Here is a 64,547-nt window from a genome sequence, read left to right as displayed (position 1 = left end):
ATGGGACTAATGGCGGATGAGGGGGTGTGTCTAAGGGTGAGGGGATGTATTGAAAAGTACTTGGAACTCAATGACAATGGGGAGGTCCAGGTGGGAGTGGTCTGGGAGGCGTTGAAGGCGGTGGTTAGGGGGGAGCTGATATCAATAAGGGCACATAAAGGGAAGCAGGAGAGTAAGGAACGGGAGCGGTTGCTGCAAGAACTTTTGAGGGTGGACACACAATATGCGGAAGCACCGGAGGAGGGATTGTACAGGGAAAGGCAAAGGCTGCATGTGGAATTTGACTTGCTGACTCCAGGCACTGCAGAGGCACAATGGAGGAAGGCACAGGGTGTACAGTATGAATATGGGGAGAAGGCGAGCAGGTTGCTGGCACACCAATTGAGGAAAAGGGGAGCAGCGAGGGAAATAGGGGGAGTGAGGGACGAGGAAGGAGAGATGGAGCGGGGAGCGGAGAGAGTGAATGAAGTGTTCAAGACATTTTATAAAAAATTACATAAAGCTCAACCCCCGGATGGGAGGGAGAGAATGATGGACTTTTTGGATCGGCTGGAAATTCCCAAGGTGAAAGAGCAGGAAAGGGTGGGACTGGGAGCACAGATCGAGGTAGAAGAAGTGGTGAAAGGAATTAGGAGCATGCAGACGGGAAAGGCCCCGGGACCGGACGGATTCCCAGTCGAATTTTATAGAAAATATTTGGACTTGCTCGCCCCGGTACTGACGAGGACCTTTAATGAGGCAAAGGAAAGGGGACAACTGCCCCCGACTATGTCTGAGGCAACGATATCGCTTCTCTTAAAGAAGGAAAAGGACCCGCTACAATGCGGGTCCTACAGACCAATTTCCCTCCTAAATGTGGATGCCAAGGTCCTGGCCAAGGTAATGGCAATGAGAATAGAGGAATGTGTCCCGGGGGTGGTTCATGAGGATCAAACTGGGTTTGTGAAGGGGAGACAGCTGAACACGAATATACGGAGGCTGTTAGGGGTAATGATGATGGCCCCACCAGAGGGTGAAACAGAGATAGTAGTGGCGATGGATGCCGAGAAAGCATTTGATAGAGTGGAATGGGATTATTTGTGGGAGGTGTTGAGGAGATTTGGTTTTGGAGAGGGGTATGTTAGATGGGTGCAGGTATTGTATAGGGCCCCAGTGGCGAGTGTGGTCACGAATGGACGGGGATCGGCATATTTTCGGCTCCATAGAGGGACAAGGCAGGGATGCCCTCTGTCCCCATTACTGTTTGCACTGGCGATTGAGCCCCTGGCGATAGCGCTGAGGGGTTCCAAGAAGTGGAGGGGAGTACTTAGGGGAGGAGAAGAACAACGGGTATCTTTGTATGCGGACGATTTGCTACTATATGTGGCGGACCCGGCGGAGGGGATGCCAGAAATAATGCGGATACTTGGGGAGTTTGGGGATTTTTCAGGGTATAAATTGAACATGGGGAAGTGTGAGCTGTTTGTGGTGCACCCTGGGGAGCAGAGTAGAGAAATAGAGGACCTACCGTTGAGGAAGGTAACAAGAGACTTTCGTTACCTGGGGATCCAGATAGCTAAGAATTGGGGCACATTGCACAGGTTAAATTTAACGCGGTTGGTGGAACAGATGGAGGAAGATTTCAAGAGATGGGATATGGTAGCCCTGTCAATGGCAGGGAGGGTGCAGGCGGTTAAGATGGTGGTCCTCCCGAGATTCCTCTTGTGTTTCAGTGCCTCCCGGTGGTGATCACGAAGGCTTTTTTTAAAAGGATTGAAAAGAGCATCATGGGTTTTGTTTGGGCCGGGAAGACCCCGAGAGTGAGGAAGGGATTCTTACAGCGTAGCAGGGATAGGGGGGGGCTGGCACTACCGAGCCTAAGTGAGTACTATTGGGCCGCTAATATTTCAATGGTGAGTAAGTGGATGGGAGAGGAGGAGGGAGCGGCGTGGAAGAGATTAGAGAGGGCGTCCTGTAGGGGGACTAGCCTGCAGGCTATGGTGACAGCCCCATTGCCGTTCTCACCGAGGAACTACACCACAAGCCCGGTGGTGGTAGCTACACTGAAGATTTGGGGACAGTGGAGACGGCATAGGGGAAAGACTGGAGCTTTGGGGGGGTCCCCGATAAGAAACAACCATAGGTTTGCCCCGGGGGGAATGGATGGGGGATATGGAATGTGGCAAAGAGCAGGAATAACGCAACTGAAAGATCTATTTGTGGATGGGAAGTTCGCGAGTTTGGGAGCGCTGACCGAGAAATATGGGTTGCCCCAAGGGAATGCATTCAGGTATATGCAACTGAGGGCTTTTGCGAGGCAACAGGTGAGGGAATTTCCGCAGCTCCCGACACAAGAGGTGCAGGACAGAGTGATCTCAAAGACATGGGTGGGGGATGGTAAGGTGTCAGATATATATAGGGAAATGAGGGACGAAGGGGAGACTATGGTAGTTGAACTAAAAGGGAAATGGGAAGAAGAGCTGGGGGAGGAGATCGAGGAGGGGCTGTGGGCGGATGCCCTAAGTAGGGTAAACTCGTCGTCCTCGTGTGCCAGGCTAAGCCTGATTCAGTTTAAGGTATTACACAGGGCGCATATGACTGGAGCGCGGCTCAGTAAATTTTTTGGGGTGGAGGATAGGTGTGCGAGGTGCTCGAGAAGCCCAGCGAATCATACCCATATGTTTTGGTCATGCTCGGCACTACGGGGGTTTTGGATGGGGGTGACAAAGGTGCTTTCAAAAGTAGTGGGGGTCCGGGTCGAACCAAGCTGGGGGTTGGCTATATTTGGGGTTGCACAAGAGCCGGGAGTGCAGGAGGCGAGAGAGGCCGATGTTTTGGCCTTTGCGTCCCTAGTAGCCCGGCGCAGGATATTGCTAATGTGGAAGGAAGCCAAGCCCCCGGGGGTGGAGACCTGGATAAATGACATGGCGGGGTTTATAGAGCTAGAGCGGATTAAGTTCGTCCTAAGGGGGTCGGCTCAAGGGTTCACCAGGCGGTGGCAACCGTTCGTCGAATACCTTACGGATAGATAGATGGAAGGGGAAAAAGAAGGCAGCAGCAGCAGCCCAAGATTTGGGGGGGGGGGGGGGGGGGGGGGGGGGGGGAGAGGGGTGGGGGGGGTGGCCGGGGGGGGGGGTGTAACTTGTGACAAGGCAGTTGCCAATTAGGGCTAGTTTTCATTTTTGTTATTTAATATTTATTCATTTTTTGTTTTTTGTTTATAGAAAATAGGTCATTGTTATCTGTGCTGTTATAATATTGTGTAAAGGATGCACAATGTACTGTGTTGGTTGACCAAAAATTTTCAATAAAATATTTATTTTAAAAAATCATTACATATCTACCTCCGCTATCTGCTGCAATGCTCCTTGCTTCAAATGCTACCCGTTTCCCCACCAATATGGCCACCCCTCTATTCTTTGCATCTAGCCCTGAGTGGAACACCTGTCCCACCCATCCTTTCCTTAACCTAACTTGGTCCGCCACATTCAGGTGCGTCTCCTGGAGCATAGCCACGTCTGCCCTTAGTCCTTTCAAGTGCGCGAGCACTCGGGCCCTTTTAATCGGTCCATTCAGGCCTCTCACGTTCCACGTGATCAGCCTCACTAGGAGGCTACCTGCCCCCTTCCCGTGTCGACTAGCCATCACCTTCTCTAGGCCAGTCCCGTATCCCGCTTCCGCGCTCCCACTTGCTCCCCAGGCGTCGCATTCCATCCCCGTCCACCCACTCTTTAGCCATTTCCTCTTTGATTTCCGCAGCAGCAACCCAGTTATCCCCCCCCTCCCCCCTCCCCCCCTCCCCCGCTAGATCCCCTTCTAGCGTGATTGCTCCCCCCATATTACCTCCGCAAGTCAGCTGACTTCAACTGACCCCGGCTACTCCTGCTCCCTCCTTGACCCCCCCGTGTGGGGATCTCCCATCTGCCTTGCACCTGTCTTCCCGCCATTATCTTTCTGGCGCGGGAACATCCCTATATCTGACCAGCCTTTTGTGGCGCAGCTCCCTTTCCCCTCCCACTCCCATTCCTCATTCTCCGCCTATGTCCCTTCTTTCCCCCCCCCTCACCGGCGCCCACATTTCTTAGTGTCTCCCCCCTTCCCAATTTACTTCTCTATTTACATCGACAATAACATTCCCTACAGTATCAGTCCCTCAGTTCCGATCCAATTTCTCATCTTTAATAAAGTTCCATGCTTCTTCCGCCGTTTCGAAATAGTGATGTCTCTCCTGGTACGTGAACCATAGTCGTGCCGGCTGCAGCATCCAGAACTTCACCTTCTTTTTGTGTGACACCTCCTTGGCTCGGTTAAAACTCGCCCTCCTTCTTGCCACATCCGCACTCCAATCCTGGTACACCCGTACCACTGCATTCTCCCATCTGCTACTCCGCACCTTCTTAGCCCATCTCAGGACCTCTTCTCTATCTTTAAGGCGGTGAAATCGCACGATTGTTGCCCTAGGTGGTTCTCCCGCTTTTGGTCTTCTCGCCGGGATCCGATGGGCCCCCTCCACCTCTAAGGGGCCCGCAGGGGCCTCAGCTCCCATCAACGAGCTTAGCATCGTGCTTACATAAGCCCCGCAATCCGCTCCTTCCACTCCCTCAGGGAGACCCAGTATCCGAAGGTTCTTCCTTCGCGCTCTGTTTTCTAGGGCCTCAATCCTTTCAATGCACTTTTTTGTGGAGCGCCTCGTGCGTCTGTGTTTTGACCGCCAGGCCCAGGATCTCGTCCTCATTATCCGTCACCTTCTGCTCCACCATGCGGAGCTCTGTCTCCTGGGTCCTTTGTGCCTCCTTGAGTCCCTCAATTGCCTGTCGCATCGGGGTCATCACCTCCCTCTTTAGTAGCTCCACACACCATCTCAAGAATTCGTCTTGCTCGGGCCCCCATGTCGCCTGGGCTTTCTCCGCCGCCATCTTGTGTCTTCTCCCTTTCTGTCCCTATCGTCGAGGATTCCTCGCGCTGCAGCCGCCACTGCCAATATTTTCCTCTTTCGTTGGGGGGGGACTCCCTATTCACTCACCCCACACCGGGTTTCGTCACGCGAAAATTTCCCGTTGGGGCTCTTAAAAGAGCCCGAAGGTCCGTTGGAGCTGGAGCCGCCGAAACGTGCGGCTTAGCTAGTCATCGCCGCAACCGGAAGTCGAATGCTGGGTCTTTATCCAACCATTAAAACACAATATTGATCAATCGAATTTGTTGCTTTGTGATCTGATTTCCATTGGAGCCACGTGCCAAGATGTCACATTATTAAATTAATTGATACAGCAACCAAAGTGCATGTGAAGTATCTGAATGATACTAAATGGGCGGCACGGTGGCATAGTGGCTAGCACTGCTGCTTCACAGCACCAAGACCCGGGTTCAATTCCGGCCTCGGATAACTGTGGGAAGATTTCAGTTTCTCCCTGTGTCTCTGTGGGTTTCCTCCGGGTGCTCCGGTTTCCTCCCACAGTCCAAAGATGTAGAGGTTAGGTGGATTGGCCGTGATAAATTGGTGTACAAAAGATTAGGTGGGTCACCGGGATAGGGTGAAAGCGTGGGATTAACTGGGGTGCTCTTTCCAAGGGCTGGTGCAGACTCGAATAGCCTCCTGCTGCACTGTAGGTTCTATGATTCTTCCTCCAGTGTGACTGAGCTGTTATGTCAGCAAATAGGATGACCGAGTGAATTCATTTCCACATTCGCCTGGAGGCACATTCATTTTGGACCCAAGATGGCGCCGGAGCGTGGCGACTCTCTGTGAGCTCTACCAAACAGATCTTTTTACAACTTTATAATCGTACTACTATTTTAAAACTAATTGAACATGAACATTATCACTAACCTTTACTCCTGTATGCTTCACCCGATGCCGGTGTCTATGTATTTACATTGTGGACCTTGTGTTGCCCTTTCATGTATTTTCTTTTTATTTTATTTTCTTTAATGTACTAAATGATCTGTTTCAGCTGCTCTTAGAAAAATACTTTTCACTGTACCTCAGTACACGTGACAATAAACAAATCCAAATCCAAAGAATTTTGTGGTGGGATTTTACACCTGAGATTGAAGCTCAGTCAGTGATTTTAAACCCTTCTACTAATGAGTTCCACATTCTTAGCACTGTCAGTTAAAGAAAAGCAAAAATACTACAGATGATGGAAATCTGAATTAACAACAAAAATAATAATCTAATAATAATCTTTATTAGTGTCACAAGTAGGCTTACATTAACACTGCAATGAAGTTAATGTGAAAATCTCCTAGTCGCCACACTACGGTGCCTGTTTGGATACACCTAACAAGCACATCTTTCGGGACTTGTGGGAGGAAACCGGAGCACTCGGTCGACACCCACGCAGACACAGGGAGAACGTGCAGACTCTGCACAGACAGTGACCCAAGCCAGAATCGAAATACTCAGCAGATCTGGTAGTGTCTGTGGAGAGGGAGACATGGTTTACATTTCATGTCCAAGATCTTTCATCAGAACTACACTGCATCAGCATAGATCTGAAAGGTCAACTGTTTCTCAATCCCCAGATGTTGCCAGATATGCTGGGTATTTCCAGTATTTTCTATTTTAATGTCTAGTTAAAGAGAATTGCTCATTAGATGTATTACTAAGTTATATTTATTTTCATCCTTATACAAGTGACAACATCTTCCAATTGTCTACCCTGTAAAACACTTCTATATGTTTATATTCCTCAATCATTCACTTTTCCAATGGAAACGTCCCTAGCCTGCTCAATCTATCATAGATTACATAGATTACATAGAACATACAGTGCAGAAGGAGGCCATTCGGCCCATCGAGTCTGCACCGACCCACATTAATCCCTCACTTCCACCCTATCCCCGCAACCCAATAACCCCTCCCAACCCTTATGGACACTACGGGCAATTTTTTTAGCATGGCCAATCCACCTAACCTGCACGTCTTTGGACTGTGGGAGGAAACCGGAGCACCCGGAGGAAACCCACGCAGACACGGGGAGAACGTGCAGACTCCGCACAGACAGTGACCCAGCGGGGAATCGAACCTGGGACCCTGGCGCTGTGAAGCCACAGTGCTATCCACTTGTGCTACCGTGCTGCCCACGAGAGTCAACCACATTGCTGTGGGTCTAGGAGTCACATGTAGGCCAGACCAGGTAGGGATGGCAGATTTATTTTCTTGAAGGACATTAGTGAACCAGATGAGTTTCTACGACAATGGTTTCATGGCTGTCTTTAGACTTTTAATTCCACATTTTTATTGAAGTCAAATTACACCATCTGCTATGTTGGGATTTGAACCCAGGACCCCAGAGGATTACCCTGCATCTCTGGATTACATGTCCAGCGACAATCCCACTACGCCACTGCCTCCCCTATCATGATGGGTATAACCTATCACTATAGAATTGCTCCAATAAAACTTTGCATTTTGACAAAGTCCACATATTAGCCGTTCATTCAGTCCACAACAGAATTTAATAGGTTGACAGATGCAGGTTTAACCACTGTCTGAAACATGCACATAAAGACAGACACAAGCGATTCTGTGACTGAATTGGAGTAAATGGCAGAGATTTTAATAGAATCAAATTTTTAAAAATCTGTCTTCATGATAGCGAAATAGGAAAACCCACTCGGGGAGATGAGAAAAACGAGGCTCGGTACAGATCCCGTGACGTCCCTCTTTCTTCAACACGAATGGGATGAAGGCGTCAGAACGTTTCACACACAGAACAAAAAGGAATCAAATATAATGAAAATATCATTCTCAAATCTCTACCTGTAAAACTATCCCATTTCATTTCAATGCTGACTGTGCTCAATTTCACATGAGCACAATGGGGTTTGTATTTCCCAGTGACTCGAAATATTTTCTTTGTCAGTCATGTTTGCAAATCAATGTTGTATATTTCAGAGTCTCACTTTCAAATGAGGACATAAGTGTCAGATAAGATTAAGTTTTGAGTAACGGAACAGATGCTGAGTAAATTGATTGACATTTTTTGAAGCAATATGAGAATTATGTTATTACTGAATGAGCAGAAATCATTCCACCCTGAGAACGCTTTTCCATTTGAAAATTCATTTGAAACCAAATAAAGTGGACTACTTAAGCAAAGTGTCTCAACAGGGCTTTGTGAAGTTCTAAAAATCATTTCCCTCTCTAATAGACAGACTGTGTGAACAGGCTGTAGATCAAATAAAATTAAATTCTGTATATCAACTCAGAAATAATGAAGAGATGCTTGATCAGGAAAAAACACCTTCATAAATTTGGTATGAAATCAATTGCATGATTACATGTTGTTTATATCGTAAACTGCATAATTTCCGTGTTCACATCTTCTGGTCCAGTGAAACTTGATCATTAAGTCAAACTGGGCATGGATTCGACAGAAATTGCTTTTTCAAAAGCGAATTGGACGATCAGCTGAAATGGAGAAAACTCAAGGCCGTTGAAACAGAAAAACATTGAGACTAATCAAAAGATTGTTCTTTTGAAAAGCTGGTCGAGGTGATCGAAGTGCCATTTATTGCGTTTTGTCATTTTATGGTTACATTGATTTATTAGTCTCTCTGCAGCATTCCTAATGAGAACAGCCGAATTCTAAAAAGCAAAGGCTCCAAAGTGTAACTGAGTGGCAGAACAGTGTCAGCTTTCTGCACAGGGCCATTGAAGCGACTATCAGCCAGCTGTTTCTGTAGTGTAGTGGTTATCACGTTCGCCTCACACGCAAAAGGTCCCCGGTTCGAAACCGGGCAGAAACATTATGGACGTTACTCATTTGCCGATGAGTTGTATTCTTGCTGTTTTCTGTTTACTCATTAAGGGAAACCGTTACCTTACACGCGTTTCATATGATATCCTGCAAAATCCACCATTATGGGGACTGGGAGGAATCGGTCAGAGAGTTCACACGTGTTAAGTGTGAATGGTTTTCTAATGTGCTGCGACATTTTCTGATTCTATTAATAATCTTAAATCAATTTCTCTGCCGCTTGTCTAAGTTTACAGCTGAATTGGACTCCCTCAAAAGAAGGTTCTTCAGTGCAACAAGAATGCAGGTTTCCTGTTCTCGGTCAGAGGGTCAAACTCGGTGCTTGTTTCTGTGGTGTAGTGGTTGTCATGTTTACTTTACACTCAAAAAACCCTGGATTGGAAAACGTGTAAAAACATTGTCGAGGCCCATTCGTTTAAGTGTGTAGGAAAAGTTGCATAATTGACATTTTCATTGTTACTCATCCCGAATAACCCTTGAACTGAGTAAATCTGCCGTGTGGAAGCCCGGTCCCCAGAGCTTCAGCCTGATTCTCTGCATTGCCAGTTTAGTGACAATAACACAACTCAACACCAACCACTCCCCCAGTGAATCCGCAATAACACAACTCAACACCAACCACTCCCCCAGTGAATCCGCAATAACACAACTCAACACCAACCACTCCCCCCAGTGAATCCGCAATAACACAACTCAACGCCAACCACACCCCCAGTGAATCCGCAATAACACAACTCAACACCAACCAGTCCCCCAGTGAATCCGCAATAACACAACTCAACACCAACCACTCCCCCAGTGAATCCGCAATAACACAACTCAACACCAACCACTCCCCCAGTGAATCCGCAATAACACAACTCAACACCAACCACTCCCCCAGTGAATCCGCAATAACACAACTCAACACCAACCAGTCCCCCAGTGAATCCGCAATAACACAGCTCAACACCAACCACTCCCCCAGTGAATCCGCAATAACACAACTCAACACCAACCACTCCCCCAGTGAATCCGCAATAACACAACTCAACACCAACTACTCCCCCAGTGAATCCGCAATAACACAACTCAACACCAACCACTCCCCCAGTGAATCCGCAATAACACAACTCAACACCAACTACTCCCCCAGTGAATCCGCTATCGATTATTACCTGAATATAATATCTTAAAAAGCAAATGTCATTTGCTCTCATCTATGCCGGAAATGTATTCAGGAGAAGCAGAAGTGCTGAAAATTGCCGGCACACTGAGCAGGAACAGAGATGCTCCTATTTTGACTTGGCACAAATATTAACAGTTTGTTCAATGGCGACAAATGCAGGTCAGAGGCTGGGAATCTCGCTGTTATTCTATTAAATTGATTAACACTAAAAGACCGGCTGGGAATCCTGCGGAGAGTAATTAACCCCCTTGCCCCCACCTCCCCCCCCACCGCCTCTTCACCATCAACAGTCACAAGTCAGGAATTAAATGGCTCAAAAGGCAAAGCTGGCTCGGTGGATTGGCCATGCGAAATGGCTGGGTTACGGGGGGTGGGCCTAGTTAGGGTGCTCTTTCCAAGTGTCGGTGGAGACTCGAAGGGCCGAATGGTGTCCTCCTGCACTCCAGGGATTGTATGATCCTACCAATATTGATCTCCTTCAGTTCCTCCTCTCACTAAGCCCTGCATCCCCAACAGTTCTGGCATCTGATTTGTGTCAGTTTCTGTCCCTTTAGAATACACTGGGATTTGTCAAAAAGACTACCAAAAGTAAATCTAATAAAATAAACAGTCAACTGAATTGGGTTAAAGTTACTGAAAATGCATTTTTTCATAGGCTTCGCAAACTGATATCGACAAGTTGACCACGAGCCAGGAGTCGAACCTGAAATCTTCTAATCTGTAGGCAGGCGCGTTATCCATTGCGCCTCTGGCCCACAGGGGAATGACGTCGTTGCATCTGGTCCAACACGTCACATAGACTATTTATCCCAAAGTGCTTCACAACTCTGGGGGGAATTCTCTCAGGATCCCCTCTGGCGGATTGGATCAGAGTCAGGGTTGGAATTGGCGGCAATGTAAAATACACTAATGCTGTTCCCAGCGCGGGAAGTCATTCCCGAAAAATATAAAGAATGAGCTGGGATTTCTGGGATCGTGTCCAGCATCTGTTTGTGGGGAAATGTAGTTGGTGAATGCCCAGGCTTGGACAATACTTACCAGGACTAAAACAATAAGTGATTGAATTTAAATTTGGAAATTCCCAGCTCCTTTCTGTCTGCAGGTATTTCCCGCCCTGAGCTGCACAATGAACAACAAACCACACCGATAAAACTAACTTTTATTTCCTGTCCGTTCAACTGGTGTCGGTGCCGGCGATGTTTGTGGACAAACTGCAGCTTCTGTGTATGTTTCCCCCGCTGCATCTATTCCCCTGGAACTGACACTCTCATTTTCTGTGTCCATCAAATGTCCGAACGGTGTAAAGTTCCGATCATGTCCACCAGAGGGCGACATGGTCACATGTTTCCTCCTTATCAAATACCCGCCACAATATTCTGACTCAATGGTTCCTCTCTGTTTTCAAACAAACGAACAGATGAAATAAAAGCAGAAGTTGGCCATTCGGCCCCTTCAGGCTGCTAAGCCATTCAATAAGATGTGGAGATGCCGGCGTTGGACTGGGGTGAGCACAGTAAGAAGTCTGACAACACCAGGTTAAAGTCCAACAGGTTTATTTCGAATCACTAGCTTTCGGAGCACTGTTCCTTCCTCAGGTGAGTGAAGAGGTGGATTACACAACCATATATATAGACACAGTCAATGATACAAAGACTCGCATTCAAAATATCATCTTGCATTCTATTCAACAAGCTGGCTGACCTGTTTGTCTTTCGAATTCCACATTCCCATCATGCAAAGATACGAAATGTGATTCTCTGATAGTAAATGGTCTGTTTTATAGAATGATACACACACGGGAGCACATACGAACAGATGAGATAGAAGCAGAAGTCGGCCATTCGGTCCCTTCAGCCTGTTCTGCTATTCGCTAAGACCACGGCTCATCTGTTTGTGTTTCGAATTCCACATTCCCATCGTGCAAACATATAAAATAAGCTTCTGTGATACTGAATATTCTGTTTTCTAGAATGATACAGCACATGTGCAGAGTTTGAAAGAAGCTCAGCGCACAGCGGGAAACAGCAGCGCGTCTTTCCACTGGGCTCAATACAGCTTTCACACTCAGATTGTGTTCAACAGTTTCACACTGTAAATGCTGCCCCCATTCTGTGTGCCCTTACATCGCAGATTTGGGTTTGAATCTTGTTTCCACTTGTTCTTTGTGTCCGGGCGGCAGTTGTTGATCAATCTGCCATTGACAGCTCCTCCAGACACATCTTTTGTTTCTTTGTTTCTTCCATTGTTCTGACAGGGAGCTGGCACAGACACGGCAGCCCGAATGGCCTCATTCTGTGGTGTAATTATCCTCTGATTCGATGCTAACTTCACTCTGAGGCCGAGAACCGCAAAGTCTTTTTCAGTTAATCTCTCCCGACTTGCCCCCAATCAGAGCCCTTTCCTGTTGTTCTGTTTGCTCCCTCCGGGATTTCACTTGCTTCTAATTTTCTACATTTCTAACCCGTCCCGGTTTCTATGAAAGGTCCTGGGGGTGAATGTGAATTTTGTTTCCGTGTCCACAAATGCTACCTGACTTCCTGAGTTTTCCCAGCATTTTCCGCAGATACCTGATTGGCTGTGGATGGCAATGAAAGTATCTTTTGGTTCAATCAGCTTATTTTTATTGGCTCGTTGGTCTAGGGGTAAGATTCTCGCTTCGGGGTTTGTGTTGTACGAAAATGTGAGAGGTCCCGGGTTCAAATCCCGGACGAGCCCTTTGATGTTGTTTCTTATTGTCCAAGCAACACGTTTTGTTCATTTCTTTCAGAGCAGACGGCGGGATTGGTTCACATTGGGTTTGCTTTGAGAAGCTGAGCTCACACTGCAGGGAATCAATACGTTCCCGAGAAAATCGATACATTTCGAAAAGCTTGACTATGTGAGTGGACATTCACTTATCTCCATTCACTAATCCAGGTGACTCCATGATGGTGGATTCAGGCAGCTCTCTGTCTGTTTCATTTTATCCATTCGGGAATGTGAACCTCGCTGGCTGCTCCAGCATTTCGCCCACAACTATTCGCTATTGAGAAGGTGGTGCTGAGCTGCTTCTTGAACCGCTGCAGTCCATTGGTGTAGGTACACCCACAGTGCTGTTAGGGAGGGAGTTCCAGGATTATGTCCCAATGACAGTGAAGGAACAGCCGATATATTTCCCAGTCAGGATGGGGAGTGGCTGGGAAGGGAACTTTCAGGGTGCCGGGGTCTTGGGCTTGGAAGGCGCTGTCTAAGATGCCGTTGGTGAGTTCCTGCACCCATCCAGGCAAATGGACAGTATCCCATCACACTCCTGACTTGTGCCTTGTAGATGGTCGGCAGGTTTTGTGGAGTTAGGAGGTGAGTTACTCGCTGCAGAGTCCCAGCCTCTGAGTTGCATTTGACGCCATTGAACGAACTGTTAATATTTGTGCCGAGTCAAAATAGGAGCATCTGTGTTCCTGCTCAGTGTGCCGGCAATTTTCTGCTTCTCCTGAATGCATTTTGAGGTACCTGTCAGAGCAAATGACACATGCTTGAAAGTTGTTATATTCAGGTAATATTGGACAGTGGATTCACTGGGGGAGTGGCTGGTGGTTGAATAATGTAATTGTCTCTGGACCAGTGAAGCAGAGAACCAGGCTGGAGCTCTGGGGACCGGGGTTCCACGCGGCAGATTAACTCAGCATCAATTCAAGGGCAATTCGGGATGGGTGTAAATGAATAATGAAAATGTCAATCATGTAACTTTTCCACACACGGAAATGAATGGGGTTTGACAATGTTTCTGTGCGGGTTTAAACCGAGGGCCTTTATGTGTGTAAAGCAAACATGATAATCACCGCACTGCAGAAACAGGGAACAGCGCTCAGCGCACTGACCGAGAATAGTAAACTGTGCGTCCTTATTGCACCGAAGAACCTTCTATTGTGGGAGTACAATTCGACTGAAAATTAGGCAATTGGTGGAGAAATTGATCTGACATGAGAATCATAAAATGCCACAGCACATTAGAAAACCATTCACAACTAACACGGGTGAACTCTGACTGCGATTCAGATGTTTCTGAATGGGGATTCTGTGATCTTGAAGTTTCTCTATTCCAATTATTCTTCCAATTTGCTTTTGAAAAAGGAGTTTCTGCAGAATCCTTGCTCAGTTTGATTTAATGAGAACGTTCCCCTGGTCCAATGACCAGAAGATTTGGACATAAAGATGGTGTAGTTTACGATTTTGCAGGGTACCATTTGGAACTTTGCGGGTGTAAGGTAATGCATTTGTTTAACTATTGAACAACAAATAACAATGATACAACTTATCTGCAAATTTAGATGAGTAACGTCAATAATGTTTTGAATAATAATAATATGGGACATTTGGTGTGTGAGGGGAACGTGATAACCAGCTGATTGGCAATGAGCCCATTGGACTGGTGTTTTGAAAATATGTTGTGTTATCTGTAAAAATTATAAAAGTCGAATAAAAATATAGATTGAAAAAGAGCAAATCGATTCGTCTCAATGTCCTTCTCTTTTCTGTGATCTTGAAGTTTCTCTATTCCAATTATTCTTCCAATTTGCTTTTGTAAAAGGAGTTTCTGTAGAATCCTTGCTCAGTTTGATTTAATGAGAACGTTCCCCTGGTCCAATGACCAGAAGATTTGGACATGAAGATGGTGTAGTTTACGATATAAACATTATGTATTCATGCAATTGGTTTCATATTGAATTTACAAAAGTGTATCTTGTCATTATTTCTGAGTTGATAACAGAATCCAATTAATTTGATCTACATCCTATTTACAGAGTCTGTCTATTAGAGAGGGATTTGTGAAGCTTAACAAAGCCCTCTAGAGATCACTTTGCTGAAGTAGTTTACTTTATTAGTTTACAAATGAATTATGAAATGTAGAAATGTCCACCCAGCAAATATTTCCTCTCATTCAGTGATAACATCATTCTTATTTTCCTTCGAAAAACATCAAACAATTTTACTCAGTATTTGTTGCATTATTCAAAACTTGATATTATTTGATATTTATGTCCACATCTGAAATTGAGACTCTCTGAAATATACAATATTGAATTGCAAACATGACTGGCAAAGAAAATAAATCGAGTCACTGGGTAATATAAGTTCTGTTGAGTTCATTTGAGATTGGCCACGTCAGTTTTTAAACACAATCAAATATCTTCACAGGTAGGAGATTAAAGAATGATAAGTTTATTATAATTGACCCTTTGTTCTGGGTATGATACATTCTGCAGCCTAAATCCCGTTCATGTTCATGAAAGGAGGGGTGACAGCAAATCCGCACTGAGCCTGGATTTCCTCATCTCCCTGAGTGGATTTTCCTATTTCTCTACCACAAAGCCCGATTTTCAAAAAGGTGTTTTAGTTAAATCTCTGCTATTTCCTCTAATTCAGTTAGAGTATCATTTGTCTCTGTCTGTGTGAGCATACATTACTATTAGATCTGTTTCAGATGGTGATTAAAAATGTTAATCTACATCCATACATCCACTAAATTCTCTAGTGGACTGAACAAACTGAGAATATCCGAACTGTGTCAAAATGGGATCATCTTTTTCTGATCTTTGCTTCTTCAATATTCACTACCTCCGCCTTCTCTGAATGAAGTTTGAGGCCGAGATGAGACCAAATATATATCTAATACATGGGATTCAGGTGACATGCAGAAACAAACGCATGTTATCCAAACTTCCCTCAAACTAAGCGAGAAGTATTCAATGTTCCTGCCCAGTTTTAAATGGAGGACCTTTCGCGGCGTTAGATGAACATAACCACTACACTACAGAAACAGGCAGCAGCGGAGCAGCCAATGGACCTGTGCTATGTTCAACTGCAGTGTCTTGCTGCAGCTTCTGATGGTTAGGCTGAGAGGCCATGTGATTTATTACTCTCCTCTACCTTCCCCACGTGTTTATTTCTCGCAACTTATTTTCATTTCTTCCATCGATCTGTTCCCCCCCGCCCCTCCCCCCCCCCGCCCCTCCCCCCCCCCGCCCAACTTGGACAATCTGCTCCCTGTTCCTAGTCTTCCATTCACTCACTGCTTACTTTTATTCTGCCGTTCAGATTCTAATCTCTTTAACGTGCCTCTCTCAGCACTGTTCTTAGCCTTTATTACCCATTTACATTCCCTTTTACTTTCTGGCAAGTCATTTTAGTCATTCTCCACCTATTGCTGGCCATCTATCCAGCCCCACTTCTCCACGAATCCCCTGCCCCCCTCCCGCCCCGCCCCAGCCACTGTCCGCCCACAATAGTCTGAATCTGACCCTATTTCCAGTTCTCCAGCTTTGACAAAGAGTCACCCAGACTCAAAACGTCAGCTGCCTTGCGGATTTAACATTCAGTTCAACAACTTCAGACTGAACTCCCTCTTCCCCTTTCACCACATTTTAAGTTCTTCCATTGATCCGTTTTCCCTTAACAACCCCCCCCCCCCCACCCCCCACCCAACAGCTCCTGAGCAACCTGCTCCCTGTTCCTACTGTCCTTTGAAACACTGCTTACCTTTGTTCTGCCTTTAACACATTCTAATCTCTTCCCGCGCCACTATTAGCACCTTTTTAGCCTTGATCATCATTTAGATTCCCTTTGTCTTTCCTTCCAAGACATCTTAGTCATCCTCCACCTATCACTGGCCCTCTATCCAGCCCCAATGTTCCCTGCCACCCTTTCCCACTCCAACTGTCTAAATCTGACCCGATTTCCTGTTCTCCAGCTTCAGAGAATCCCTTTCAGAGAATCGGTGCAGACTCGATGGGCCGAATAGCCTCCATCTGCACTGTAGGAATTCTGGGGGGGATCCTCCGATATGGAGGTCAAGTGTTCGCGCCTTCGTGAACGCCGTCGCGTTTCACGATGGGGCGAACAGGCCGGGCATGAATTACTCTGGCCCCCACAAGGGGCCAGCATGGCACTGGAGTGGTTCACGCCGCTCCAGCCTCGTTACGCAGCGCCAAATGGGCGCCACACCATCCCACGCATGCGCAGTTGGGCCAGCTCAATCCTGCGCATGCACAGTTGGGCCGCGCCATCCTGTGCATGCGCGAGAAACTTCTTACGCGCGCCAGCCCCGACCCAACATGGGGTCGGAGTTCAGGGGCCGGCTGTGCCGGAAAGTAGTCCCGGGGGGGGGGGGGAAGAGAGGCCGGCCCGCCGACCACGGGCCAGACCAAATCGGAGCGTTCCCACAGAGTTCCCGCCGGCAGTGACCAGGGGTGAATGGCGCTGGCGGGTCTCTGTCGTATCGGGGCGGCCGCTCGGCCCATCCGGGTGGCCCCGCCGATTCCAGCGGCCCGCGGCTAGCGCAAATGGTGCCAATTCTCCGCACCTCGGAGAATCGCGCGCCGGCATCAGGGCGTCATGGCGCGGTTGCGGCGATTCTCCGGCCCAGCACGGGCTCGGGAAATCGCCTGCTCTATGGTTCTAATTCTATTCTATGAATCTTTATAAAGCTCTGGTCACCACTCTTCAGGAAGGATGTGAAGGTTCTTGGAGAAGGTGCAGAGGAGATTTCCCAGAATGGTCCCAGCAAAGGAGGTTGAGGGGAGATTTGATTCAGGTACACAAGATTACGCCAGGTTTCCATTGGGTGGACAAAGAAACTCTGTTTCCATTCACTGATCGTACAAGCAGTCGGGACACAGATTTAAAGTTTTGGGTAAAGCCTCGGCCCACACCCCTACCCTGTCCCTGTAACCCCATAGCCCCACCCAACCTGCACATCCCTGGACACTAAGGGTAATTTATCAAGACCAATCCACCTAACTTTCCCTTCTTTGGACTGTTGGAGGAAACCTGAGCACTGGGTGGAAACCCACGTAGACACGGGGAGAAAGTGCAAACTCCACACAGTCACCAAGACCGGAATTTAACCTGGTCCCTGGGGCTGTGAGGCAGTAGTGCTAATCACTGTGCCACTGGAAGCATAGTTTCTGTATCAATATTACTGTTCATGAAGCTCAAGATTAAATTTGCTTTGCCAACTCCTCTCTTAATATGTCTTGTAGATATACAAAATCCCTCTTTACCTCCTTCTCTCTCCTCCCAAAGAGGCCAGTTAGGTTTTTTGTTTTTAAAATATCAATTTTAACAGATTTTCAACAAACCCCCCGCTCCTTACAGAAAGAGAAAAGAAAAACAAACAAGAAAAACACCGTACGCCCAAATTGTGCAAAGGATTTCCCCAAAATACAACCCCCCCCCCCCCATGAAACAATAATAAACACACAAAAAACCTACTCAACCTCGCCCCTGTCATATGCGCTCTGTGAAGAACTTTGAAACTTTGAACTGTATCAGGCTGAGCCTGGCGCACAAGGAGGAAGAGTTAACCCTGCTCAGAGCATCAACCCACAGACCCTCATCTATCCTCCCTGATCTCCTCCTCCCACTTGCCTTTTAGTTCCTCCACCGAGGCCTCCTCCTCTTCCTGCATTTCCTGATAGATCGCCGAGACCTTGCCTTCTCCAACCCATACACCCGAAATCACCCTGTCTTGAATCCTTCATGCTGGAAGCAGCCGGAATTCCCTCACCTGCCGTCTCTCAAATGCCCTCACCTGCACATACCTGAAGGCATTTCCGGGGGGCAGCCTAAATTTCTCCTCCAGCGCCCCAAGGCTCGCGAACTTCCCATCTATAAACATGTCCCCCATTCTTTTAATTCCTGCCCGGTGCCAGCCGGTACAGCCGAAAGTACTCCGCCCTCCGCCGGTTCGTAGCCACACTCGCCACCGAGGCTTTATAAAGTAGCCTAAACCCAACTTATGAACCCCTCCCCGAACCCAAACCTCCGCAGCACTTCCCAAAGATACTCCCACTCCACCCTGTCGAAGGCCTTCTCCGCGTCCATAGCTGCCACTACCTCCGCTTCCCCCTCCACCGAAGGCATCATAATTACATTAAGCAGCCTCTGCACATTGATGTTCAGCTGCCTACCCTTCACAAATCCCGTCTGGACCTCGTGAATCACCCCCGGGACACAGTCCTCAATTCTCGTGGCCAGCACCTTCGCCAAAAACCTTGCGTCGACATTGAGGAGCGAGATCGGCCTATATGACCCACACTGCAATGGGTCCTTGTCCCGCTTCAAGATCAACGAGATCAGCGCCCTGGACATTGTCGGGGGCAGGGTCCCCTCCTCCCTCGTCTCATTGAAAGTCCTCACTAGCAGCGGGCCCAACAGGTCCATGCACTTCCGCTGGAATTCAACCGGGAACCCATCCGGCCCCGGGGCCTTTCCCGCCTGCATGCTCCCCGATCCTTTAACCAGCTCCTCCAGCCCAATCGGTTCCCCCAGCACAACCGCCTGCTCCTCCTCCACCCTCGGGAACCACAGCCGATCTAAAAATCAGCGCATCCCTCCCTCCCCGTCGGGGGCTCAGACCTATACAGCTCCTCATAGAAGTCCCTGAACGTCCCGTTTATTCCCACCGCCCTCCGCACCGTGTTCCCCCTTTATCCCTAAGTCCACCAATCTCCCTCGCTGCCTCCCGCTTACGGAGCTGATGTGCCAGCATCCAACTCGCCTTCTCCCGATACTCATACACCGCCCCTTGCGCTTTCCTCCACTGCACCTCTGCTTTCTCGGTAGTCATCAAGTCGAATTCCGTCTGGAGGCTCCGTCGCTCCCTAAGTAGCACCTCCGCGGGGGCCTCTGCATAGCTCCTGTCCACCCTTAATATCTCCCCCATCAGTCTCTCTCTCTCTCTCCTCTCTCTCTTCTCCCTATGGGACCTAATGGAGATTAGCTCTCCCTTGACCACCGCCTTCAATGCCTCCCAGACTACCCCCACCTGCACCATTGTCATTGGCCTCTAAATATCTTTCAATACACCCCCGGATCCGCCCGCACACCTCCTCATCCGCCAACAGCCCCATATCCAGACGCCACAGCAGGCACTGGTCCCTCTCCTCCCCCAACTCCAGCTTCACACAATGCGGGGCATGGTCAGAAATAGCTATGGCCGAACATTCCGTGCCCTCCACTCTCGGGATTAGCGCCCTACTCATGATGAAAAATATCCGGGAGTAGGCTTTATGGACATGGGAAAAGAAGGAAAATTCCCTGGCCCCCGGCCTGGCAAACCTCCATGGGTCCACTCCCCCCATCTGGTCCATAAACCCCCTGAGCACCTTGGCCGCAGCCGGCCTCTTACCCGTCCTGGACCTAGAACAGTCCAGTGCTGGGTCCAGCACAGTGTTGAAGTCCCCCCCCCCATTATTAGGCTCCCTGCCGCCAGATCCGGAATCCGACCCAACATGCGCTTCATAAATCCGGCATCATCCCAATTCGGGGCATATACATTCACTAGTACCACCCGTACCCCCTGCAACCTACCATTCACCATCACGTACCGACCTCCATTTCTGCCACAATGTTCAGCGTATCAAACGACACCCGCTTCCCCACCAAAATCGCCACCCCTCTATTCTTCGCGTCTAACCCCGAGTGAAAGGCCTGCCCCACCCACCCCTTTCTCGGCCTAACCTGATCTGTCACCTTCAAATGCGTCTCCTGGAGCATAACCACATCTGCCTTGAGTCCCTTTAGCTGCGCGAACACCCGGGCCCTCTTGACCAGCCCGTTCAGGCCTCTCACAATCCAAGTTATCAGCCGGATCAGGGGGCTTCTCACCCCCGCCAACTAGCCATCACCCTTTTTAGGCCAGCCACGCGCCCGCCCTTCCCGCACCCTCCATTCCCCCAGGAGGCGGACCCCCCCCCCCACCCCCCGACTCTCTCTCTTAACTCCAGGTCCCCTTTGGCCAATGCAGCAGCAACCCAGTTCCCCCCTTCCCCCCCCCCTCCCCCCAGCTAGATCATCCTCTAGCTGTATTGCTCCCCCCATGGCACACCCGTAAGTCAGCTGACTCCTGCTGACCCCGGCCTCTCCCGCCATTCCATCGACCTCCCAGTGTGAGAATCCCTCCACCTCCCCCTGGTAATCAGCAGGCGCTCCTCTCCAGCACTGCCCTTCCCCCGGCCCCGCCCCCTTCCTTCCCTAGCGCGGGAAAAAGCCTGCGCTTTCTATCCAAACTGGCCCCGCCCTCTCTGGCACAGCTCCCTTTCTGCGGCCTTGTCTCAACTCCCCATCCCCGAGCCTCCAACCCCCCCCCCCCCCCACCCCCCCGCGGGGCCGTGTCCTTCCAACACCAACGCCCACATCACACAGCCCTCACATTGAACCATTTCACCCAACCCTACCCAGCCCCCAAGAAAACAGAACAGAACATCCCCTAAAACACAGTAACCCCCCTAGGCACCCCCTCCCAACAAACCCTCAGCTCGAGTCCAACTTTTCAGTTTGGATGAAGGTCCACACCTCCTCTGACGTCTCGAAGAAGTGGTGCCGATCCTGAAATGTGACCCACAATCGCGCTGGCTGCAGCATCCCGAATTTCACCCCCTTCCGATGCAGAACCGCCTTAGCCCGATTGAAGCCGGCCCTCTTCTTGGCCACATCCGCGCTCCAGTTGTGGTATATTCGGATCTCTGTGTTCTCCCACCTGCTGCTCCGCTCTTTTATGGCCCATCTCAGGACACAGTCCCTGTCCACAAAGCGGTGGAACCGCACCATCACTGCCCTTGGCGGCTCATTGGCCTTGGGCCTCCTCGCCAGGACTCGATGAGCCCAATCCAGCTCCAGGGGCCTTGGGAAAGCTCCCGTGCCCATCAGCGTATTAAGCATCGTGACCACATATGCCCCGGCATCGGACCCCTCCACTCCTTTAGGGAGACCCAGAAACCGGAGATTCTTCCTCCTCGACCTATTCTCCATGTCCTCAAATTTCTCTTGCCATTTCTTGTGCAGCGCATCGTGCGCCTCCACCTTCACCGCCAGGCCCAAGATTTCACCCTCGTTCTCCGAGGCTTTTTGCCACCCCTCCCGGATCGCCGCCCCTTGAGCCTTCTGGGTCTCCACCAGCTTGTCGATCGACACCTTCATCGGCTCTAGCAGTTCTGCCTTCAGCTCCACAAAGCAGCGTTTGAGGAACTCCTGCTGCTCCTGCGACAAAAATGCCGATGCTGCTTGGTCTCCACCCACCTCCATCTTGCTTCTCCTCCCTCCCACATTTCGCTGCACCAAAATCACTTTTTTGACTGCTCCACTCCTGGTCCAATCCATACAGTGCCGGGGGAACCGTACTGTCACCTTCCCACACTGGGAACTGTCGAACAATTGCCATTGGGGCCCCTCAAAAGAGCCCAAAAGTCCGTTTCTGACGGGAGCTGCCGAACGTGCGACTTAGCTCAGCGTAGCTGCAACCGGAAGTCTTTATGGGACAGATTAGATATATTTGATTTATTAATGTCACATGTATTAGTATACATGTTGTTTATTACATGCTATACAGATAACACATACAGTACACAGGGAAGGAAGGAGAGACTAAAGAATGTAATGTTACAGTCATAACTGGGATGCAGGGAAAAGATCAACTTAATACAACGTAGGTCCATTCAAAAATATGATGGCAGTAGGGAAGAAGCTGTTCTTGAGTCGGTTGGCACTTGACCTCAAAGTTTTATATCTTTTTCCTGACGGAAGAAGGTGGAGGAGAGTATGTCCGGGGTGCGTGGGGTCCTTAATTATGCAGATTGCCTTTCCGAGGCAGCGAGAGTCAATGGATGGGAGGCTGGTTTGCCTAAAGGACTGGGCTACATTCACGACCTTTTGTAGTTTCCTGCGGTCTTGGGCAGAGCAGGCTCCATACCAAGCTGTGATACAACCAGAAAGAATGCTTTCTATGGTGCATCTGTATTATTTACAGTTCTGTAATAAAGTAAATATATTATTATTTCTCGTGTTGTGATATAAGACTGTAGCTACGTTATAAATTTCCAGTCATCTCCTCCCTCAGAGCGTTGTTAGTCTTTGGATTTCTCTTCCACAGGGACCAGTTGTATCTGGGGTTCATTGAATATATTGAAGCACAAGTTTGTCAGATATTCTATTGACAATGGAGTTGAGGGTTATGGGGAACAGGTAGAAAAATAGAGAGAAAGCTGAGATGAGGAGGGATTTCTTCACTCGAGGATGTGGTGAAGTTTTGGAATTCTCTACCCCAGAGGAATGTGGAGCCTCAGTCATCAGGTATGTTCAAGACAAATATTGACAGGTTTCTAGATATTGAAGATATCGAGGGATATGGGGATCGTGTGGGGAAAATGGTGCTGAGGTAGATTGGCCCTTGTGCTCCCCATAATCTATGAAAATTTGTGGGTCAGGTGAACTCCATGATATACTTTGGTGTTCTCTAAACCCTGGCCCATAACATTAAATATTGAAGATATTGGGAGCTAATGAGGATGGTGTGAGAAAATGGTGCTGAGGTAGATCGGCCAAGGATCGCATTGAATGGTTGAGCAGACTTGGTGGGCCGAATGGCCTACTCTTGCTCCTATTCTAATCTCTGCATCCTGGTCAGGAAGCAGTGAGCTCAGCTCGGATCTGTCAATCAACATGAATCAGTACCTTCAGGAGAATTGGGAGGGTGAATATTAGATAGAGCAGAGTGAGTATCGAGGGAGATTGTGTGGGACGAGATTTACAGCTTTTTGGAGAATGAGAGAGGAAATAATGTTCCATAGGAATTAGAATTGTCTGTTCTGAATTTCTATCCTGTACCAACAATGATGACTTTTGTAAATTGTATTTAAAGGATATCAGAAGAGGAGGAATTATAGACAGAAATCTCAAACGTCACGTCTCGATGTGACAAACTCACTCGATTCCTTCTGATCTGAATATCATCGGGCTCTGAATATCATCGGCGAGAAGGAGAAATGTTTGTCCGATCTGTCGGCTTCAAAAGATTTTAAACGTGAGTGTGACTGGAAAAGCACCGAGACCCACACAGCACACACCCGAGTGAGAGTGTTCCAGTGAACTGACTGTGAAAAGGGCTTCAACAGGTTACACAAATTGAAAAAACATCACGCCATTCACAGTCAGGAGAGACAGTGCACATGTTCTGTGTGTAGACAAGACTCCACTGATTGTCCAATCTGGAGAAACACGAGGAGACCAAAAACATGGAGAAACGATGGAAATGTGGGGCCTGTGGGAAGGGATACAGATTCCCATCTCAGCTGGAGGTTCATCGACGCAATCACACTGGGGAGAGGCCATTCACCTGCTCTCAGTGTGGGAAGGGATTCCGTGATTTATCCAACCTACGGATCTATCAGCGAGTTCACACTGGTGAGCGCCCGTTCACCTGCTCTCAGTGTGGGGAGGGATTCATTGATTCATCCATCCTGCAGAGACATCAGCGAGTTCACACTGGGGAGAGGCCATTCACCTGCTCCCTCTGTGGGAATGGATTTACTCAGTTATCCAGTCTGCAGACACACCAGCGAGTCCACACTGGGGAGAAGCTGTTCACCTGCTTTCAGCGTGGGAACAGATTCAGTGATTTATCCAGCCTGCAGCGACATCAGCGAATTCACACTGGGGAGAGACCGTTCACCTGCTCTCAGTGTGGGGAGGGATTCATTGATTCATCCATCCTGCAGAGACATCAGCGAGTTCACACTGGGGAGAGGCCATTCACCTGCTCCCTCTGTGGGAATGGATTTACTCAGTTATCCAGTCTGCAGACACACCAGCGAGTCCACACTGGGGAGAGGCCAGTCACCTGCTTTCAGTGTGGGAACGGATTCAGTGATTTATCCAGCCTGCAGACACACCAACAAATTCACACTGAGGAGAGGCCATTCTCCTGCTCTCTGTGTGGGAAGGGGTTACATAGAAACATAGAAAATAGGAGCAGGAAGAAACCATTTGCCCCCTTTAAAAAAATGTTTTTATTCTCCATTTTCACATTTTCCCTCAAAATTTACACCCCACCCACAGACAGTAAATGGTAACAAATACAAAATCAATCCCCTTAACAATACCAACGATCCCATCCTCCCACCACCCCAAACAATGGCCCACCTGTCAATGTAAGCATCCAATAAAACAAATCCTCACACGGTGGAAACAAAAGACAAAGGAGAAAAAGAAAAAGGAGTCTGGGACCGCCCATGGTCACCATTAACCTATAGAGTCCACTCCCCCCCCCCCCCCCCCCCCCATCCAACCTCTGAAAGAGTACCGTACATGATACCCAAGTGTTGTAAATAACCCCCCCTCTCCAACTCCTCCCGTCCACTGCCTCTTGTAAAACTCCTCCCCCCAACCTTGGTTCCTTCCCCCCAACTTTCCACCCCGGCTAGACCACTCGGACCCTGTTCTGCCAGGCTCCGATGGCCGCAGCCCCTCCCCCACCTCACTCCCGTTCACTGGCCGGCTTAAACCGGCCAGCGTGGAGGCCCCTGCCCGGGTCCCTTTCCCACTTGCCCGGCCCTAGGAAAACCCAGAAATCCCCTTTCAGCACACAAACCCCGCATATCCACCTACACCCCAAAGAGCCCTCATTTCGAGTGAAAGTCCCATCACTTCCCTTGTCCAAATATATACATCATTGGTTCCTTTAGCCCCTACACCCGCACGCAGTGAAACAAAAAAGAAGAAAATACAGTCATGAGGTTACATCGGCACATGGCCATTTCTCAATTTCTCAGTTCTGCCACAGTCCTCCTGCCTTCGCAAACCCCTCCGCTGCTTCTGCCGTTCCAAAATAAAAGTCCCTGAGCTTGTAAGTAACCCTCAGCTTCGCTGGATATACAAAGCCGCACTGCACCTTGCTAATGTACAGTGCTCACTTCACCCGGTTGAAGGCAGCCCGCCTCCTCGCCAGATCCACCGTAAAGTCCTGGTATACACGTATACCAGCTCCAGCCCACTGCACCACCCGCTTCTGCTTGGCCCAGCTCAGGACCTTCTCCTTCACACTGTACCTACGGAAGCACAGAGTCACTACCCTTGACGGCTCATTCACCTTGGTACAGGCCTCCACGACCGATGAGCCCGATCCAGTTCATATCGGGAGGGATCCTCCCCCTCCTCCAATAGTTTCGCCAGCATCGCTGGCCATTTCTCAACAAAATACTCAGTCGGCCTCGGTCCTTCAACTCCTTCGGGCAGCCCCCCAATCCTCAAATTCTGTCGCCTGGATCTGTTTTCCAGTTCTTCCATTTTTCCTCGCAGATCCTTGTTAATCTCCATCACCTTCCGCATCTCCTTCCCCATCGAGGTAAATTAATCAGCGTGCTGCAATAATATCTCCTCCACTTCCTTCAGCGCCTCCCCTTGCTCTCGCACCTCCGCCACTGCACTCGCCACCGCCGTCATCACCGGGGAAATCGCCTCCTCCACCAGCACACTCAAAACCTCTCTCATCTCAATTCCTCATTGTCTCCATGTATTTTGTAAACTGCCTTTCGAATTCCGCAGCCATCACCTTAGTTATTTCTTCAGCCGTAAGCAATGCGGCCTCCCCTGGTGCTCCAGCCTCCATTTTCCTTGGTGACCCCGTGGTGACCTTTCCACTTCCCGACGGACCTTCAGCTGTTTTTTTTACGGCCGTTTCTTTGCTCACCCTCGATATTTTCCTTTACTGTGCCTTCACTGTGCCTCCTCTGTGCCTTCTCCCTGCTTTTGCCGCCTCAGTGGACCCTGGGACCGGGCTTAAAGCCCCGAAAATGCCGTTCCCAGATGGGAGCCCTCCATTGTGTGGCTGCCTCCCGCCCGCCATTATCGGAAGTCCCCATCATTTGCCCCATTGCCCCTGGTCCACCATTCATTATGATCATGGCTTATCATTCAACTCAATAGCCTAATCCCACTTTCCCCTCGAGATCCTTTGATCCCCTTCGCCCCAAGTGCTGTATCTAACTGTTTCTTGAAAACATACAATGTGGGCAGCACGGTAGCACAAGTGGCTAGCACTGTGGCTTCACAGCACCAGGGTCCCAGGTTCGATTCCCTGCTGGGTCACTGTCTGCGCGGAGTCTGCACGTTCTCCCCGTGTCTGTGTGGGTTCCTCCGGGTGCTCCGGTTTCCTCCCACAGTCCAAAGATGTGCAGGTTAGGTGGATTGGCCACGCTAAATTGTCCTTAGTGACCAAAAAAAGGTTAGGAGGGGGTCATTGGGTTACGGGGATAGGGTGGAAGTGAGGGCTTAAGTGGGTCGGTGCAGACTCGATGGGCCGAATGGCCTCCTTCTGCACTGTATGTTCTATGTTCTAATGTATTGGCATCAACTATTTCCTGTGGTAACAAATTCCAAAGGCTCACCACTCTCTGGTTGAAGAAATTTCTCCTCATCTCCGTCCTAAATGGTCTACCTCGTATTCTCAGACTGCGACCTCTGGTTCTGTACACTCCCACCCTCGGGAAAATCTTTCCTGCACCTACACTGTCAAGTCCTGTTAGAATATTATAGGTTTCTATGAGATCCCCCATTCTTCTGAACTCCAGCGAATACAATCCTAACTGATTCAATCTCTCATACGTCAGTCCCACCATCCCAGGAATCAGTCTGGTAAACCTGCTCTGCACTTCCTCGAGAGCAAGAACATCCTTCCTCAGATAAGGAGACCAAAACTGCACACAATATTCCAGATACGGCCTCACCAGGGCCCAGTATAGAACAAAGAACAGGCCCTTCCGCCCTCCAAACCTGCACCGATCACGTGTCCTATCTAGACCAACCGCCTGTATCCTATACCCCGTCTGTTCATGTGCCTAGCCAGATAAGTCTTAAAGGTCGCTAACGTATCTGCCTCAACCACCTCACGTGGCAGAGCATTCCAGGCCACTACCACCCAATGTGTAAAAAAACTTCCCCCGCACATCTCCACTGAACCTTTCCCCCCTCACCTTGAACTTGTGCCCCCCTTGTAATTGTCATTTCCGCCCTGGGAAAAAGCCTCCAACTGTTCACCCTGTCTATACCCCTAATAATTTTATAAACTTCTATCAGGTCGTCCCTCAGCCTCCGTCTCTCTCGGGAGAACAATCCCGTTTATTAAATCTCTCCTCACAGCTAATACCCTCCATACCAGGCAACATCCTGGTAAACCTTTTCTGTACTCTCTCCAAAGCCTCCACGTCCTTCTGGTAGTGCAGTGACCAGAATTGGGACACAGTATTCCAAATGTGGCCTAACCAACATTCTGTGTAATTGTAACATAATTTTCGAGCTGTTATACTCGATACCCTGTCCTATGAAGGCAAGCATGTCATGTGCTTTCTTCACCACCATTTCCACCTGTGCTGCCACTTGTAAGTATCTGTGGACCTGCGCGCCCAGATCTCTGTGTCTCTCTGCTCCTGATGGTCGGCATCTCCACATCATGAGTGTTAAATGCTCTCAGTTCTGTCTATTATGAATCTTTGTTCCACCTTATCCAGTGCCTCTATTTCCTTTTTCTAAATGGAGATCACCAATGTTGTCAGTGCTCCCAGTGTAGTCTAACCCTGGTTCTAAACAAGTTGGACATTTCCTCCATGCTTTTTAATTCTATCCCTCTGGAATGGAACCCTATATATGGGCCTCACACTTTAAGAAACATGTGAAGTTCTTAGAGAGGGTGCAGAGGACATTTACAATAATAACAATCTTTATTATTGTCACAAGTGGGCTTACATTAACACTGCAATGACGTTACTGTGAAAATCCCCTAGTCGCCACACTTCTGCGCCTGTTCGGGTGCACTGAGGGAGAATTCAGAATCTCCAATTCACCTGACAAGCACATCTTTCGGGACTTGTGGTAGGAAACTGGAGCACCCAGAGGAACCCACACAGACACGGGGAGAACATGCAGACTCCGCACAGACAGTGACCCAAACCGGGAATCGAATCTGGGACCCTGGTGCTGTGAAGAAACAGTGCTAACCATTGTGCTAGAATCGCACCAGGGATAAGGGACTCCAGTTAGTTGGAGTGACTGGAGTAGTTGAATTTCTCTCCTGAGATTACAGCTTCTGGAGGGTGGAGAATAGGGCCATTCAGCCCTCTGAGACTGTGTTGGCTCTCTGTGGAGCAAGCCAGTCTGTCCATTGCCTTTTTCTTTCCCCAAATTTGTGCAGGTTTATTTCTCTCAGTGCCTGTCCACTTTCCCATTGAAATCCTTCTGTCATCTCTGCATCTCCTACCCTCATAGGCAGTAGGTTCCAGGTCATTACCACTCGCTTTACAGAGACATAAGGCTCCTAGAGCACGGATTAGTTTATTTGGCCCATTTTCCCTGTGCCAGACCCATTTAATCCCAGACTTTGACTATTTTGTTTTCTTTTTTGGAATATATCAAATGACAGTCCAATGAGGCTCGACCACCGTTTACAGACAGTGTATTACAAATCACAACAACTCGCTGTGTTTTACAACAAATAATTGTGCTTATGGTGTGTCTGGAGGTTCACAGAGTATTCAAAATGTGTCAACACCGTGGTTATTACACAAAATTAAGACTCAGTCTTCATCAATGATTTTGGTGAGGACACAGAGTATAATATATCTTAGTTTGCGGACAATTAGAATAAATATTTCTATAAAATCTCTCACTATCACTAGACCTCCTAAAGTGTTTTAAAGCCAATGGAGTACTTTTGAACCATATTCACTGTTGTAATGCAGGAAACTGTAAGTACCATGTGTAATCACATTTAGTTTTAAAATTGTTATTTTCATAGTATATTCACTGTCATTAGTAACAAGGTCAAGGAAGCCCTTTTACACCTCTTAACATGTGGCTTCCTGCAGCCATTACACCTTCTGTACCTTTTCTATATTAACTATTTGATGTGAAATCAATACAAAACAATAATTAAATTAATGATTATTCAGTTGTGAACATTCATCATTAGTGAATTGGTGTATTGGGTAATTATATTGTAAAGACTAGATCTTTATTTTAAAAAATAACATGATCAACCAAAATGTTTCCAGAAACTGCAGAGCTATCAGAATTTGTTTGAAAAAATAAATTACTCGATAATTTTGAGAAGTTACGAGATGTGGTGATAAGCCTGTAGATAATATTGCAGTTATCTGTATTGGACAAGATCTACGTTTCCTGGGGGTGGGATGGGTGTTGTGATTTCCTGTATTTAGTCTTTGGTATTGTCTGATAGAAACACGTGTTTCTGTGTGGGGATGAAGGGAGATTTTCTTTAGGTAGCACAAAGTAGATATAAGGGGGGGGGGGGGGACAGAGGGAGACACCTTTGGAAATGAAGGCTAATAAAGGGACTGCATTCTGAAATATGTTTATCCTCCAGGTGGGCAATATTGTTTTCATTTTATTTTTGTCCTGAGAGGAGCTGCCCCACCAGCAATAAGCTGGTGAATGGGAGTAAGATGGGGGGGGGGGGGGGGGGGGAATCTGCAGGCAGTGTACCAGTTTTGTCCAGAGACTGTGGGTGGGTTTTCATCCAATCTGGGTCTATGTGGAGCATTGGCGGGAAATGGGGAGGGAGGGGTTAGCTCGCTGATGACGACTATAGAACTATTTTTGTTTTAATCTGAGGGTGTGTGTGGCGGCCATCTTGGGTGGAGCCTAGGCCTGTACTTTTTGAAGATTTAATGGATAGTTCCTCACGGTGGAAATTTCATACAGTGCAGAAGGAGGCCATTCGGCCCAACGAGTCGACACCAGCCTCCAAAAGAGCACCCCATCCCGCACCTCACCCTATCCCCCTAAACCAGCAACCCCACCTAACCTTTCATCACTAAGGGGCAATTTAGCGTAACCAATCCACCTAAGCTGCACGTCTTTGAACTGTGGGAGGAAACCGGAGCACCCGGAGGAAACCCACGCAGACACGTGCAGACTCCGCACAGTGACCCAAAACGAGAATCAAACCTGGGAGTCTTGAGCTGTGAAGCAACAGAGCTAACCACTGTGCTACGTGCTGCCCCAAATGGCTGATTCCCATGATGGGGAAGGGAGGTGGGAGACCCCTGATTTGGCTGGTCACCTGGAACTTAAAGGAATTGGGTGGACCAGTGAAGGTCAAGAGTTTTCGCTCCCTAATGAATCTAAATGCTGGTGTGGTGTTCTTGCAGGAGACTCACTTGCAGGTTAGAGATCAGACCAGACTGCGGTGGGTGAGCCAAGTGTTTCACTCGGGCTTTGATGAAGGGCTCGAGGTGCTGCAATTCTAATCAATAAAGGGGTCCCTCTTCCGGTCACTGCGGACACGAATGGGAGATACGTGGTGGTCAGTGGGTCATTGGCGGGTACATTGGTGGTGCTGGTGAATGGCTATGCCCCTAACTGGGATAATGTGTCATTTGTAAAAAAATTGTTGGGATCCATCCCAGACCTGGATACACATCAATTGATTCTTGGAGGTGATTTCAATTGCGCTTTGGATCCAAAAATGGACTGGTCCAAGCCTATTCAACCGCTACAAATACTCAAAAAGGGAATGAAACCGGACGGACCACCCGGCACGACCCAGGCACCAGAAACGACAACAGCAAACCCGGCAAAAGATAAAGAAATCTGTTCCCATCAGCAGATTGTAAAAGGATTATGGGACACAGATTTAAGATTGTGAGCAAGATCTACAGGGAGATATGAGGAAGAAATTTTACACAGTGAGTGATAATGATCTGAACTCAATGCTTACACACAAAGGTCGATAACATCCAGATCCTGATAACCCGAATGGTGCTGTCAGAATTTGATGTGAGGATCGATTGTGAGTTTCCTGTCTGCAAATCCTTTTCTAAGTCCCTGTGAAAGAAGTTTACAAAGGCATCACTGTCAGTCCAGAAATGAAATTCAGGAAAGATAAACATTCCTCCTGGTTTGAATTTGCTGTGTGCAAATCCTGCGCTTATAATCTGAACGAACACAGGACATCCTGAAGGGGGACGGTGAACAGCCAGAGGTCATAGTTAAATCAATAGCAAGGAGCGATATAGGATCAGAAGGCATAGAATCTCTGTGGGTAGAGTTGAAGAATTGCAAAGGTAAAAAGACCCTGATGGGAGTTATGTACAGGCCCCTTAGCAGGAGTCAGGATGTGGGGCAGAAAATAAATCAGGGGGTCGGTCAGTTTCAACCTTTTTTGTAGCGGTTGAATAGGCTTGGACCAGTTCATTTTAAAATACAGTACAGAATTGAGGTCTCCTCCAAACGGTGAGTGCAGTGGCATCACTAAGGAGACGGTTCTGTGGAAACTGAAAGGTCTGAAGGTGGATAAACCACCTGGACCGGATGGACTACACCCCAGGGTTCTAAAACAGATAGCTGGAGGAGATTGTGGAGGCATTGGTGGTGATCTTTCAGAAATCACTGGAAGCAGGAAGGGTCCCAGAGGACTGGAAAGTGGCTAATGTAACACTGCTGTTTAAGAAGGGAGGGAGGCAGAAGATGGGAAATTTTAGGCCGGTTAGCCTGACTTCGGTCATTGATAAGATTTTAGGAGTCCATTAAGGAGCAATTTAGCATGGCCAATCCACCCAACCTGCACATCTTTTGGGTTGTGGGGGTGAAACCCACACAGACAAGGGGAGAATGTGCAAACTCCACACGGACAGTGACCCAGGGCCAGGATTCGAACCCGGGACCTCAGCGCCGCAGTCCCAGTGCTAGCCACTGTGCTGCTCTCTAGAGTCCATTATTAAAGAGGAGATCGTGGAGTAGCTGGAAGTGCATGGTAAAATAGGACTGGGTTAGCACTGCTTTGTCAAAGGGAGGTTATGTCTGACAAATCTGTTAAGAGTTCTTTGAGAAGGTAACAAGGAAGTTAGACAAAGGAGAACCAGTGGACGTGATTTATTTAGATTTCCAGAAGGCTTTTGACAAGATGCTGCAGAAGAGACTGTTAAACAAGTTAAGAGCCCATGGTGTTAAGGGCAAGATCCTGGCATGGACAGAGGATTGGCTGACTGGCAGAAGGTAGAGAGGATAAAGGGGTCTTTATCAGAATGGCAGCTGGTGATTAATGGTGTGCCCCAGGGGTCTGTGCTGGGACCACAACTTTTCACAACATACATTAATGATTTGGAAGAAGGAACTGTTGCAAGTTTCAGATGATAGAAAGATCTGTAGAGGAACAGGTAGTATTGAATAAGCAGAGGGGCTGCAGAAGGATTTGGACAGGCTAGGAGAGTGGGAAATGAAGTGGCAGATGGAATACAATGTGGAAAAGTGTGAGGTAATGCACTTTGGAAGGAGGAATTTAGGCATAGACTATTTTCTAAATGGGGAAATGCTTCGGAAATCAGAAGCACAAAGGGACTGGAGAGTTCTCAATCACGATTCTCTTAAGGTTAACGTACAGGTTCAGTCGGCAGTTCAGAAGACAAATGCAATGTTAGCATTCCTGTCAAGAGGGCTAGAATACAAGACCAGGGATGTACTTCTGAAGCTGTAGAAGGCTCTGGTCAGACCCCGTTTGGAGTATTGTGAGCAGTTTTGGGCCCCATATCTAAGGAAGGGTTTGCTGGCCCTGGAAAGCGTCATGAGGACAATCACAAGAAAGATCCCAAGTGGCCTAATTCTGCTCCTATGTCTTATGCTCTAATCCCCTGTGAAAGGAGTTTCCAAAATCCATCGCAGTCAGTCCTGCTGCTCCCTGGTCCAGGATGACCGCTCATGCTCCCTGCTGCACACTGAACTTTGTTGTCATCAGTTTCTGCCCCGGGTCTTCATGTGACTGAACCGAGCCGCAGAGCTTTGGACACGTGGGGCAGGATGTCCAATAAGACAGTTAAATTTGGAGACCAGCATTGGCTTCCTTTTCTTTCCATCTCTGCATCATCAATAAGACATTGGGACTGAAAGACTAATGCAGTTTGATGGACAAGTTGTCTCCATTCTGAACAATGGGGAACAAGCTCCTCCCACTCATTGAACATCGCTGGACAAAGGAGATGCACATCCAATAAAGATGGCGGCCGTTAACCCGAGCTGAACAGGAGGAGCTGCAGTCCCGCTCGGTACAAACTATGACCCAGAAACTCATTTCCGAGGTTTACTACTTACAACAACTTCACACAATGTTTCCGCCCACCCGCGCGATCTGCCGCTTCCTTCATATTGTTAAACGCCTCTTACCGATTTCGCATCTGAAGACATAGCCCTTCCCCTTCGCCATTACCCACAGTGCGCATGCTTGAATCAGAGCGGGTCCCGCCTTTTATTCACTCCGATTGGTTGGAGGACCAGCCGTTATCTGTCGGTCCTCCAGCCCCATCTCTCTCATTCTATTGGTCAGGACTGCCGTCAATCACATGCCATTGTGACGGTTACAGATGGTGAGTGGCCATAGGCTCAGGCTGACTCGCGATTGTCCAATAATCATTGAATCATGGAATTCGCAGTGCAAAAGGAGGCCATACGGCCCATCAAGTCTGCACCAGCCCTTGGAAAGAGCACCCTACCTGAGGCTATGCCCCCATCCCATCCCTAGACCTCCACCCTATCCTCGTAACCCCACCTAACCTTTTTTTGGACACTTGAGGGCAATTTGTCATGGCCAATCCACCTAACCTGCACATCTTTGGACTGTGGGAGGAAACCGGAGCATCCGGATCAAACCCACGCAGACACGGATAGAACGTGCAGACTCCGTACAGCCAGTGACCCAAGCCGGGAATCAAATCTGGGACAATGGCGCTGTGAAGGAATAGTGCTAACCACTGTGCTACCGTGCCACCCAAAGTGAACAATTGCTATTTAATCTAAAGAGTCTGTGCTGAGAAAAGTGACATCATAATTACTGAGTGAAAGTAAATCTTTAAGTATGAATTGCAATTTATTTGTACAATTGTAACAGGCAGTGAAAAGTCAGATTCTCTGAAGTTAAACTTGAGCCTTAACGTTCTGCATTGGATTTCACAAGCTTTTGGAAGCTCCATCCTCTTTAAAACCCTTTTTGGTCTAGGAAGGTTGAAGCTTTGGGTTACTTGTGAAAGCTCATCGTTTTACTTTTATTTTTCTTTTGTTTTATTTGAGTCAGTTAGAAAAGGGCCTGAAGAAAGAGGGGGGCAAAACAAATTTGGGCAAAGCTGAAAAAGTTGCCAAAAGAATTGAGAATACAAAGTTTAAAATGGTGTTTCATAGAATTTATAGAATTTACAGTGCAGAAGGAGTACACCTGGCCCATCGAGTCCACACTGGCCCCTGGAAAGAGCACCGCACCCAAACCTACACCTCCGCCCCATCCCCACAATTCCGCCCTATCCCCACACCTCCATCCTCACTTAATCTTTTTTGTACTCCAAGGGCAATTTAGCATAGCCAATCTACCTAACCATGCAGATCTTTGGACTGTGGGAGGAAACTGGAGCACCCGGAGAAAAACCACGCAGACACAGGGAAAACATGCAAACTCCGCACAGCCAGTGACCCAAGCTGGGAATCGAACCTGGGACCCTGGCGCTGTGAAGCCGTTGTGCTAACTCATTTCATATCTGAAAATAAAGTTACGTAAAGTCAACACAGTTGTGAACATTTGACAGTGTTTGTTCCAACACCCTTGAGAGCAGAGAAGTTAATCATTTCCACTGAACAGCACAGTGATGATTTAAACAAAAGGCATTGCCTTTTCAAGATTTGGCTTCTTTTAAGGCAAAGTGTTTTGGAATGAAAAATATCAGCATTATCTCCAAACTGATTGCAAATTGAATGACGTGCTGTTAGGTGGTTTGGACATTCTGAATTCTCTCTGTGTACCCGAACAGGCGCCGGAATGTGGTGACTAGGGGCTTTTCATAGTAACATCACTGAAGTGTTAATGTAAGCCTGCTTGTAACAATAAAGATTATTAATATTAAATTGGTCAGAAAGATTCCTCAGTTGTTCCTTCATAGTCTCTGTTGTTCTAACCCTTCTGCCTGTCCACCAACTGAATCCAGAGACTCCTTATTCTCATGGTGACATTCCCTGTCTGCCTAGTAAATCAGCCCTTCAATTTTTTGTGGATTATTTCAACTTGTTGCCACATTACAGTAACAAATGTTGAAATGTTTGCTCCACACCCACAGGGTTTCGGCTGCTTAAAGCCACAAACAGAAAGGTCCAGTTTTCTCCTGGGGTTTGAGACAAACCAGCTTTCAAAATGATGCAGAGTTTCAGCCAATGAGGGAGATCCGGGCTCAGCCCCGCCCCTCATTCACTCCGATTGGTTGGAGGACCAGCCGCTCCCGCTCGGTTATCCAGTCCCGTCCCCTCTTACCATAGCAGCTGTCAATCACTCCCTGGTATGGTGATCGAGAGCATGCGCAGTGCCGATACTGGAGTGATGTTGGTGAGAAATTCTTCGCCGTTCAGAATTAGAAACTGCAGGCGAGCGGGGAGCAATAGTACTGGCGGCTGGTTGAGAGACTTCATAAACACCCGGTGTAGGCCCAGAACCCCGAAAGCTCATGATCCGCGCTTGCAAACAACGGGCTGCAGTTGCGGTTCTCTGACAACAGGCCCAAGTTAGCGGCCGCCGTCTTGCTGAGGGCGATATGCTGCAGTGCGCGTGCGCGATCATTGGGTCAGGAAGTCCGAGGGCGCTCCAAGCCCCGCCCAGTGACAGAAACATAGATTCATTTTAGAATTTATAATCATAGAATTTACAGTGCAGACGGAGGCCATTCGGCCCATCGAGTCTGCACCGGCTCTTCGAAAGAGCACCCTACCCAAGTCCACACCTCCACCCTATCCCCATAACCCAGTAACCCCACCCAGCACTAAGGGCAATTTTGGACACGAAGGGCAATTTATCATGGCCAATCCACCTAACCTGCACATCTTTGGACTGTGGGAGGAAACTGGAGCACCCGGAGGAAACCCACGCAGACACGGGGAGAACGTGCAGACTCCGCACAGACAGTGACCCAGCGGGGAATCAAACTTGGGACCCTGGAGCTGTGAAGCAATTGTGCTAACCACCATGCTACCGTGCTGCCCATCTTCAAGCTGAAATTTTCTTATTTATTTATCCTTTCATGGGATGTGGCGAAGCCAACACTAATTGCCCATCCCAAATTGTCCCTGAGAAGGTGGTGAGCTGCCTTCTTGAACCGCGGTTCGTGAGGGAATTCCAGGAGTTTGACCCAGCAACAGTAAAGGGACAGTCAAAAGAGTGACATGGTTGCACAGCAGTTAGCACTGCTGCATCATAGCGCCAGGGACCCGTGTGCGATTCTGGCCTTGTGCGACTGTGCAGTGAGCACCTTTGCTTTTTTAAAAAATATAAATTTAGAGTATTCAATTTTTTTTCCAATTAAGAGGCAATTTAGCATGGCCAATCTGCCAAGCCTGCACATCTTTGGGTGGTGGGGCTGAAACCCACGCAGACATGGGAAGATTGTGCAAACTTCACATGGACAGTGACCAGGGCCGGGATTCAAACCCAGGTCGTCAGAGCCGCAGTCCTAGAGCTAACCACTGTGCCACATGCCACCCTACACCTCTATTTGTAGTCCTTTGCAGATTCCTTAAATCCACTTCACAAATTACTTCTCTACCTGAATGAGTCATACATTCAATCCCGTCAGGTGACATTCCGCTTGTCACATTTTACCAACCCAGAAATGACCCATTTATACCTACTGGCTGCTTCCTGTTAGCTAACCAATTCTCTATCCATGCTGATATTTTGCCCCCACACTATGAGCTCTTATTTTGTGTAATAACCATGGCAAATATCTTCAGGAAATCCAGATAAAGCACATCTACAGGTTTTCCTTTATTGACATCCCGTGTTACTTCCTAAAGATCCTTGAAAAATAGTTCATCATGTTTGATTCCCCGAGCCTCATTTTCATTTTCAAACACTGTCAAAAGAAAAATCAAATCTCCTCTACCCCTCTGGCTCCTTTGCCATTTACCTTAGATGGACTCACTTTCTGTTAAAGAGCTTGTCAACCCGTCTCACCCACTTTCCCGAAAGTGAACATATTTAATCAGGAAAAGTCCTGCAAATTAAAATACTTTCTGGTTAAACATTTATTGACGAAACAGAACATGGTTAAAAAAACTAACAGAAAATGACTTGAGGATCACAGACAACGAGAGTAACAGGATGTTCACAATGTTCTGGTCCCAAATGTTTTCCCTGCGGCTCCTCTGTACCCTGTTCCTGTGACTCCCCGCTTTGGACCCAGGGGCACTGAACCCTGGGGGTCGCAGCAACATCAGCCCCGGTAACCCTCTACCCCTGCTTAGTTGGAGATCCATTTCCCAGTCAGGTCTCCAGCACCTTCCTGTCTCTATTAGTGAACAGGCCCCTTTATTCTCAGCTAAATTCAGCCCCCAGCTCCATCACCGGGCTGTCATTGACAGAAGCAATAGAAACAGAAAGGTGCCCGAGGCTCAAATGGGAAGTCAGAATTTGTGGATTGGAACCTCCATAAAGGTCAGAAACTTCTTGAGAAAAAAAAATCGAGTTCCCAGTCAACAAATTAAAGAATAACACAACGGGACTTCAAGTTTTATGACTTTTAATGCAACAAGCAAAATAGAAGCTACTTTAACCTACACATAAAACTTTTCCCATTTATAATACTAATGATAATCTTTATTGTCACAAGTCGGCTGACATTAACACTGCAATGAAGTTACTGTGAAAATCTCCTAGTCGCGCCATACTGTTTGGGTACCCAGAGGGTCAATTCAGGATGTCCAATTCACCTAACAAGCACATTGTGGGCAGCACGGTAGCACAGTGGTTAGCACTGTTGCTTCACTGCTCCAGGGTCACGGGTTCGATTTCCAGTTTGGGTCAGTGTGTGGAGTCTGCACGTTCTCTCCGTGTCTGCATGAGTTTCCTCCCACAAGTTATGCTGTTAGGTGATTTGGACATTCCTGAATTCTCCGTCTGTGTACCGGAACAGGCGCTGGAATGTGGTGACTAGGGGCCTTTCACAGTATCTTCATTGCAATGTTAATGAAAGCCTACTTGTGACAATAAAGATTATTATTATTATTACAAAGGAGACAGAACATAGGGTGGGAGAAATCGAGGGAGAATAGAATACGAATGTGAAGGAGCAAAATACACACAAATGGACTGCAGAAGTGTCTATAGGTACGTAAAAAGGAAACGTTTGTCATTCCAGATAGTCAGGAGAGTTTAGAATGAGGAATAGAGATCTCTACAGCCACCTCGTTCAACACTCTGGGATGTAGATCATCAGCTTTTGGGGATTTATTCACTTTCAACCCCATTAATTTCTCCAGTACCACTTTTCACGAATTCTCATCTCTCACTGTTCCTCGTGCTCACGAATCCCTTGGTTCGCTTGTGTTTTGGGGAAATTTTTGCTTCTTCTCCGTGAAGACAGACACGCATTGCTTAGTTTCTCTACCATTTCCTTCCTCCCTATTATGAACTCTCCTGTCTCTTCCTGGAATGGACACATATTTGTCTTTGACAATCTTTTCCTTTCCACATACCCAGAGAAGCTTTTCCAGTCGCTTTTCTCCCCAGTTTGCTCTCATATTCGATTTCTCTTTATCTGTTTCTTGGTCCCCCTTTGCTGAATTCTAAAACAAGTTCCCATTCCTCAGGTTTACTACTATTTTGAGCATGGTTTTGAGCCTCTTCCATTGATCGAATGGGATCTTTAACTTTTCTTGCCAGCCAAGATTGCATCACTTTTCCTGTTGGATTTTTATTCCTCAAAGGAATCTATATTTGTTGTATATATGTGAAATAAAAGTTGCAAAAATCCCAGAGGACCATAGGCTGCTCTCCCTTTGACAGAGAGAGAGAGAGCTGACTGGAGGTGATTTAACCTGAGGGTCAGCACACCTCAGGTGAGGGGCCTGGTTGAGAGAAGGCAGGGCCTTCATGAATAAACGCAGCCAGTACAGGAGTCGAATCCACTCTGTTGGCCTTGCTCTGCATCACGAACCAGTCATCCTGCCAACTGAGCTAACCGACCCCCTGATAAATATGTAATAATTGCCATGCTTTTTGGGGGGGGGGGGGGGGGGGGGTCCAAATGGAAACTAAATATCTTCACACTTCCAAACACCCTTTCACTCTGTGATCACCGCGCAATTTGAAGCCAGGTATTAGCAACAAGGCTCAAAGAGCATTAGCCCACTGGAGGCAAAATGATGAGACCTGCCAGTCCAGCAGAAAGAAACCCTCTGACCATCCCCATTGACTACCTGTCAGAATGAACAAAATGCAGTCCTGGATGTAGAGCAGAAACAATAACAGCAGAATCCAACTCCTGTAATCGACTGTGAAATTGTTGGTGTCACTGCAAGTCCGATGAAACATGCAATCCCGTCTCACATTGAGAGGTGGACGGCCTCTCCCCAGTGTGAACTCGCTGGTGTGTCCGCAGGATGGATAACCGAGTGAATCCCTTCCCACATTGAGAGCAGGTGAATGGCCTCTCCCCAGTGTGAACTCGCTGGTGTCGCTGTAGGGTGGACAATTGAATAAATCCCTTCCCACACTGAGAGCAGGTGAATGGTCTCTCCCCAGTGTGAACTCGCTGGTGTGTCTGCAGGATGGACAACCGAGTGAAGCCCTTCCCACACTGAGAGCAGGTGAATGGCCTCTCCCCACTGTGAACTCGCTGGTGTGTCCGCAGGATGGATAACCGAGTGAAGCCCTTCCCACAGTGAGAGCAGGTGAATGGCCTCTCCCCACTGTGAACTCGCTGGTGTGTCCGCAGGGTGGAGGTGAATAGCCTCTCCCCAATGTGAACTTGCTGGTGCGTCTGCAGGGTGGATGAATCACTGAATGCCTTCCCACACTGAGAGCAGGTGAATGGCCTCTCCCCAGTGTGAACTCGCTGATGTCTCCGCAGGGTGGATGAATCACTGAATCCCTTCCCACACTGAGAGCAGGTGAACGGCCTCTCCCCAGTGTGAACTCGCTGATGTGTCCACAGGGTGTATGAATGACTGAATCCCTTCCCACACAGAGCAGGTGAACGGCCTCTCCCCAGTGTGAACTCGCTGATGTCTCCGCAGGGTGGATAACTGTGTGAATCCTTTCCCACACAGAAAGCAGGTGAACGGCTTCTCCCCAGTGTGACTGCGTCGATGAATCTCCAGGTGCGATGGGGCTCCGAATCCCTTCCCACAGTCCCCACATTTCCACGGTTTTTCCATGATTTGGGTCCCCTCCTGCCTGTCCAGGTTCCACAATCAGTTCAGAATAATAGCGTCTCTTCCACTGTGAATGGTGTGATGTTTTTTCAGGCTGTGTAACTGGTTAAAGCTCTTTCCCCAGTCAGTTCACTGGAACTCTCACACTCGGGTGTGTGTTGTGTGGGTCTCGGTGCTTTTCCAGTCACACTGATGGTTGAAATCTTTAGCTGACAGTTCAGGCAAGCATTTCTCCTAGTTTCAAAGGCCGATGATATTCAGGTTCCAAGGAATCGCGTGACTCTGTCAGATCGAGACGTAACTTTTGAGATTTCATCTGAAATTCTTCCTCATCTGTAAAAACAATTTACAAAATTCATCACTGTCAGTACAGGATAGAAACACAGAACAGACAATTCCTAGGTGGACGGGTAGGGATGGGGTGGAGGTATGGGCTTAGGTAGGGTGCTATTTCCAAGAGCCGGTGCAGACTTGATGGGCCGTATGGCCTCCTTCTGCACTGTAACTTCTATGATTCTATGATCTACAGGAGGGACATAGAGAACCTAGTGGAGTGATGGTACAACAGCAATCTCTCCCTCAATGTCAGCAAAACTAAAGAGCTGGTCATTGACCTCAGGAAGTAAAGTATCGTACACACCCCTGTCAGCATCAATGCTGCGGAGGTGGAGATGGTTAGCAGCTTCAAATTCCTCGAGGTACACATCACCAAAAATCTGTCCTGGTCCACCCACGTCGGCCCTACCACCAGGAAAGCACAACACCTATACTTCCTCAGGAATCGAAGGAAATTCAGCATGTCCACATTAACTCTCACCAACTTTTACAAATGTACCATAGAAAGCATTCTATCTGGCTGCATCACAGCCTGGTATGGCAACTGCTCGGCCCAAGACCACAAGAAACATCAGAGTTGTGAACACAGCTCAGTCCATCACACAAACCTGCCTCCCATCCATCAACTCCATCTGCACCTCCCGCTGCCTGGGGAAAGCGGGCAGCATAATCAAAGATCCCGCCCACCTGGCTTACTCACTCTTCCAACTTCTTCCATCGGGCAGAAGATACAAAAGTCAGAGAACATGCACGAACAGACTCAAAAACAGCTTCTTCCCCGTTGTTTCTAGACTCCTAAACAAGCTTCTTATGGACTGACCTGATTAACACCATACCCCTGTAAGCTTCACCCGATGCCGGTGTCCATGTAGTTACATTGTGTACCCTGTGTTGCCCTATTATGTATTTTCTTTTAGTTTAGCTTATTTTCATGTACTTAATGATCTGTTGAGCTGCTCTCAGAAAAATACTTTTAACTGTACCTCGGTACACGTGACAATAAACAAACCCAATCCAATGTATGGAACTGTACGCCAAACAATTCTTTTCATTGTACCTCAGTACATGTGTCAATAAATTTAATATAATATAATCCCCACTCTCTGCTGTCTGTTGGTTAGCCAATCCTCTATCCAAGCTAATATATTACCTCTCAACCCACTGGGATCTTACCTTCATCAAATGTATTCTGGAAATCCAAATATACCTACAGGACCCCCATTATCCATTTGGCTTGTTACATCTTCCAAGAACTTCAACAATTGAGTCAAACGCGATTTACCCATCGCAAAACCACACCGACTCTGATGGATTGCGGTTTGACTTTCCACAATGTCCAGTTACTACTTCCTCAATAATGGATTCCAACAGTTTCCCAACAACAGGCTTTAAACTAACTAGTTTCCTACTTTCTTCCTTTTTGACCTAATCCAGTGACATTGGAGATTTTCTCAGTGGAGCCTCAGTCACCATCACTGACACTAACTTTAAATTCCAGATTTTATTAATTTAATGGATTGGAGTCCATGTCCCCAGAACATTTTCCTGTCTCTCCGGATGATTGATGCAGTGACATTGTCACTGGGTCAGTGTCTCCCCCCCTTGGTCTCTGTGAGGTTGTTTGTGGAGAGAAGCCGGAAGCGGCGGATAGTGAGAGTGGAGAATGGTAATTGTTTCAAATTCGGCTCTGGAGAATTTGTCAACCCCGCCCCCCGATACTGACCTCTCGCCTGACACCTCACAATGCCCGACGGCAGCACCGGACCAATAGGAGAACAGCGGGCGGGTCCGGAGGACCGGTCCTGAGTGACTGGTCCTCCAAGCAACCAGCAATAACGATGAGGCGGGGCTCGGCTGTGAAGCATGCGCAGTGTGATTAATTGTGAAGCAGAGAAGGTTCTTTCCCTGATGCAAAATCCGTATAGGTGGAAATTCAACCGTAAAGGTGGGAATAGCGGGACGGAGGGAGAGATGGATCAGGCGGGTCCTGAGACATGCTTCGTGACCATGTTATATAAACCGAAAATCCGGAAAAACTAACCTACCGGTAGCCGAGGACCTGAGCTGGGACTGCAGCTTTCTCACACACAGGACCATGCGGCCGCCATCTTTATTTGGCACTGGCAGTGGTGCGTCTGCGCACCCACCATCTTTATTGGGTGACTCGCAGAAGTGCGCATGCGAAATCGTCATCCCTTTTGGATCACTAGCGGCAGTGCGCATTGCCACGTGCCATCTTTATTGGGGCAGGAGCAGCAGAGGGCAGGCTCCGTCGCCATCATTGTTGGGGGCAATTTATTTGAAGTGTTTCTTCATGATATAATGTCCATCAAACTGTTTCACTCTGAGTTATTAATTCTTATTTATGAGCCAGAGCGATGATATATGTCTCGGGCAGTGACAATAATTGGTACAAATATTGTGCTTTGAACAGAATAACACTTTTAAAACTTTCAGACAAACGTTACAAAGTAACAATTGACACTGAGCCACATGAGGATATATGAGATTATAAGGAGAATCTTAACAGAGGAAAGTGAGTTAGAGAGTCAGAGTTTTAAGGAGTAGATAGCAAAGATTAAGGCCTTGGCAACTCAGATGGAGAGATTAAAATCAGGAATGTTGAAGAGGCTGGAATTAAATGAGTGCAGAGATCTCAAAGGGGTGTGTGTGGAGGAGATTACAGAGATCTGGATGATCACTACCATGGAGGAAAAGAAGAATGAGAAATTTAAACTTTTTGTGCCTTTTAATAGGAAACATTTGTAGATCAGGGGATGGGTAAAGAAGACTTGGTGTGAGTCAGCATATGGGTAGTAGAGTTTTGGATGGGATGGAGGGGATTGTTTAATGTTGGAGTCTGGCTGGGAGTGTATTGTAATAATTTGTTTGAGAGGTAACAGAAGAATGGATGATGGTTTCTGCAGCAGATGAACAGAGACTAAGGCGGAGTCGAGCTGTGTTCCTGAGGTGGAAATCAGCAAACTTGGTGATGATGTAGATCTGTGGTCAAGAGCTCGTCTAGGGATTGTGAACAGTTTCCATCAGCCTCACCATTTGACAGGGATGGAATTGGTGACAAGGGAGTGGAGTTTGTAGAGGGGACAGTCTTCTCAATATTTAAATGGAGGAAAGTTCTGTTCATCCAGCACTGGATGTCAGACAAGATCGGACAGTGTGTGTCTTGGAAGGGAACTTGCAGGTGGTGATGTTCACACACATCTGCTGTCCTGCTTCATCCAGGTGGTGGAGGTTAAGGGTTTAGGAGATTCTGTCAAATTGTGGTGCAGTTGTCGGTCGAGGAAATGCCTCTCCATTGCCACCTGTTCCCGTCCCCCTCTGTTCTCGCTCTCTCTCCCTTTCCCTCATTATTTTTGGCTTTCTCTCTCTGTTTCTCGCATAAAATTCTCCTGACTAGAGGGTTGTGGATGATTCATGAATGAATATTTTGAAGGCTGAGATGGTGAGATTTTTGGTCTCTCAGGAAGTGAAAGGACGCAGAGAGCTCACGGGAAAGAGGAATTGAAGACTGAGATCAGCCACAACCGTGTTCAATGGCAGAGCAGGTTTGACGGGCTGAATGGTCTACTTCTGCTCCTATTTCTTGTGTTCTTGCAGAGGCCTGAATCTTGTGTGGGCTCAGGCCGGGGGGCAGGTTCCCTTCCCTGAAGGACATTAACAAACTAGTTCACTTTTCACAAAAGATTCAACAGTTTTCGTGGTCACTTTTTCCCAGTGTCGGCCCCACAAGTTACCAGATTCATTCAGCTCAGCTTCACAAGCTGCCTTTGTGTTTCTGTAGGATCTCTCTCAGTATCCTTTTTTCTGTTTTAAATCAATTTCAGAGTTAGAAGGGGAGGATTTGCAGTCAGGAAACTCAGATCAAACATCACATCAGGATCAGAATTGATCGGAACCTGAATATTGGTGAATTTTGACCATGGAAGGAAAAAGCTCCGTACACAGTGAGGAGAAACCCTGGGAATGTGAGGAGGGATTCAGATCCACATTTCAACTGGAAATTCATCATCCCAGATACACTGAGGAGAGTCATTCACTTGCTCTGATTGTTGGAATAGATTCTCTCGATCACCCAGCCTGCTGCAACACCAGCGAGTGCACATCGGGGAGAAACCATTCAACTGCTCCGTGTGTGGGAAGGGATTCGCTCAGTCATCCAAACTGCTGAGACACCAGCGGGTTTACACTGGGAAGAGACCATTCACCTGCTCAGAGTGTGGGAAAGGCTTCGCTCGGTCATCCGACTTGAAGACGCACCAGCAAGTTCACATGGACGAGAGACCTTTTAAATGTACAGACTGTGGGAAGTGCTTTAAATGTTCCTGGATCCTGATACTCCATCAATGTGCTCACACCAATGAGCGACCGTTCAGGTGCTCTCCCTGTGGGACTAGGTTCAAGCAGTCATCTCAACTCAGTGAACACCAGTGCACTCACACTAGGGAGAGGCCGTTCACCTGCTCCGTGTCTGGCAGTGGGTTCAGTAGGACAACAAACATGCGGAAACACCAACGGGTTCACACTAGGGAGAGACCTTTCACTTGCTGGGTGTGGGAAGGGATTTATTCAGTTATCCACTCTGCTGAATCACCAGAGTGTTCACAATGAGAAGAGACCATTTAAATGCCAAGACTGCAGGAAGTGCTACAAAAGTTCCCGGGAACTGCTCCACCATCAGCGTGTTCACACTGATGCGAAATCTTTTCAATGCCGAGGCTGTGAGAAGTGCTTTAAAAGTTCCGGGGAACTGATGCGTCTTCAACGTATTCACACTGATGAGAAAACGTTCAGGTGCTCTTACTGTGGGACTGGGTTCAAGACATCTGACCTCCATGTACACCAGCGAACTCACACTGGGGAGAGGCAGTTCACCTGCTCCCAGTGTGGGAAGACATTCACTCAGTCATCCAGCCTGCTGACACATCAGTGAGTTCACACTAAGGAGAGGCCGTTCACCTGCCCCAAGTGTGGGAAGAGATTCACTCAGTCATCCAGCCTGCTGACACGTCAGCGAGTTCACAAGTAATTACAGTGAGTGGACAATCTGATCAGCTGCCTCTGCTGCTTCCCTCCCTTCCACTAGCTCCACCGGGCCAAACTATCACTAAAAATCCCCCTCGTCTGAGTGTGAACGCGGATCTATCTCTGGTTTCTCTCCGATCTCCTGTCATGTCCTCTTTGATCGCATCTTGTTTATGAGACCTGACTTCTGCTCCCTTGACCCTATTCTCACTAAACCGCTGACCATCCAACTTCCTCACATTAACTGATATTGTTAACAGTTCTCTCTCTCTTCTGGATTTGCCCCTCTCACTTTTAAATACACCATTCTCGCCCTTCCTGAGAAAACAACCCTTGACGCCCAACCGCCTTGCAAACAGCCACCCCATCTCCAACCTCCTTTTCCTCTCCATAGAATCATAGAATCATAGAAGTTTACAGCATGGAAACAGGCCCTTCGGCCCAACCAGTCCATGCCGCCCAGTTTTTACCATTAAGCTAGTCCCAGTTGCCCGCACTTGGCCCATAACCCTCTATACCCATCTTACCCATGTAACTATCTAAATGCTTTTTGAAAGACACAATTGTACCCGCCTCTACTACTACCTCTGGCAGCCCATTCCAGACACTCACTACCCTCTGAGTGAAGAAATTGTCCCTCTGGGCCCTTCTGAATCTCTCCCCTCTCACCTTAAACCTATGCCCTCTAGTTTTAGATTCCCCTACCTTTGGGAAAAGATGTTGACTATCTACCTTATCTATGCCCCTCATTATTTTATAGACCTCTATAAGATCACCCCTAAGCCTCCTACGCTCCAGGGAAAAAAGTCCCAGTCTATCCAGCCTCTCCTTATAACTCAAACCATCAAGTCCCGGCAACATCCTAGTAAATCTAATAAATTTATAGTACCCAATTTATTTTTTCCAATTAAGGGGCAATTTAGTATGCCCAATCCACCTAGCCTTCACATTTTTGGGTTGTGGGGGAGAAACCCACGCAAACACGGGGAGAATGTGCAAACTCCACACGGACAGTGACCCAGAACCGGGATCGAATCTGGGACATCAGTGCCGTGAGGCTGCAGGGCTAACCCACTGCGCCACCGTGCTGCCTATAAAACTAGACGCACTACATGTTTCAGCCCGGTTTCGAACCAGCGACTTTCCGGGTGTTAGGCGAATGTGATAACCACTACACTACAGAAACGGCTGTTCTGGGGAGAGGCCATTCACCTGCTCTGTGTGTGGGAAGGGGTTCATTCAATCATCCAACCTTGTGAGACACCAGCGAGTTCACAAGTAACTGCAATGTTCAATGCTACAGTTATTGCTGCTGTTAATCAGATTCAGGAGTGAAGCTTGTTCACAATGAAACAGGGGAGTGTTTATGCTGTTGCTGATAGCCACAGTAACCGGGTTGCAGTTGGAAGACTTTGCATTTATAATAATAATAATCTTTATTGTCACACGTAGGCTTACATTAACACTGCAATGAAGTGGCTATGAAAATCCCCTAGTTGCCACATTCCTGTTTGGGTACACGGAGGGAGAATTCAGAATGTCCAAATTACCTAACAGCATGGGCGCGATTCTCCACTCCCACGCCGGTTGGGAGAATCGCCTGGGACGCCGAAATTTCCGGGGACGCCGGTCCGACGCCCTCCCACGATTCTCCCAAGCGGCGGGAACAGGCCGGTCGAGTTTCGCGGGCCACAGGCCGGAGAATCGCCGGAGATACCCAAAATGGCGATTCTCCGGCACCCCCGCGATTCTGAGGCCCGGATGGGCCGAGCGGCCAGGCCAAAACGGCGGGTTCACCCCGGCGCCATCCACACCTGGTCGCTACAGTCGTGGGCGGTGTGTGAACGCTGGGGGGGCGGCCTGTGGGGGGGCAAGGGGGGATCCTGCACCGGGGGGTACCTTGAATGTGGGGTGGCCCGCGATCGGTGCCCACCGATCGTCGGGCCGTCCTCTCTGAAGGAGGACCTCCTTCCTTCCGCGGCCCCGCAAGATCCATCCCCTATCTTCTTCCGGGACGGATTTGGACAGGACAGCAACCACGCATGCGCGGGTTGGCGCCGGCCAACCTGCGCATGCGCAGATGACGTCCGTTATGCGGCGCCGGCCGCGTCATCTATTCGGCGCCGCTTTTACGCGGGCGACAAGGCCTGGCGCGGGTAGATGACACGGCCCCGATACTGGCCCATTGTCAGGGCCTGAATCGGTAGGGACCGGGGCCATTCCGCGCCGTCGTGAACCTCGACGGCATTCACGAAGGCGCGGCCACTTCGTCGTGGTGGTGGAGAATCGCGCCCCATGTCTTTCTGGATTTGTGGGAGAAAACCGGAAATCCCAGAGGAAAACAACGCTGACACAGAGATAACTCTGCACTGACAGTGCCCTGAGCTGGGAATCGAACCTGGGACTCTGGTGCTGTGAAGCAACAGTGCTAACCACTGTGCTACCGTGCCGCACGTGGTTTTATAGTCCCTTTGTAGTATATAGTGCCTTTCACAACTTTGGATGTCTCTGTGTACAGTAAGCCTCCAAAAACAGCAATGTGACAATGACCAGAGATTTTTTAGTGAGATTGGTTCATAGAATTTACAGTGCAGAAGGAGGCTATTCGGCCCATCGAGTCTGCATCAGCTCTTGGAAAGAGCACCCTACCAAGGTCAACACCTCCACCTTATCCCCATAACACAGTAACCCCACCCAACACTAAGGGCAATTTTGGACACTAGGGGCAATTTATCATGGCCAATCCACCTAACCTGCACATCTTTGGACTATGGGAGGAAACCGGAGCACCCGGAGGAAACCCACGTACACACGGGGAGGATGTGCAGACTCCGCACAGACAGTGACCCAAGCCGGTATCGAACCTGGGACCCTGGAGCTGTGAAGCAATTGTGCTATCCACAATGCTACCGTGCTACCCGGTTGAGAGTAAACTATTAGTCAGACAGCAGTGAGAACTCCCCTGTCCTTCTAACAGTGCTCGGAGATTTTCTTTAAGAATATTGCTACAGAATAGATAAGGGGAACCAAAATGGATATGGTGCATTTGGATCTTCAGAAGACTTTTGATAAACTCCCACAGAGGACGTTAGTAAACACAAGAGTGAGGGGAGTATAATGGCACAGGCTCCAGCTATGCACTGCACAATCTATATCAATGATTTGGATGTGGGGACCAAATGCAATATTTCCATTTTTGCTGATGACTCAAAACGAAGTGAAAATGTGCGTTGTGAGGAGAGTGCAAGGAGGATTCAAGATAATTTAGACAGGCTAATGAATGGGCAAGAACATGGCAAATGGGTGATAGTATAGAAAGCATTTGAAGTTATCCTCTTTGGTTGGAGGAACGGTGATGTAGAGTATTTCTTAAATGGTGAGAGATTGGGAAGTGCCGATATCCAGAGGGATCTGGTTGTCCTTGTTCATGAGTCACCAAAAGCAGGTGTAGCAAGTGATCAGGAAGGCAAATGGTATGTTGGACGTCATTGCAGGAGGATCTGAGTATGTGTTGGAATTTATTATCAGGTTAGCAAGACATTACTAAAACCAAAATGGTTCAGTACATAAAAGCCTGAGGCTTCTGACCTGGTCTAGCTTTGAGCAGAGGAACCAGCTTAGAACAATGTGCTGATTACACTCACAGGTCTTTCTAATGTGTCCTCCTTTGAGTATCCAATGACCTCATGGTCTCAGTATGCAGTGACTTATGTAATACAAAGAACAAAGAAAAGTACAGCACAGGAACAGGCCCTTCGGCGCTCCAAGCCTGCGCCGACCGTGCTGCCCTTCTAAACTAAAATCTTCTACACTTTTGGGGTCCGTATCCCTCTATTCCCATCATATTCCTGTATTTGTCAAGATGCCCCTTAAACGTCACCATTGTCCCTGCTTCCACCACCTCCTCCCGCCACGAGTTCCAGGCACCCACTACCCTCTGTGTAAAAAAAGTTGCCTTGTACATCTCCTCTAAACCTTGCCCCTCGTACCTTAAACCTATGCCCCCTAGTAATTGACCCCTCTGCCCTGGGAAAAAGTCTCTGACTATCCACTTTGTCTATGCCCCTCATAATTTTGGAGACCTCTATCAGGTCCCCCCCTCAACCTCCAACGTTCCAGTGAGAACAAAACGTTAACGAATAAACATTAAATCAACAGCCCATTGTTTCCAACTTTCTGAGCATGTTTAATGGAGTCTGGATACAGAGAATTCCTTCAAACCACAATGTTTATTGAACCTGTTAGGGGGGAAACAATCTGTTACAATTTGAAATGAAGTCCAGGATTTCGGAAAAGCAGTGGATCCATTATCAGCAAAGTTCTCACCCATGAAGCAGATAAGTTACTGAGCGAATCTCTTCCCACCCACAACCACTTCAGCTAGAAGGGCAAGGGCAGCAGATACATGGGAACATCACCTCCTGGAAGTTCCCCTCCAAGCCACGCCAAGCTGACTTGGAAACATATCGCCATTCCTTCGCTGTTGTTGCATCAATATCCTTCCTAACAGCGCTGTGGGTAGACCTACACCACATGGACTGAAGAGGTTCAAGAAGGTGGCCCACCAGGAGCTTTTCACAGTAACTTCATTTGAAGCCTACTTGTGACAATAAACGATTTTCATTTCATTTTCATTCATTTCATTTCACCTCTGCCTTCTGAGTAAATTTAATGCACCTCTTCTGAAGTGGAAGTCACTTGTCAGAAACAATGCAAGTTTCCCTCTACGTTTTCTAAGGTACAGAACAAAGTTCTCTCTAAATCATCCCATCACAAACTCACAGGACAAGTACAGCCCAGGCTAGGTACAAAGGAAAACTCCCACTACATGACACATCAAACAGTGCCAGAGAGTAGGTAATGCACAGCTTTGATAAGGGTAAAATTCCCTCTGCCCTGCCCCATCAAACACTCCCAGCACTAATAAGCTGGATTCTGTGAGGGCATTTACCAGGGAATGGAATGATGTCATAAAGCATCACCATTCAATGGAGCTGGTTCTCTCCTTGTCCTTTTAAAGGTGGAGAACTGGAACATCCCATCTCCAAACACATCCCATCCTGTTCACACTGAGAATCCCAGGGTGGGGAACTGGGACATCCTGTCTCCAAACACATCCCACCCTGTTCACACTGAGAATCCCAGGGTGGGGAACTGGGACATCCTGTCTCCAAACACATCCCACCCTGTTCACACTGAATCCCAGTGTAGGGAACTGGGAACATCCTTTCTCCAAACACATCCAGTCTCCAAACACATCCCGCCCTGTTCACACTGGGAACCCCGGGGTGGGGAAGTGGGACGTCCTGTCTCCAAACACATCCCACACTGAGAATCCCGGGGTGGAGAACTGGGACACCCTGTCTCCAAATACAACCCGTCCTGTTCACACTGAGAATGCCAGGATGGATAATTCTCACACGCGTCCATTCCTCTCAATCTACGTGTGTGTGACAACAGACATTAGAGGTTCACTGGTTAGTTAAACACGCAAGAGTTCCTGGTAGCAATTGATCCAATAATTCTGCACATTTCACATGCCCCAGTGACATTATTAATAAAGGGCCAAGTTAAGGGAGTGTCCCTAATGTGATAGAACAGATAGATTATAGAATTATAAAGTAAAGACATAATTATTCTGCAACCTCACAATTGGCTGGGTGTTTTGCAGTATGAAAAACCCCACATGTTTGGAAGGTGGAGAGAGGCCAATGTCCAGCAGATTCCTTCCTACTGCACATCTGCACCTTACTGTCATAGACATAGAAATGATAGACACAGAATTCTTACAGTGCAAAAGGAGGCCATTCGGTCAATTCAGTCTGCACCGTCCCTCTGAAATAGCACCCTACCTTGGTCCATTCTCCCAATCTACTTTGGACACCAAGGGGCAATTTTAGGTAGGACCAATTCATCTAACTTGCACATCTTTGGACTGTTGGGGGAAACTGGAGCACCCGGAGAAAACCCACCCAGACATGGGGAGGATGTAAAAACTGCACACAGACAGTCACCAAAGCCAGAATCAAACCTGGGTTCCTGTGAGGCCGAAGTGTTAGCCACTGTTCCATCATGCTGCCCGTGTCCTTCTGCTTGGAGCAATGTGGATAGAATGATTCACCATTCATATATCACAGAATGGAGGGGAAGGGCATATATCATAATCCTACAAAATAGAATAATATACCCACTCCCCAGAGGTGTTCGGAAAATGAATGCATAAATTGAAAAACAACTCTTTATTTTAAATTTAATACCTTCGTTTATAAATTGAATTGTGTTTGTTTAACTATATTTCCAAAATAACTTACACACCCTCGTATTATTTTTTCTTCTGAGACCATGAACTCTGACAATGATCGGTAAGTGGACCGGGTCCATAAGACATAGGAGCGGAAGTAAGGCCATTCGGCCCATCGAGTCCACTCCACCATTCAATCATGGCTGATTTCAACTCCATTTACCCGCTCTCTCTCCATATCCCTTAATTCGAGAAATCAAGAATTTATCAACTTCTGTCTTAAAGACACTCAACGTCCCAGCCTCCACCGCCCTCTGTGGCAATGAATTCCACAGACCCACCACTCTGGCTGAAGAAATTTCTCCTCATCTCTGTTCTAAAGTGACTCCCTTTTATTCTAAGGCTGTGCCCCCGGGTCCTAGTCTCCCCTGCTAATGGAAACAACTTGCCTATGTCCACCTTATCTAAGCCATTCATTATCTTGTAAGTTTCTATTACATCTCCCCTGAACCTCCTAAACTCCAATGAATATAATCCCAGGATCCTCAGACGTTCATCGTATGTTAGGCCTACCATTCCTGGGATCATCCGTGTGAATCTTCGCTGGTCCCGCTCCAGTGCCAGTATGTCCTTCCTGAGGTGTGAGGCCCAAAATTGCTCACAGTATTCTAAATGGGCCCTAACTAATGCTTTATAAAGCTTCAGAAGTACATCCCTGCTTTTATATTCCAAGCCTCTTGAGATAAATGACAACATTGCATTTGCTTTCTTAATTACGGACTCAACCTGCAAGTTTACCTTTAGAGAAAATCCTTAAAGGATTCACAGAATGGAGGGGAAGGGCATATATCCCTTAAAGGGTCCTTAAAGGACATTTGTTTCCTTCTTTCCGTGTTTGTTGAAGAAACAGAGATTCATGTCCTCTCGTTTTGTACCTATTGTGGACGATGTTTCACTTTACAGCTCTGGGTAAATAACGTAAAATTTTGATGCCTAATTTCGAATTCCTACACTGCAGAAGGTGTCCATTGAGTCGGCACCAGTCCTCTGAAAGAGCACCCTACCTAGGCCCACCTCCCCATCCCCGCTTAACCTGTACATCCTTGGATTGTGAGAGGAAACGAAAGCACCCAGAGGAAACCCATGCAGACCCGGGGAGAAAGTGCAAACTCCACAAGTCACCAAAGTCCTGGAATCAAACCCAGGTCGCAGGCACTGCGCGGCAGCAGTGCTACCATGCTCACCACTGTCCACCATACTACCTGGGTTCGCAATATTGCTGATTTCCGCTGCAATCGTCAAATCATAGCGAAATAATTAACAATCCCCTGCTTGGTTGGTAGCTACCATGGCGGAGACATTACCCGACACCCCCGCGGTGGTGAATGTCCTCTGTCCAGAGCACAGGAGAGCAGTGCGCAGGCGCAGGGCCGCCCTGTATTGGAGCATGCGCAGTGATAGCGATGGGAAGCCTATTGTTTATCGGGTCTCCAAACCGGTGAGGATGCGGAAACGCGGAGGGGGCGATGGAGCCGGCGGGTGGATGGGGAGGGTTTCTAAACACCTGGTGAAGGCATCAAGCCCCGAATCCGAAGCTGCGGGTCCCACATTTGCAGCTCCGGCTCTTTTCCCCGGAGACAGACCCAGGCTTACGGCCGCCATCTTGTTTCAGGGGAGAGAGTGCGCATGCGCACCTGTTTTGTCGAATTCGAAACATGGTGGGCGGGGCTTCAGCGCCTCTGTTCCCAACCAGGTCCTAGTGTCCGGGTAGTGCATTAGACGACAGGTGCTGCTTGCAGCCCAGAGAATTCCACGGGCCATGTATACATTCAGTGTGGGAGGTTGCAGTCCCGATAGTTAGTTACCTGCAAAAGCTACTTCTCAAGCTTTTGTTACACTTCAGCCCCGTGCTCCTAATCTTTGGCTGCCCCGTGTGGAGAGACTGGGTAAGTCAGAGGATCTTCTCCTGGACTTGCTCTTGGGCCTGGTTAAAACAGCAATTTATAGAATTTGGATGATCAGGTCCCATTTGGTGGTGGGGATTACACTGGTTAAATATAAGAAATAGGAGCAGGAGGCAGCCACTACGACACTACCACTATACCAGTACCACATAGTGGAATTGTCACTGGACTACTAAACCAGAAATCCAGGGTAATGCTTCGGGTAAAACCCAGGTTCGAATCCTGCTACTGCAGATGTTGAAATTTGAATCCAATCAGCATCTGGAATTAACAGTCTAATGATGACCATGAAACCATTGTCAACTGTCATTAAAAACGCAACTGATGGGGGGGGGCTGATTTATTTTCCTTTATGTAAGGGGCGCATGCCCCATTTTGGTTTGAGTTGGGGGTTTACCGTTTAGAGGGTTAAAACATTTTGTTTTGTTTGCATGTTGCCCTGTTTTCTTTGTATTATTTTCCTTTTTGCAGTGTTCTGTAAAATTATTGAAAAACCTTGAACAAATACATTTTTAAAAACTGAACTAATTCACTAATGTCCTTGAGAGAAGGAAATCTGCCGTCCTTACTCAGTCTGGCCGACATGTGACTCCAGACCCACAGCAATATAGTAGACTCTTAACTGTCTCGTCCAGGGCAATTAGGGATGGGCAATAAATATGAACGAATAAAAAAAAAATCAGTCCATTGAGCCTGCTCCACCTTTGGATAATGTCACTTTACTGCCGCCCCATAAGAGACTTTTGCCCTCTCTTCCAATTGCCTGCCTGTGTCTGGGTAGCTCTGGGGAGGGAGCATGCGGTGTCCACCAGAACAGTTGACACCTTCCACAATCGGTGGATTCCTCAGAGTACAGAGTGTCTCATAGACATTGGTAATAACATTCTGGTTTAGTCAGGAAGATTCGCTTGCTCTTGTTGGGACTTTGTTTCTGATTTTGGTTTATTTTACTATGATTGAGCAATACGTTTGGGAAAACAAGAAAAGAATGAATGTTGCATAGAAACTAGAATTGTTTGTTGTAAATTTCTCTCCTGCACTGACAGCAATGACTTTTGTAAACTCTGATTATAGGATATTAGGAGATGATTTGTGGATGGGGAACTCAAACCAAGCATCACATTAAGATCTGATCATCACTTGATTTCACTCGGAGCTGAATATCATCAAGCTTTGAATGTCAAAAGAGAAATATTTATCTGTTTTGTCTGCAGGAAATGATTTCAAACATCAGTGTGACTGTAAAAGCACTGAGACATATACACACCCAAGTGAGAGTGTTCCGGTAGACCGTTAACCAGTTACACAGCCTGAACAAACATCACACCATTCACAGCGGGGAGAAACTGTACATATATTCTGTGTGTGGGACGAGGCTTCAACTGATCATCCAACCTGGAGAGACATAAATTCATTCGCAATACAAAGAAACCGTGGAAATGTGGGGACTGTGGGAAGGGATCCCTTTGCCTCAATTCCTCCCTCCTGCCTGTTCACCAGAACCCTTGATTCTCTGAGAGACCAAAATTCAGTCTATTTCTGTCTTAAATATGTTCGACAATGGAAACAGAACATTTAAATTTATATGACTAAAGGAGGCCTGTTGGCCCATCATATCTGTATCAGACCACCCCCACTTTCTAGCTCTTGATCTGTAACCTTGTAGGTTACAACATGTCAAATTCCTCGCTTTAATGATTTATTTTACGTTCACTCTCTACTGCGTTACCGCTAAATAATCACAAGAAAGTGAATTGTGAATCACAATGGTGGGTTTTTTACCCAGCATTCCCCACAGTGGTGAATGTCCCCTATCTACACCACAGGAGACCAGTGTACAGGTGCCGTGTCGCCCAGTATTTGGAGCATGCGCTGTGTCAGTCTTGACCATGGATAGGTGTTTATTTGTCACATCTACAGCTGGTCGAAGGAGTGATGGAGCTGGCGGCTGGATGGGGAGGATTTGAAAACACAGAGAGAGAGAGAGATAGAGAGAAAAAAAAAGCCCGGGAGGCTTGGAGAAACCACCTTAATAATTGCTCATTTAATCTCCACACAGTCACTTCTGGAACAAGGTTAACGTTGGTTATTCCATCTGGTCCATCAGGGTGATCCAGATTCATAGAGAATTAGTTTGGTTCAATAGATCATTGGTTTGCTTCAAAATCATAAGTGTGGCAGGTTCAGAATTGTGATGATGCTACAAATATAATAAGTAATTAGGATTCATCACATAGTTGTAGACAGCCATTAAATAAAAGTATAAAATAATGAAAGTATTGCACATTATGATCATTTCATCAGACAAATAATTACAATAGGTTACAAAAAGCAGGAGTCCTTAACCAACAGAATAGAAATGAAAGATTCTCTGCAATCTGCGTTTTGTATTAAATCCACAGATCATATGTTGTCAGCATGAGTTCATTAAATTCTCAATCATTTACATACTGTCTGTGAGCTTTATAAAGTAGGTCATTGCACTGCCTTGTAGTCTATTTGTTCTATATCTTATTTGTGGAATAGAGTCCTTTCTCCTGAATTCCAATCCACATTTATATTTATGTGGCTGTGACAAGAGATCATAGATTTAAGTGTTTTCCAGTGAAGTCTAATAGAAAGTTTTCCAACTTGCTGGGAACACATATTCAGATGATTGATTGTGAAACGTTTCAACAGGATTCATGAATGAAGTGAATTATCAAACATGATTCTATCTCTATTTGTACAAATTTGTTAAAGGGATGCAGGAAAATATATCCAACACTTTATCTGTATTTCAGCCCAGTGGGGAGGGAGAGTGTGTGGGATGGGGATCTGCAGCTGTAGTGGAATAAGAGGGAAAAAATGGTCCCTAGAAACGAGAATTATCTGTTCTGCATTTCTGTCCTCTACTTACAGTGATGACTTTGGTAATCTCCTTTTACAGAGCATGAGAAGGTGAGGATTTGCAGACGAGGATTTGCAGATGAGAAAAGCAAACATCATGTCAAGATCTGGCAGAGTCATTCGATTCATCAGGACTTGAATATCATTGGCCTTTGAATGTCGAAGGAGAAATGTTTGTCTGTTCTGCCTGTGGGAAAAGATTTCAAACATCAGTGTGACTGGAAAAACACCGAGACATACACACAGCCGAGTGAGAGTGTTCCAGTGAACTGACTGTGGAAACATCAGTGTGACTGGAAAAGCCCCGAGACCCACACAACACACATCCGAGTGAGAGAGTACCAGTGAACTGACTGTGGAAAGAGCTTTAACCAAATACACAGCCTGAAGAAACATCACACCATTTACAGTGAGGAGAAACCGTTCACATGTTCTGTGTCCGATCAAGATTGCAACTGATCATCCAACCTGGAGAGACACAAGGACACTGGCACCATGGAGAAACCTTGGAAATGTGGGGACTGTGGGAAGGGATTCAGTTACCCATCCCAGCTGGAGAGCCATCGGCGCAGTCACACTGGGGAGAGACCGTTCAGGTGCTCCATGTGTGGGAAGGAATTCGCAAAGTCATCCAGCCTGGGGTCACACCAGAGAGTTCACAGTGACGAGAGACCTTTTAAATGCTTTTACTGTGGGGATTGCTTTAAAACCTCTCCAGATCTAATTAAACACCAGCTTGTTCACACTGACAAGAGACCATTCAGTTGCTCTCATTGTGAGAAGAAATTTAGACAATCATCTCACCTTATTCAACACCAGCGAATTCATACTGGGGAAAGGATATTCACCTGCTCCGTGTGTGGGAAACAATTCACTCAATCATCCAATCTCCAGACACACCAACGCACTCACAGTGGGGAGAAACCATTCACCTGCCCCGAGTGTGGGAAGGGATTCAATCGATCATCCAACCTGCTGAGACACCAGCGGGTTCATGTGTGACTCCAGGGATTGGATGTTATTGTTAATCACGTCCTTTGTTTATTTCTGCTCAAGTTAATAACCCCTATAACTAGGCTGGAGTTTGATGTTCTCCACAGGACAGGTGATGTGCTAGGATTGCAGTATGTGGGCGTTTTTGGAGAACGTTACAATCCTGGGCAATCATATCTGAGGAGTGTCTGCAACTTGCAGAACCTGGGCTCAGGGGTATTGAGCTGGAGTCTGAGCTGCTGACATTGTGGGGCATCAAGGAGAGGGAAAGTCACCTGGACACTTCCCCAAGGCTCAGTAGAAATTTGCAGAGGGTGGGGGACTCAATTTTCTGCATCAATCGACAGTTTGAAATGTGTGGGGGTAAGTGAGGAACGATCAGTGAGCTGCAGCTGTCTGACAGCGCAGTGTATTACTGCAGGCTGAGAGACTCAGTGACAGGAACCAGAGGGAACCTCATACAAAAACACTGTTGCAGTGGGACATGAGCTCTGAAGAGAGAAGTCAGATTTCATGCACTGCCCTTATATTTTTCTGCTCTATTTGATATACCACTGATAGAGGATAACAAGAACAAATCTTACCCTTTTTATGTCCCCACTGGAAGGTTAATCAGAACCCACCCTGTCACCAAGCTGAATCTAATTCATGACAGTGAATGAAATATGGGCAGCACGGTTGCACAGTGGTTAGCACTGTTGCTTCACAGCACCAGGGCCCCGGGTTCGATTCCAGGCTTGGTCACTGTCTGTGCGGAATCTGCACGTTCTCCCCGTGGGTTTCTTCCGGGTGCTCCGGTTTCCTCCCACAAGTTCCGAAAGACATGCTTACTAGGTGATTTAGACATTCGGAATTCTGCCTCAGTGCACCTGAACAGGCACCAGGGTGTGGTGACTAGGGACTTTTCACAGTAAATTCATCGCAGTGTTAATATAAGCCTACTTGTAACATTAATAAAGATTATTATTAAACAGGACATCTTCGTCTACATTCAACATCTGTTCTTTGAGATGATTTATTTCAAATCAATTAAAGATCAAACTGTCTCTCGGATCAATGAGATCGCTGTCATTATTTCATTCCAATTAATTGGTTACATCAGTGATATTGTGATTCTAATCAACCTTTACAGCAACATTGCTGTTGACCAATGTGTGCAAATTGTCCTCCCATCAGTTCCAGCACCTGCAGGAAGTCACAATATTTCATTGCAACTTGGCTGCAAGGGTTAGCCCTGAGCCTGGTGGTCGCTTCACTCATGATACCCAGTTACATGTGAGGTAGAAATGGGCCGGGAATAGAAGTAAAATATTGCGGATGCTAGAAATGTGAAATAAAAAAATGCTGGATAAACTCAGCAAGTCTCGCATCACTTGTGAAGAAACCGTTGACATTTGGTTGCTCGACGTGCCCCTAACAAAGATGGGGGAGACGTGAGCGATGTCTGCATTTCGCCGAGGACGTCCGGACAGCAGCGCATGCGCATTGCAGCGGGTGTGGTTTGTTGACGGAAGCGCGCGGATTATTCCCCGGATCAGATTTGAGGAGGGACGGTTAACGGTCGCCGGCGTTGCCATGGCTGCGGGGGCGGCGCTCGCCAACCGCGCGCGCTGGCAGAAGTGGACCCTCGAGCTCAACCCGAGCGGCAGCCGCAGGTGCAGAGGCCGCGCTGGAGCCTGGGGCTCGAGTAGGAGGCGCAGGCCGGGCCAGCCTGCTCTCTCGCATGGAGGGCACCGCACACTGACCCGGGGATGTGGGCATCAACCTAAAACTTTCCGCCCCTTGGCAGAAAGCAGCTTCTCAAATCTCCCAGAAACCACTCCGACTCCACTTGGCTTCTTTTCCCGGGGTCACGACCCTGCGACGCCATCTTTGTTTCAGCCCCCCACCTGAGTGTTGGCTGGAGGGACGATTGCTCGTTTCTGGGGCCGGGTGCTGCAGTGGGTCTCTCTCGACATTCAACATCGTTCACTGTCAAGCAAAAATTCATTGCCTCCGGTGACTCGGTGCAATCGCCTTTTAACGGAGGACTGGACAAGGGGATTGGCACCCTGATTGTCAGTTGACTCCAATGCACTTTGTGGCTGTCCAATCCCATGGCAGTTTGGTGCATGCAGTGTGCCCTAGGCTTGCTCATGGTTTAGTTCATGCTGGCAGTATTGCCACCACAGTGGGATCCCTGATGGAGAGACTCCCTCTTTTAAGAGGGTCCTGAAGAGCTTGCTGAGGTGACCCAATTTGTGTTCTCTGTTTCTCACAGGAGCCGTGATCTCACAGGAGCCAGGGCGACTTCATGAGCCCAGTCGCATATTCCGACAAACAGCTTCCAGACATCCGCGTCCAAGAAACAGACCGGATCCTGGTTGAGAAAGTAAGTTGGATTTGAATGTGTCCTCGTTGTCCAGCTGGCCAGGCTTGGTTTGTCAACAGTGGTAAACTGGGTTGGTGAACCGCTGCACCCCATGTACTAAAGGAACCTTTTGTGGTGTTAACCGTCATCCTTATTTCCAGCCCTGGGTGTAAGATCAGTACGTGACCTTCCCCAACCTGGCTCCCTTTACTGATGCCCTGCTCACTTTCTGTTTTCAGCTCTGCTGGGACATCGCCTTTGGCCCATTGAAGCAGCTGCCCATGAATCTGTTCATTATGTACACGGCCGGCAACAACATCTCCATCTTCCCTATCATGATGGTTTGCATGATGGCCTGGAGACCTATACACGCACTGATGTCCATGTCGCCAAGTGAGTATTGTATTGATTCTGCAGCTGAGAAACAGCTTTTAAATGGCATCATTTGAATGGGACTTAGAACAGAGTGCTGAGAGCTGGGTGAATAAGGGAGTTCAGGAAGGACAGGGAAGAGGAGCTCTTTTACTCTCCAGCTTTCTCAGCCTTGAAGAAGTGGTCTTACTCTGCTACAGGAGAAGAAGTTAGTTTGTTGATGAGTAACTGCCAAGTGACATGGGGTTATTCTATTTCTATGGCTCAAAATACTATAGCAACTGGTTCTAACGTTGATAAAATATATAAAAACAAAAGTAAAACATATTAGGGGTGGCAAAGTAGGTTTCTACCTTCATTGTACAGATATCCCCCTGGGGGAGATGGGTTAATTGAAGACACCAGTCAGTGTACAGATATCTCCCTGAGATTTCTCTTGGTGTCCAACAATCCATTGATCTCAGCCTGGAATATAATCAGTGATTGAACATCCACAACTCTCTGGGTTAGAGACAACTCATGGGGTGAGGAAATTCCTCTTCAGCTCAGTCCGAACTAGCTGCCCCCCTGAGGCTATGTCTCTGTGTTCCGGATTCTGCAGCCAGAGGAAACCGTGTCTCCGCATCTCCCTGTCAAACCCTCTTTACAATTATATCTGTTTCAATCAGATCAACTCTCAGTCTCGTAAACCCAAGAGAGTAAAGGCCCATTCTTCCCAATCTCTCCTCGTTGGACAATCCTGTCATCCCAGGAACCAATCTGGTGAGTCTTTGTTACCCTCTCTCCTTGGCAATTCTGTAGATAAGGAGACCCAAACTGCATAAGTTATTCCTCCTGTGTTTGACCAAAACTCTGTACAATTGCAGAAAGATTTCCTCACTCATAGATATACACGCACTGATGTATCATAGAAACCAGTGAATCATAGAAACCCTACAGTGCAGAAAGAGGCAATTTGGCCCATCGAGTCTGCACCAACCATTTGAAAGGCCACTATACAGAGACCCAATTCCCTCCCTGTCCCTGTACCCCCACCTTACCTTTGGACACTTAAGGGGCAATTTATCATGGCCAATCCACCTAACCTGTACATCTTTGGACTGTGGGAGGAAACCAGAGAACCCGGAGGAAACTCAGGCTGACACAGGGTGAATGTGCAGGCTCAGCACGGACAGTCACCCAAAGCTGTAATCAAACCCCGGTCCCTGGCGCCATCCCTCGGTGAAGGCTAACGGAACATCTGCCTTCCTAATTTCTTGCTGTATCTCCATGCTGTCTGTTTGTGATTTGAGTACAAGGATCCCCCAATTCTCTATGAACATTTCACAGTCTCTCCCCTGTTCCTGATCTTTCTGTTTTTTTATTCTCACTCCCAGTCTTTAAGGTCCTGGGGAATTCGACTCAGCACTGGCTGCAGCGTCTGCTCTACTTCATCGGCAACCTGCTGGGGTTGGCCCTAGCCGTCTACAAGTGCCAGGCGATGGGGCTGCTGCCCACACACTCCTCCGACTGGCTGGCATTCCTCCAGCCGCCCCAGGTAAGATCTGAACTCGGAACGTGAGGGGGAGCCAAGAAAATAGGAAGAGGAGGAGACCGGTCAGTGCTCTGGAGCCTGAGCAATGGGCCCAACATTCCCTGCAGTTTAGATGCTCCGATTGAAAGGTGTGAAATTCTGAGGAGACTCCATAAGGTTGATGCGGAGAGGCTAATTCCCAGAGAGTCAGGGACACGGGGCCAGTCTCGATAAGGGGCGGCCATTTTGGACTGAGATGAGGGAGAATTTCTTCACCCAGAGGGTTTGTGAATCTTTGGCATTCTCTATCCCAGGGAATGCTGGATGTTCTGTCATTGAGTGCGTTCAAGGCTGAGGTGGAGATATCCTTGGGAATTGAGGGGTGGGGAAGAGTGGAGTTGAGGTCGATGATCAGCCGTGATCTTGCTGAATAGTGGAGCAGGCTCGCCAGGAACTATTCCCACTCCTATTCCTGACGTTCCCCTCTTTTCACAGAGAGTGGAGTACACGGGCGGGGGGCTGGTCCTGTGATGGTCCCACTCTCCTCCCATCGCTCGGAGAGACAACGCCCGAGGGTGATAACACTGGACTGAATCTGCTTCCGCCTGGTTAACGTCGGACCAGGCAGGCTCCAGGTAACCTGCTCTCCCATCGCATGCCCCCCCCCACCCAACACACACACAAAGAGACAGACAGCTGGCCCGTGTACACATGACCACAGGAATGGCCGGAGATGTTGGCAGCAACGACTGTGCATTTTGTCACTGGGTATTCATTCATTGATTCTTCAACTCCCTTTGCTGAGCCACGAATGAAGGATGTGTTGGGGCTGACGATGGGACGGGAGGCGCCTGAATCAGTCATTCCCGGATGATCCCGGTGGGTCTTGCTCTCCATCTGTCCCTGTCCACCCCCTCAAGCGAATGTAAAATATAAACAGCAACAGCAGGATGGGGAGGGAAGTTCTCTCCAGTGTCCCTCAAACCCCCACTGAAATTAGGTTCCTGACCCTGTGTTGCATAACACTTTGTGGGATCTTACTGTGCATGTGGCAGTCGCCGTCTCCTCCCACAGAACGGCAGGGGCTGCACTGCAGGAGTGACCCGTCAAAAGGAAGAGATCGTCTTCCTCCTGTGCCTTTTCAGACTGGCCCAGACCTTTCAATCAACACGGCAGCTTTTTGTATTTGAAACACGTTCACTGTTTTCACGTGGGAAACTCGGCAGGGACTGCACAGCAAGATCCCACAAACACTCCGATTACCACCAGATACCACGTCAGGCTGTGTGAAGGATAATACTGCCGCTCGGACACCAGGCTGGGAAAGGAGTGGTCTGGGTAGGTGCTGCCTTCCTTCTCTCCATCAAATTGGCCTCAGGATCTTGTACATCCTGAGGGGGCACAATGTGACAGGGACCCTGGTTTTATGTTCCACAGTACTGACAAGAGGCACGTTATTGAATATTTAGTGCTTGTGTATCTGTGAGCGGGCACACATACGTGCGTGTCTATGTGCCTGTGGGTGGGTGTGTGTGTGCGCGGTGCGTGCGAGTGCACCTATGCATGTTGCGTGTGTGTGTGAGGGCGGCTAAGCGCGTGTGCGAGGATGCCTACGTATGAGTACATGTGTGCCAATGGATGTGTGTCTGGTCTTTCAACTGCCCTTCCCAGGTTCCAGAAAAGATTTGCTCCAAAGTCAGTCTGGGCATTGTACCTGAATGTGTTCCACTCTGATACTCTGCACTGTCACTGAGCTTCCCTGTTAACCTCCTCTGGTGCGTGAAGTGACTGCCGCATCTCCAGGAGTTTCTGTCAATCTGGACATTATACCTGAATGTGTTCCACTCTGATATTCTGCACTGTCTCTGAGCACTCCCTGTTAACTTCCTCTGGTGTGTGAAGTGGCTGCAGCATCTCCAGGGGTTTCTGTCAATCTGG

At 47.9% G+C, this 64,547-nt stretch overlaps 1 protein-coding gene, 3 long non-coding RNA genes and 2 other non-coding genes across 9 annotated transcripts in view; 4 read left to right on the top strand and 2 right to left on the bottom strand.

Annotated features, from left to right (window-relative positions):
• Window positions 1–8,660: 8,660 nt before the first annotated feature.
• On the top strand, window positions 8,661–8,733 carry trnav-cac (transfer RNA valine (anticodon CAC)). Its single transcript has one exon. It is a non-coding gene; the product is annotated as a tRNA-Val (tRNA).
• A 3,804-nt stretch (window positions 8,734–12,537) lies between these two features.
• Window positions 12,538–12,627, top strand: trnap-cgg (transfer RNA proline (anticodon CGG)). The gene is given in 2 exon segments: window positions 12,538–12,573; window positions 12,592–12,627. It is a non-coding gene; the product is annotated as a tRNA-Pro (tRNA).
• A 9,670-nt stretch (window positions 12,628–22,297) lies between these two features.
• LOC140421675 (uncharacterized) lies at window positions 22,298–33,957 on the bottom strand. Of its 2 annotated transcripts, none has more exons than XR_011946987.1 (3): window positions 33,823–33,957; window positions 31,457–31,563; window positions 22,298–22,643 (listed from the first exon to the last, which is right to left on the bottom strand). It is a non-coding gene; the product is annotated as an uncharacterized lncRNA (long non-coding RNA). The 2 variants fall into 2 exon arrangements; XR_011946988.1 differs by lacking the exon at window positions 22,298–22,643 and adding an exon at window positions 30,934–31,013.
• Window positions 33,958–54,040: 20,083 nt separating this feature from the next.
• Window positions 54,041–59,369, top strand: LOC140421679 (uncharacterized). Its single transcript, XR_011946992.1, has 2 exons — window positions 54,041–54,474; window positions 57,422–59,369. It is a non-coding gene; the product is annotated as an uncharacterized lncRNA (long non-coding RNA).
• The window catches only part of LOC140421664 (uncharacterized), a 17,721-nt gene continuing 9,694 nt past the window's right edge, over window positions 56,521–64,547 (bottom strand). The window contains exons 2-3 of the long non-coding RNA XR_011946972.1: window positions 57,392–57,568; window positions 56,521–56,692 (exon numbers count right to left, since the gene is read on the bottom strand). This is a non-coding gene — a long non-coding RNA (uncharacterized lncRNA). The remainder of the gene's footprint in view (window positions 56,693–57,391; window positions 57,569–64,547) is intronic.
• Window positions 59,873–64,547, top strand: part of LOC140421661 (ER membrane protein complex subunit 4-like) — a 5,059-nt gene continuing 384 nt past the window's right edge. Inside the window, exons 1-5 of one of the 3 annotated variants that reach the window (XM_072506477.1) lie at window positions 59,873–60,049; window positions 60,654–60,745; window positions 60,964–61,117; window positions 62,473–62,633; window positions 63,105–64,547. The exon at window positions 63,105–64,547 is cut by the window's right edge and continues 384 nt beyond it. In XM_072506477.1, coding sequence (XP_072362578.1) covers window positions 59,950–60,049; window positions 60,654–60,745; window positions 60,964–61,117; window positions 62,473–62,633; window positions 63,105–63,140 — 543 coding nt within the window. In that variant the 5' untranslated portion in view covers window positions 59,873–59,949 and the 3' untranslated portion in view covers window positions 63,141–64,547. Of the gene's footprint in view, window positions 60,050–60,634; window positions 60,746–60,963; window positions 61,118–62,472; window positions 62,634–63,104 lie in introns of all 3 variants that reach the window. The other 2 variants (XM_072506474.1, XM_072506476.1) reach the window with 2 other exon arrangements.

Source organism: Scyliorhinus torazame, chromosome 5 (genome assembly GCF_047496885.1).
Source record: "Scyliorhinus torazame isolate Kashiwa2021f chromosome 5, sScyTor2.1, whole genome shotgun sequence".
Taxonomy (NCBI): domain Eukaryota; kingdom Metazoa; phylum Chordata; class Chondrichthyes; order Carcharhiniformes; family Scyliorhinidae; genus Scyliorhinus; species Scyliorhinus torazame.
This window is presented reverse-complemented; position numbering and strand designations above follow the sequence as displayed.